This window comes from Candoia aspera, chromosome 2, assembly GCF_035149785.1.
Source record: "Candoia aspera isolate rCanAsp1 chromosome 2, rCanAsp1.hap2, whole genome shotgun sequence".
NCBI lineage: Eukaryota > Metazoa > Chordata > Lepidosauria > Squamata > Boidae > Candoia > Candoia aspera.
In genome coordinates this window covers 30,732,972-30,805,060 of record NC_086154.1, presented here as the reverse complement: position 1 = coordinate 30,805,060, position 72,089 = coordinate 30,732,972, and the positions used below count along the sequence as shown (strand labels likewise).

Sequence of the window (72,089 nt, the reverse complement as noted above, 5' to 3'; positions counted from 1 at the left end):
TCACTGGAACTGTTCAGCTGCTTTCTTTTCATCATTGTTCTAGAAGCCGGGTGACAGATGAATAGACTGAGGATTTTGAGAGAGTGAACTAGCATGCTATTAAATCATTCCACTTTCTCCAGCTGTCACAAAGTGCCATGAATTTCAGTATGAAAACTTTATTTTTCAGCAGAGTAAGGTAGTGCTTTTTTTCCTACAAAAATGGCAGTGTGTTAAAATGCTATTTTTACTTACTGAAGTGACAGCGGGATGCAAGGGTTAATATCTCTAGATGATCTGTGATTCATTCTGTTTTCATAAAAAGAACAAGCACATAGACACACTCATACTGCTTTCAAAGAAAAGTGCATGATTCATAAATAGGCAGGAGGTTTTGCAATCTAGAAGTGTGCAAAGAAAAGGCACGTTTTTATGAACAAGGTGTACTGGGCTAAGGTAAGTAAATTGTGAATAAAAGAATTGTGCAAGTAATCGAGGATGAAAATCAGAATAATTTTCTACTGCTTCAGAAGAGATATTAGAGTTATGGTTTTTAATTGTAAAGCCTCAAAATGTTGCACCACTAGAAAATTTCAAAATAAATATTTAAAAATTGAAGCAAACACTTATCTGTAAATAAAAGCATGTATCCACTTGCTTTAAACTCTGGGCTACCTCTTCCTTTACTCCCTAAACCTCTTCTTGTCTGGCAGATTCCCCTATCCTCTTCAAGTTCATCTCATGATCTGCTGTCTCATCCCATACAAGATATTCTTTCTGCAATTTGTGAACTTAAAAAAAACCCATAGTTATTAAGGTGAGTCAGTTTTTTCATGTTTAGGGTGACACAGCAGGTCTCATCTTTCAGGTTTGGTTTGGTTTGGTTTGGTTTTATCGTATGGCATAGCAGTTCAGTGTTCATGCTGCTTTTCTTGCTGGGAAATCCTTGTGAGGTCCAGCAGCCAGATGTGCAGACTATTTAGCCGTGACAAATCATGTTACCTGGGGTGCACCATGAGGAGGCTAGTCTACATTGCACTGAGTTGGGCTGAGAGAAAGTTACTGGCCCAAGGTCACCCAGCTGGCTTTCATGCCTGAGGTGGGACTAGAACTCACGATCTCCTGGTTTCTAGCCCAGAACCTTAACCACTAGACCAAACTGGCTCTCTTTCAGGTGTCAACTGGTCAAACTATTTTCCATCTTTCCAAATTTTGTCAACTGACAGGAAAAAGTCCTTCATATCACCTCCTCCCTGGCCCTCTTTATTTAATTTACTAGACAACCCATAACCCATTGGGTCATCATTTCAGAAATATTTCCTTACCTAAACAGAGAAACAGTATGACCATGGATGGATTGCTATTGGTTTGGTTTGAAAATTAAGAAGAAAGCATCAGTTTATTAAAGAAGAAAGATGCGTACCAAGAGAAATATAGATGATTTTTGTTTAACAAAGGACATTGTTGATGACAACATTTCTGTTTGATCTGCCATTCTTTAAGAATACTGTAATATTTCCACTACTTTTTCCCCACCTTAAAGTGACATACCATGCTGGAATACCAGTTTCTCCAGATAAATCAGCATGTTCTCCATGGTTTGTCCTTGTGCTTTATGTATTTCTCATGGTTCATTATTCGGTACATATAGTAATGCATTGCCATTAGTATCTTGTTGTTCATTTGGAGCTGATGATGCCAGCCATTGTCTCCAAATGGAAAGAAAAGTGTGTATTGAAAGCTATCATAGGAGCAATGGGACTCTGAAATTATTTGCAAACCACCTCCTCATCCCTTCAACATAATGTGCCATGATCTTGCTTCAGATTCTGTGTTGTTTGGTATAATGACAGCAACTTTGTTGGCAATTTGTGCATTAAATTTCTCTCATGTTCAAATGCTGGTCTCTGGTCAGGACAGTGGACACTTCTGGCATGTCTCCAATTTGTTCTTGTGCAAGTCAAAGGGACTCAATGTATGGGTTTCATTGTTGTACTAGGTTCTCCAATAATTCATGAATCTCACATTGAATTCCATCTTTGTGGAGTATGCCCATTCTCAATTCTACACTGTCTTGAGGATCCCTGAATTAAATTTGAAGAAATTTGGCTTGCTGGGGTTGGGTCTGGCGTTAAATGCCTGATGTATTGATGGATTTGCCCTTGAATAATCACAGAAAGATTCCATCCATTCCTTGTTGGAAGGACTTCTTTGGCCCCAAAGGATGTCATTTGGAAGAGGCAGTTGTACTGTCTGATGTTGGTCCTGAACTTGTTTGCAATAGTTTCATCACTGCTGTATAAATTGAGGAGGTTGCAAATTGCCTATCCTGACCTTTCCCTTCATACATCAGAAATTGGCAGGGAATAGGAAGGCATGACAGTGAAGGCAGACTTTGGCCACTGCACCAACATCAGCAGAAATATGCCATGAGAGTCATGCACTTTCCCTTGCTCTTTCTCTGTTGACATCTGGTTGCTGAAGGCAGGTATTGTTGTGTTGAGGACCTCTCGCAGTAATTACTGTTTGCTACATATTCTCGAGTTGATCCTCCTTTCCTCCTCCATCTCTTCTTGTGTCCTCATTCTATGGCTTTTGTTGTCATTCTGCAGACATGCATGCCTCTCCTCCTCTGCCTCTCCTTCTCTCATGTTATTTGTCCTAAATATTTGATCCTGGAGTGGTGTCCCCCTGGCCTCATCTGATTCTTGTTCTCTCCTCCTTCTTGCCACTTCCCAACATTTGGTGTCATCTGTTGACCATGATGTCCCCCCTCTCTTTCCACATAGCATAATTAGGCTGAATGGATATGGATATGGATATGGATAAAATTTTACGTTTATTTCATTTTATTGTTTTACCACAATGCTGTATGATGCCATCACCACCTCAGAAGAGTTCACATTTCCTGCCAGCTTCCCCACTGACTTGTGGGAAGCTGGCATGAAGCATTGGAAATGACAATCACATGACTGCAGCTGACTGTGGCAGTGTGGCAGTGCAGCAGCGCTGAAGTGGCCACAACTTTTCCAAATTTCAATCCCATGGGAGTAAGGGGTCCTGGATTTTTTTGATTCAAAAATTGTTGCCCTGTGATGCACCATTTTGTCCAGATGAAGGTTACAGACAAACAGGAGAGTTTTAGAAGCATACAGATTTAACTGGAGATGTCAAGGATTGAACCTAGAATGTTTTGGGCAACCTTGAGCTCCTCTGCTATGTTATGAGAATGGCCACAAACCAAATAAAGTAATGTAGGCTCTGTTCCATTGAACAATACTTACTGTTGTGGAGTTTGAGATTCCCCATACCCCAAGGCACAATGCTGCACTATGACCTTTTTTTGATCCAGATCATATAGCATGTTAAAATATGATTAAAGCCTTTTTCCATAACACTAGGTTTAACATACATTCTCAATTTTATAATGGATATCACATCACTAGAATTAGTTTATATGGTGTATTTACAGTTTTTTCTCTGGCAAATATGCTCACTCACACGAGTGTAAGGAGATCTCCCCTGTGTACAAAATATCGTGTGATTTACATTCAACAAGCAGTATTCATAATTCCTGAATTTGAATGCATTATATCATGGATTAACAGCTTTGTATCTTTCCATAGTTACACACCAAACAGAAGTTATGAAAAGCAGATTTTTCACACACATGCTCCCTCACACATTAACTTAGTACAGAGAAGTAGAGATAGCTGTCTGTGTTCTGATTTATTTGCTAATGTTGAACGATCAGCATTTGGATCAATACTAATGAAGTATGATGGATGGAACCTCTTGTTGGATGCAATTTGTCTGTTTTGAATAGGGCGACCAGATTCCATCTTGCTTTGTTTTGTATTGCATTTTTATTGTTATTATTTTGTGAGCTGCCCAGAATCAGTTTGGAGTCAGGTGAGGCCTACATTGAATTGAATTGAATTAAATAAATAAATAAATAAATATTAATTCATCCAGGTTTTATCATCAGGAAATGGGTTGTACAGGATTGTTGTTGCTGTAGTTGTTTTGTAATTTCAAAAATGTGAAATTGAGAGTAGAGAAATGGAATATAAAAACCTATTAAATATATTTGGAAGTGATGCCTCTCTTAAGGCTCTTTCCTCTCTTTTTTACAAATATTGCTTGTATTTGCACAATGCATTAACATTATTAGTTAAACAATGGTCTCCTGAATTAAGCCAAGTGTCAGGGTTTGCACAGCACTAGATAAAATATAAGCTAGATCTACATTGTAGCAGAAACTAGCCAACCACATTTTAGTCTAGCATGCTATGTGTCACCTGCTTTAGTCTCCTGCTTAAACCTTATTTTATGAATTTAATATAGCTTTTGTCCCTTTTTTTGTAAAATATGTTTTTTAATTACATTTAACTATCAGAAGTTTGGAAACCATTCATAACCTAACCTAGTGAGTTTTAACTAGTTTAGTTTTCCAGTTTACAATAAATGCCCCTAAAATGGTTTATGTAATCTGTGGTTTATGCTAGCCATATCAATATCCTGATGTCTAGGTTGCCTCCCAATAGTGTAGAAATTTTTTAGAAAATAACTCATCATGTTTATTTGAATTTCTGGCCTGCTTTCTATTTTTGGTTGATTACAAATTGCAAAAATCAAGATCAGAAGATATGAAAATACTTAATGTAATAAACACCGACATTTTATGGCTTTGTGCCATGTGTGAATCTGAAGTTACATCATCTCAAAAAAATTTTTTAGCTTAGTGATGAGAGTTATTTGAGGGACTGCATCTCCCCAATTACATCTATCCGTCCCATCAGGTCTGGCAGAAGGGGCATGTTGCAGGTTCCATCCGTTAGAGAGTGTCATCTGGCAGGGCCCAGGAGGAGGGCCTTTTCAGCTGCTGCACACGGCATATGGAATATCATTCCCCCTGAGGTCAGGCTGGCCCTGACCTTGATGGCCTTCCAGAAGGACCTGAAGATTTGGCTTTGACATCTGGCCTGGGGATCAGGTAGCGGTAGTGGGGAGCCTATAAAATGGTTGTACTGTTCCTGAATTGACCGTGCTCTCCCATTGATTGTATTGTATGTGTCCTGATTACCAGGAAACACACTGAGGCGAGGACTTGGTCTCTAATATTTATTAGTAGTACTTAACAAGAATCCTAACAAACTGAGAAAGCGTGGGAAAACCCAGCCATATAAGCCCCAAAGGTTAAGGCGGTCCCGATCTGTGTCTCTTTGAATGGCTGAACAGTTCCTCAGTGCTACGCATGCGCTTGACAGTCTGGGTGAGAGCCCCCTGCTCGCCATCCTTACTCATGACAGTATGGTTTTTAAACTGTTTTAATGTTTTTAAGCTTGTATGGTTATTTTTACCTTTTGGTTTTTTGGTATTGCTTGTGTTTTAATTTTGTAAGCCGCCCAGAGTCATATATGTGAAATGGACGGCTATCTAAATTCAATGAATGAATAATGAATGAATGAGTGAGTGAGTGAGTGAGTGAGTGAGTGAGTGAACTCAGCCATTTTGATATTTTAAACCAGTTTATAGTTTAGCATTCTCTATAAACCAGCTCATTCTGGTTCATTCAAACATGATTAAGATAAACTGGATTAGTGTAATGTGTGAATTTAGACTTAATTTATGATGTAAATTTACATTACCCAAATTATACAGGACCTGCTTTTCCACAAGCCTTTCTCATGCAATTGGAAGAGTTACATACAGTAACTCAATAACAGATGAAAGCATAGGTATTTTCTCTGAAAATAGCATCCCCCGCTCCTTCCAGTAACTATAGATTATTGGGCATCCTTTCCATACAGTATAAATTGTGTCATCAATTGTGCGATTTATCAGCTCTCACATACTGTATATGGCTAGGACATTTAAATGTTACTTCAGGAGCTGTTTGCTGTGATGTATCAGGGATAAAGGATTAAGAACTTCCATGTTTCCATTATTCTTCAACTTGTAAATCTCTAGAGCAAGGAAAGACCAGATAGTCCTTCTAAATCCAGATTATAAAACCGTATATTTTATTTATTATGCCATTAAGGCTACCATATCTGAACTACAAAAATCTGAACAACCGTTAGATGGCAGCAAAATGATCCAGATAACCCTCTTTGTTGCCATCTAGTGGTCAACTGCATCTTTCCAGCCTTATCAATATGGATAGTTGCTATTTTCAAGGTTTATTTTTCCCAATTAGCACAATTGTAACAGTATACTCTAATAATCAGCCTAAATTCCTGTAAATATGCAAAGGATTGGAACGCACAGTAGCTTACATCAATCAAACACTAGATATATTTAAATTCATTGTCACAAAGCAAAAGCTTTTGCGCTTCTCCAAACATACTAAACGATGCAATTTCATTTGTTAATAGACAATGCCTTAGATTCTGATCTCTAAGTGTGCTCTGTAGGGAGGAGGCAACTGACACCAAATTTCTTTTCCTGCTGAAAATCTATCCCAAAAGACTGGGTCCTTTAAGGAGCAGCACAAGAAAGAAAGCTGGGATGAGGTAGGAGTAGTCTGACATTGACACAAATCCCCTCCCCAATTTCAGTAGGCTCAAATTATCCTACTTTGGACACATTATGCAAAGACCCAGCTGTCTGGTAAAGGCTCTAATGCTGGGAAAAGTGGAAGGAAAGAGAAGAAGAGGACGACCAGCAGCAAGGTGGATGGACTCAGTTACAGCGGTGATGGGGGCACCTTTGGGAAGACTTGAGGAATCAGGTTAGGGACGGATCCCCCTGGAGAAAATCTATCTGTCTGATTGCTAAGAGTTGAAAAAAACTGATGGTTCATCATCATCATCATCATCAATTTCAGTAGAAAATTCATTTGAATCGAAGGGATGAAGCTTTCTTTAAACAGGAAGACAACTCAGGAATTAAGAGAAGTAAGATCTCACTTTAATTTTAAATACCATAAACCAGTGCTTCCCAAACCTGGGTACATTACCCAAAACTGGGTAAAAGTGGTTTTATTGGGGGTAACAACACATGAACCCATTAAATTGACTCAAAGTGTTTTACCTACATTGGGTAAAAAGGACTTTCTGATAAGCAGTTTTCGGTAATGAAGGAAAAAGTTTGGGAAGCACTGCCGTAAACAGTTTGTATATTTCCTTATTTCTTAAAAAGCCCCATTACTTTTTACTACGACTTCGATGTTATCAAACATTGTAACATTTCAATTTTTGAAAGATCTGGAAGAGGAGTGCTTTACTTCGATCATTCAGTTTTGAACTATATACCTTTGGCCTCTTTGCTGTTAAAAACAGACTGGAGAAAAGGCAGTCCTTAGGTATTTTCTGAAAGTAAAACCAGGGCAGTAAATAAAGCTTAGTTTTAGAAACTATGTGCTCCATAATCTGCATCTTTAAAAATCCTAGGACATTGGTAATTTAAAAATCATCTGTAACAGTGGAAAACACATAAGCCGGTAAGCAATTATGTGCAGGGACTGCTTTGTCTACTAAAATCTGGAATCCACAATTGTCTAGATACTCTTCTGACACTAGCAGATGAACAGCTATTTTCAGACAGAAATTAGATTGGGCAGATATGTATGTCAGGAAGTCATTTTACTTACGCCCCTAAAATGCCATCATCCTCAGAATGTTCTTTTTATAATATTTGTTTATTAGTTCAGTCATTTCTGACTCTTGGTGACTTCATGGACCAGCCCACGCCAGAGCTTCCTGTCGGTCGTCAACACCCCCAGCTCCCCCAGGGACGAGTCCGTCACCTCTAGAATATCATCCATCCATCTTGCCCTTGGTCGGCCCCTCTTCCTTTTGCCTTCCACTCTCCCTAGCATCAGCATCTTCTCCAGGCTGTCCTGTCTTCTCATGATGTGGCCAAAGTATTTCAGTTTTGCCTTTCATATGATTCCCTCAAGTGAGCAGTCTGGCTTTATTTCCTGGAGGATGGACTGGTTGGATCTTCTTGCAGTTCAAGGCACTCTCAGAATCTTCCTCCAACACCATTTTATAATATATAAAAACATAATTCTATTTATATGTATTCAGAAATAAGCACTTATTAGGTCACCTTGTCACCAATTAGACTACTGCAATGTGCTCTACATGGGGCTGCCTTTAGAGGTCACTGCAATTGGTCCAAAATGCAGCGGCCAATTATCAGGCATTCACCAGTCACAACATATTGGATGTGTGCTATAGAACCTGTGTTAGCTTCCAGGTGCAACTTAAAGTGGTGGTGTTAACCTATAAAGTCCTTTATGGTTTGGCCCCAAGTACCTTCAGGGCTACATTCACCCACTAGAATCAGTTCAACTGACTCAATCTTGCCAGGAAAAGCAGTGTGTGGTTCTCCACTTTGGGGAGGTGTGGGCAACTGAGGCGTGAAAAGAATGCTTTTCCAAAAGCATTTAAGATTAACTCCTCTTGATGCCCATCTTCTGTTTTTCTTGGACTGGATTTTCTGGTTTGTGCACCTTGTTTTGAGATGTTACTGAATTCTGGTCACATATGTGAGATGGGTGGCTATATAAATTGAATAAATAAAGGTTTTAAGGTTTGTATTTTTGTGAAACCACTGACAGTCCTATGGGAGCACACTGGGATAGATAGAAGTAAAAATTAAAGTCTCCTCTGAGTCAAGCTCAATTCCTAGTTCACTAGCTTCCTGGCCAACTATATGGAAGTTTACCATTGCCTTCTTCCTCGATCTTTGACTTCAGATTGTAGTCCACACCCTGAGATTTCCTAGAGGTCTCCCATCCAAGTCCCAACCAGGTAGAATCCTGCCTAACTTTCCAAATCAAGTGACCATCCTATGGGTTCAGACCATAACCTAAAGTTAAGTGGTTGTTTTTTAAAAGAAAAAAAAAACCCTGTTGTTTGAATGGTCTATAGGCAAATCATGCTTATATAAAGACAAGAGAAGGCAGCAAAGCATAACCCAAGCATTTAAAAGTCATGCATGTACAAAAACTGGAGTGTTTTATTAAAACAGTTCAAATATACAAGTGTTACTCAGTTTGTAGATAAGATCTTATAAAGCCAGTAAAGTATGAAAGTCAGTGTAATTTTAAAACCTGAAATACTGACAGTTTTAAAAGTTGGTCATTCTTTCTTTTAAAATTACCATTTTTCGTAAGTTTCTGAAATACTATCAAAGAAACAGTACAAGAAAGGTTAAATTAGTTCTACATCAGAGTAAGTGAACACAATGCTCATTAGGTTAGCAGGAAATGACCTAATTATTCTAGTATAATTAGGATAAGACTATCCATATTTTCAGACAAAGCTAGAAAGTTATCTTTAAGTACCGAAACAAAATTAGCCCCAACACTCCCTACAAAGATGTGACTTCCAGACACAGTTCATTTTCTTCATCTCCATTGCACTTGAAAGACAAATACTCTAATATAATATTCTGAGGTCATCAAAAATAACTCTAGTACAAAATGTTGTCTTGCCTTTTATCAAATCTTACATAAGGAATAAAATTGCTAAACCTTTATCAAAACTGGCAAGATTGGGAAGAAAAATTAACAAAAATTATGGCCTTTAATCCATGTCAGAATAATCTATAGAAATGCAGAGCAGAGAAAAAAAAATGGAACCTGTCTTGTTCTCTGCTTTCCCACCCTCCAGAGACACATAGAAGACCCCCCAACACACACACACACACACACACACACACACACAAAACCTGGATATAAATACCCTATTTTAACCTACTGGTTTGATGAGGTCAAGGGGTTTGCTTAGATAATCATTATGCAAGTGCACATGCCAAAAAAAGCACAGACATTTCAAACTTTTTTTTTTCTTTTTTAAGGAAAAATGAGTTATATCCCCAAATTCTTCAGATCACAGAGAATTGTGCCTTGAGTATTCTTTATGCTTTGGCAGCAAAAGAAGTGAGATCTGAAACAGACTCTAAGCTCTTTGTTGAAAATGAAACAAAGGATGGGGTTGACTCCTGCCTGGGCAAAGGTCATCCAGACAGAGGTGGTCAAGTAGATCTGGGGGACTGTGCTGGCCTTAATGAAGACACGCAAATAACAGGTCACAATGTAGGGAGACCAGAGCAGCAGGAACAGGAGGGTGATCATGTAGAACATCTTGCAAATCCTCTTCTCCATTTTGAACTCCTCTAAGACCAGCATTCTCTTGATCTGGCTATGAGTGGCATTTTGTCGGATGCCCACCAAGGTAGGAGGGGTAGGACCCCGGCCAAAGCCGGCCATCCAGTTAGCAGCTGCCTGGCCGGTAGCCCCAGGCCCATGGAAAGTCCAGTTCTGGCTAATGGCTGGCACCAACTGGGCCGGCTTCATTTTGCGGTGACTGTGAATGAAGAAGAGGAGCTTGACGTAAACCAGGTGGGTAGCTGCCATGACCGTGGCAAGCATGAGCATGAAACCCAAGGTATCATTGGCCTTGACATAACGGTGTTCAAAGATGCACTGCTCTTCCTCACGGATGAACTTGTAAGTGCCAACGTCAAAGACAGGGGGGAAGGCCATGGCCATGGAGAGTGTCCACACCATGAACACCACTGCCAAGCAAGTCCAGCCAGTCATGCGCTTGGCATAGAAGCGGTGATGGGCAATGGCCATATAGCGTGTCACTCCCACACAGAAGAGCAGAAAGGCGGCGTGAAAGCAGAACAGCACAGACAGGAAAGCCAGCACTTTGCAGCTGAGGAGCCCATGGGGCCAGGAGCCTGCCCCACTGTGCACTGTGAGCATGACAAAGGGGAAGCAGGCCAGGGAGCGCAGGCCATCTGCCAGGCACAGGTCCAGGAGCAAGTAGTAAGGGGCCCGGTGCAGGTGGCGGTCCTTGAAGATGAGCCAAGCAAAGAGCAGGTTGCCAGCCAGGCTGAGGCAGAGGATCAGGCCCAGGGTGGCCAGCTTCAGGCCAGAGGTGCCCAGGAGGCTGCCAGGGCTGGGCAGGTGGGGGCTGCTGCTGCTTCCCAGCTCGCTGGAGTTCGCCATCTAGCAGGCCCGGCGACAGTCCCCTTCCCTCCCAACGCTCAAGCACAGATACCGCCGGGGCAGGGGCCGAGAGGAGGCTGCTTCTTCAACGGCCGCCGCCGCCACCTCGCCCTGCCGGGCTCCTCCACAGGGTTCTCGCGCCCAGAAGACAGGCTGGCGTAGCCTTCACTCTGGAGCTCCCTTTGCGGGCACCCATGTCCCCCAGCAGAACTCCCCGCGCTGGGGAGCAAGAGGCCCCCGGCTCCCTCCCCGTCTCTCTTTCCCCTCCTCGGCCTCGCTCCCGAACTGCAGCGCCGTCCTCCTGCACAGCAGCGGCGAGCTCAGGCTGTGCGCAAACCAGGCGCCCCCATTCCGGCATGGTAGGTTCAGTTCAGCGGAGCCGCCTCCGCCGGCACGCTCCGCGCCGCGGGCTTTCCCTTCCCCTCGGCAGACGCGCTTGATCGCGGGCCTTCTGCTTCACCCGGGGTGCGGCCATCCTGAAACTTTAAAACGCCCTCCGGGGAGCCCGGAACGGGCCCGGAAGGCTGCAGGAAGAGGAGCGGCTCCCGCGCATCTCCCTTCCCCGGACAGGGGCGCGCGGTTGCTGCTGCCGCCGCTCCTCCAGCATTGCGCCTTCCTTTTGTCAGTATCTCTGCTCGCTCTTTGCCGTCACTCACATTTCGCAGAAACGCTGGGCTCCCCCACGCCGCCGCCGCCGCCTCGCCGCGGTCTCTTCCCAAATGGCACCCAGGGAAACACGAGCACGCCCCGACAGCTCGCGCACGGGGAGCCACAGTCCAGCCTTGAGCGCAGCCACCTTGTGTTCTTGGCTACAGCTGCACTTCCGGTGGGGATGCTTCTCCGGGGATGAAGGAGGGAGCGACACGCTGGGCCTGCGCAAAAGGGGACCAGGTTCGGGCAGCGGCAAGCGTCGCTTCTTTCACTGCGGATTTCGGTGGGAGAATGCATTACCCCGTTGATGCCCACGGGAGGCTGAGTCCTGGGCATCCGAACCTGCCTGCCTGCCAAAATCCACCTACCCAGCCATCAGCATCCCCACAGATGAAGGCAGTGCAGCAGAAGGCAAGACGCAGCTGCTCTTCAAAAACAAACCAGGGTTCCTAACCACAAGCACACAACAATGCCAAAATGATGTCATTGGGATCATGATTTCATTGCACAAGCGATACAATAGTGTCATGATGCGAGGCAAGTCACACCATTTGCATCAGAATGTCATAGCATGGGTCATTTCCTCCCGCCCTCTTGCAAAGCCATTCATGGTCCTGAGCCAGTTACTCCCGATGACCCTTAGTTTCTGGGCAACTTGCCCTCTAAAGTGATATTCGCTCATCCTTGAGTCCGCATAAAACAATGCCAGCATAAAATCATTGCTAGTCCTGCTCCTCCCATGTCACTGCTGAATGAGATTGTCTTAACTGGGAAATGTGCTACACAGTACTGCCTAGATAACTGCTCGTCTTTTCTCCTCTGGCTTTGCTACATCCCCCTTTCCCTCAATCATCAACCAGACTGAAGAATAACTGCCAATCAGTGGGAAGGGGGTGGGCCCAACTGATTTCTTTAAGGTCCTCCTCTCACACTGCACTTTGCCCAGACCCCAGTTCCCACTCTTCCAGCTGTCTTGAGCTGCCAGAGAAAAGATGGGCTATAAATGCAATAAACAAACAAATAAGTAAATGCTGGGTTCACAGTTCAGCCATGGTTGGATGGCCACAGATCCCTCACTCCTGGTTAATATTCTGTTCAAGAGGAGTGGTGTCGTCTAAAGATTGAGGCACTGGACTTGGACCAAGGAAACCAAGTGGACCAAAGAGATTCTCCCACTTAACTGGAGAATGCACTGGGTGACTCTGAGCTGGTTCCTTGCAGGTCAACTTACTTCTTGTGACACAGATAATATGAGAGTCTTCCCAAAATACAGTGGTGGGAAAAAGTAAGTACACCCTCTCTGAATTTTATGGTTTTACGTATCAGGACATAATAAAAATCATCTGGTCCGTGGCAGGTCTTAAAATTAGGTAAAGACAACCTGTCATGATCACCGTTGCGATGCTTGTGACATCGCAATGGCTCGCATGACAATGCAGGGAAATGGGTACCGGGCGGATTAAGGGAAAAGGCAACTAGCTAACAAAAGAGAGCAACAAAGTATCAACTCTAGCAGAGGCAGGGAAGAGAAAGATACAATGTTACAAAGAAGGTAATTGACAAGACCAGATCACGAGGCCTGCCCGAGCTGTCAAAGAGATTACGAACCTGATCGCCCGGCAATGAACCATCACCGGCCAGGGAAGCAATCAAGGAAACGCCCGGAGCACAGGAGGGGCTCCACGACCCCTCACCTACCGGCAACGGAACCGACGGGGCTCGGGGCGCACCCGAAGTAAGAAGGGGTGTAGCGCTGACCAGCGCGGGCTATTTAAATCCCGTTCCAGCGCGCTCCACTCACTCTCAGCTTTTCTAAGGGCATGCATTCTATTCCCAAATAAAACCAGAACCTAAAGTCTACTCTAGCGTCTGTGTTTTTATTGGGTCTCAGGCAGAGCCTGACACAACCTCAGATGAACAATGCATGACATATTACACTGTGTCATTATTTATTTTACAAAAATAAAGCCAAAATGGAGAAGCCATGTGTGAAAAAGTAAGTACGCCCTTACTACTTCCATAGGTATTAAGAGGCTAAGTAGCAGCCAGATGCTGCTAATCTAATGCCCTTGATTAATTGATCATCAGCAAGTGTGACCTCTATAAAAGCCGAAGTTTTATGGGTGTGCTGGTGTCGAGCATTCAGGTATTAACACGTTGCCAAAGAGTAAAGACATCAGCAATGATCTTAGAGAAGCCATTGTTGCTGCCCATCAATCTGGGAAGGGTTATAAGGCCATTTCCAAACAATTCAAAGTCCATCATTCTACAGTGAGGACACTTATTCACAAGTGAAAAACATTCAAGACAGTTGCCAGTCTTCCCAGGAGTGGACGTCCCAGCAAATTCACCCCAAGGTCAGACTGTGCAATGCTCAGAGAAATTGCAAAAAATCCAGGGGTTACATCTCAGACTCTGCAGGCCTCAGTTAGCATGTTAAATGTTCATGACAGTACAATTAGAAAAAGACTGAACAAGTATGGTTTGTTTGGAAGGGTTGCCAGGAGAAAGCCTCTTCTCTCTAAAAAGAACGTGGCAGCACGGCTTAGGATTGCAAAGTGGCATCCGAACACATCACAAGGCTTCTGGAACAATGTCCTTTGGACAGATGAGACCAAAGTGGGGATGTTTGGCCATAATGCACAGCACCACGTTTGGCAAATACAGCATATCAGCACAAACATCCCATACCAACTGTCAAGTAGGGTGGTGGAGGGTGATGATTTGGGCTTGCTGTGCAGCCACAGGACCTGGGCACCTTGCACTCATTGAGTCGACCATGAACTCCTCTGTATACCAAAGTATTCTAGAGTCAAATGTGAAGCCACCTGTCTGACAGCTAAAGCTTGGCCGAAATTGGGTCATGCAACAGGACAATGATCCCAAGCACACCAGCAAATCTACAGCGGAATGGCTGAAAAAGAAAAGAATCAAGGTGTTGCAATGGCCCAGTCAAAGTCCAGACCTCAACACAATTGAAATTCTGTGGCGGGACCCTAAGAGAGCTGTGCATAAACAAATGCCCGCAAACCTCAATGAACTGAAGCAATGTTGTAAAGAAAAGTGGGCCAAAATTCCTCCACAGTTACGTGAGAGACTGATAAAGTCATACAGAAAACAATTACTTCAAGTTATTGCTGCTAAAGGTGGTTCTACAAGCTATTGAATCATAGGGTGCACTTACTTTTTCACACATGGCTTCTCCATTTTGGCTTTATTTTTGTAAAATAAATAATGACACAGTGTAATATGTCATGTGTTGTTGTTCATCTGAGGTTGTCTTTACCTAATTTTAAGACCTGCTAAGGACCAGATGATTTTTATTATGTCCTGATACGTAAAACCATAGAACTCAAAGAGGGTGTATTTACTTTTTCCCACGACTGTATGCTCAAGAGGAAAGGAGGAATTACTGTATATATAACTGACTTTCTGGTGCCCTCCAAATGTAGTGGACCACAATGCTCTCATCAACTTGGAGCTTGAGCTATTTCTGTTCCCTTGTAATATGTTCCAGAAAAGTAGCCATCCTGAATGTTGCTGTTTTGCAGCCCAAACCAACAAATAATCACATGGCATCTTAAAGACTAACAAGTTTATTACTGTATTAAATTTGTGTGGAGTGTCATTCACAGGAAAGAAGCTTGTGCAATAATAAGTCTGTTAGCCTTTAAGGAGCCACAGCACATTGGCTCATTGTTCCTACATCCTTTGTTTTGTTTGCTGAAAGGTAGGACTTCAGTTTTGGCTTTTTATCAAATTTTATACTGTGTAATGAATAAAATTGCTTAAACTTTATCCAAATGGGCAAGATTAACACAAAATTATGGTCTTTTAACCTGTGACAGAATAAGCTGTAGAAAATTTATTTCTGTAGCTACTGCCAAGATTGTACTGCTTCAGAGCTATCAGAGGGGTATATCAATATTTCTATTTTAAAACAGAGGCAGAATTTCAGCAATGAATCCTTTTGTAATATGGCTGAAGAATCACTGCCTATGGTTTATCTTAGAAACCTAAGCAGGGTGAGACCTGGTTAGTACTTGGTAGGGAGATCACCAAGGAATACCAGGACTGTAATCTAGACTTGGGGATGGGTGGGCAGATGGATGATAGATTGATATGGAATGTGACAAAGGCAAAACACTCCCACACAGTTGTCAAGATACCTACATGGTCTTCTCCATGAAGTCTCCAACAGTTGAGCTTGACTTGAAGCAGATTTTACCATGGCTCTTTATATTGTAGTCAGTATCAATGCAAAAGAAAGGCCATAGTTCAGTGATAACACACATGCTTGTATTACAAAGAACTAAGTGAGTCCCTCATGCTTGTAAGTACGGCTGAAATATTCCTTACCTGAAATCTTGGAGAACTATTCCCATTTCCCAAGAATAAATACTGAACGAGATAGACCAATGATGTATAAAGGGAGGTCTCTTAATATACTGTATCTTTTAATCTTCAAGACAGAACACAACGCCTTACAAGTGCTTTCTAGTACTGACGTTGGCCAAGAAGAATGCAATCTCTGCTTAATAGAGCAGTCCCACAGAACATTATTCTAACTTCTGAAAAAGCCAAGTAAGAGAAGGTACTCAAAATTCTAATCGTTTTTCAAAGTGCAGTGGGGTACACGTTTGCACACCCACAAACTTTTCGTGACTTGGGTGTTCTTAGAGTGCCAGCTCATGTTGAAGAGACAGGATTCATTCATTATATTTTGGGGGCAGAGGTAGAAACGGGTCCTTAATACAAAACATCTCATCAACTTTAGCACTACCACCACTTCATGATCACAAGTACTCACATAAATACCTTGACATTTTGAGCAGTTTCTAAACACCACCATAAAAAATGACACATAGTTGATAACGTACTTATTATTTTTGTGGCATGTATTATAGATGGATGTTATGTAATAGACTAACTTCAACACTTGTTGTAAAAAGTTTTTTAAAAAATGATTAATTCAAATTCTTTTTAAAAAAAACCCTGGTGCAAGTCAATGTAGACCTGGGCTGGCAACCTAACATCCTAATTTATCTAGCTCACCACCTCCTCCCCACTTCTATTTCTAAGAATGATTATGAGGCCTATGTGTGAACCAGCAACATTCTTTTAAATAAAAATTTTGTTACAAGCTAGTAATTTCTTTGTGGTTTCCCATGTATTTATTCTTAATTAAAATGTTATTTAAAAATATTAAGTCAGGCAGGGCAGGGAAATAAGTGATTGCTTTCTTCTGAATCAGGATATCTAACATGTCATTTGGTATGGCAATGTTGTTTAGTGCTGCAGCCTCCTCTAATGACAATCTCAGCTGCATGATAGAAGGTCCTCTAGTACAAATCAAATCAAATCCTTATTTTGGTCATAGACCAGCATAGTTCTGTAGTACAGCCACTGACTTTTTACGAAGTTAAGGAAAGGTCTGAAATAAGAATGTATAATCCTTTTAAAACAAATGCATATATTTAAGGACTGTTCTCAGAATCTTAATAACTCATTTTTCTAAAGGAACTCTTGAAAATGGAGCCTTCAAATATGAATTAAATATTAAGCAGTTTATTTTTACTCAACTAAAATGATAAACCAAATTATGCAAATCATCACTTCCATTTGATTGGTTACATTATAATTACAGTTAATTTCCAACAGTATTAGAAGTCATAACAGTCGATGTATTGATATGATTATCCTTGCTGGTTTGGTTTATTTTATGCATATTAAAAAATTAAGTGATAGATGGATGAAATGAGATCACACTTTTGAAAACAAAGTCTGTACTTAAACAAAAGATCTGCCCTGAAATTGTTATTCTTACCTGTTACCAGAAAAGCCTTGGTTCCCAGTGGCTAATTCTAACAATTCCCCACTGTTTGATACGCACCTTGTGGCAAGCTTGCATTCTTGTGATTAACGCTTTCACTTACATATTAGTGCCTTGTTACTTCAGGCTTGGCTGTGGATTCTAGGTTCCTGATTGCTTTTGCTGAATTTATAGTGCGGTCTGCTAAATAATTTTGCTAGATTTGCAAGACCTGCTTTTTTTTTTTTATCCGTTCAATCATCCAATTTTTGGAGACTGCCTGGACAAGTCCCTGCAACGTTCTTTACAAGGTTTTCGGAAGTGGTTTGCCATTGCCTGCTTCCTAGGGCTGAGAGAGAGGGATTGGCCAAGGTCTCCCAGCTGGCTTCGTGCCTAAGACGGGACTAGACCTCCTGGTCTCCCAGGTTCTAGCCTGGGGCCTTAACCACTACCCAGACTGGCTCTCGCTTATTAATACATACAGTATAATATTGGGGTTATTGGAGAAAATTTCCTGGCTAAGCCCCCAGCAGCCTTCTCCCTTCTCAGCCACTGTTCCCAGTCAGGACACAGTTTGAAAGTCTCCAAATTGCCTTTCTTAAGAATCTGCAGAGTGTGGTCAAGCACATGGGAATACGTCATATAACGTTTCTCTGAGGCAAGATCCCAGTCACGTGTACAACCAAGGTTTTATAGTCACTTTCACACACAGAGTGACAGGTGGTACTATCGCATTGGCTAAGTTATTCCATAGTTGATCATCTTCTAACTAATCCAGAAGTCTCCTGCTTATAGTTTATCTTGTACATGCATAACAAAATATCTGTAATGACAGGGCAGCATACAGTGGATAACAATGGAAATTTCTAGGTATCTACAGCTTTTGAAGTGGTAAAACTAGTGGTTTTTCTAAGACTGAGACATGTTCCTGGAAGAGGGTACTTGTGTTAACGAGCCCCTTCTGCTACTATATATGACATTTAAGCTCCTCTGCTCCTTTATGGTTGCCACAAATTAAAATAAATAAATAAATTTATTATCAATCTCAGTCTAGGTACCTTTGTTTCTTGCTTGTTGGACGAACTAGCTCCAGTGTGCCCCTATTTATACTGAACTCCTTGCTGGAATTCAACTGTGTAGCTAGCTGTAGTCTTGGCTATTACTGATTTTAGTTTTTGTTCTTCCTAACACTTCCTGCTCTGATTGTCTTACTTTGTTTCTGATTCTGCTGAGATTCTGTTGAGAGTCAGAGGGTCAGAATCAGATTCTGCTGATTCTGTTGAGACTTGGGTGGCATAAAAATTTATATTATTATTATTATTATTATTATTATTATTATATTATTATTATTATTATTATTTTGATTCCTATCCTACCATAATACATGCTTCTGCTATTTATATGGCATGGAACTGGTATTAACTAAGAACTACTCCTGCTGAAGGTCTATATTATGTTTTGGAAGAATATTCTTCTAATGGTTGAATTTGTTTACAACTTTCATCTTAGCACAGTTACTGAGGAAATGTTCAGTATTCTACTCTGCCTTCTTTATGGCAAGAACATTTCTCATTTGCTCCATCTGACTGTGGATCAGACTTGGCATTGGCTTCATAATTGAGTGGGAGATTATTTTGACTGGAAAGAACTAGACATTTCATGATCACAATTACCTCCAAGTGTTGCACTTGTAAAAGCTGTGATACTCCTCTATAAAACAATGATGAATTCTAAAAAAGGCATGTTCAGTAAAATGACGATAGAAAGGGAAAGTAGGCATGAGCTGGCATTCATTTTCATCGCTGCCTATTTCCCACTAGATGCTTTTGCATCACAGGCAACATGCCGCCCTTCGGGATTCATCTTTTATGAAACAATTCCCTGTGACAACAGGGCACAGCAGCAGTTGGAGTAAGACAGGACGTGTCATCCGACAAGCGTTGTTCAGTGTGATTCTTTGATGGTTACTGCTTCTGCTTTCTAGACATTCAAGACTGTGTTTAGTCTTCAGTACATTTAGCAATTAATGGTATTTGTTAACCTGTTAAACACATATATCACTCCTTTCCTTATATGTTTCCTTGTATATAAAGATAGGAGTTTTTTCCAGTGGGCGTGGCTGTAACTTCACTTTCAGTTTTCGTATCTTAGAAAGCTTGTGATCATCCACAGACTTGGTCAGCTCACTGCTTACTTATAAGTCAAGATCATTTATGAAGTACTTAAAAAGCACTGGTCCCAACACAGTTCCTTGATTCAAGTTTCTTATTTTGCTCCATTAAGAAGTTACTTCTTACTTACTTCCATTTCCGAAGAGGTAGAAAAGGCTTCAGGTGTTCACCCAGGATTGTGTGGGGAAGAGCTAAATGTGTGTGCAGGGATGACAGGGATGACAAGCCAAGCGCGTCCCTCAACAATGGCCTGCACTAAGGAGCAGGCAGGACACTTACTGCATCACCATTTCTTCAATCCTCTTGCAGTCTTGACTGTTACAACTAATAGAAGCACATCAGGACACTGCAAATAAAATATTGGAGGTTCATTAAAGTACATACTGTCTTTTATGTAAAAAGGTGACAAGGCTTTTCAAGAAAGCAATGATTTGCAGACTTGTTTTCAGACTGAACCATTATACTAATAGAAATATGAGAAGTCTAAGTACAGTATATGCAAAACCATTTAAGACTTATCTCCCCTCTTTCTAGTATAATGATGATGATGAAATAATAATAATAATAATAATAATAATATAGGAGTGAATGAGCTCCCCTAATCTGCATCAGATTACTACAGAAATGTCCACATATTTTCTGTGGTCTGAAAATTGTCTTGATAATTTCTAAATCAACTTGAATTCACTAAATTCCCTGGCTGTAGCTATTCATAACAAAGAGCTGAAGACAATTATCTCTAACAACAAGCACTGAAATTGCTTACAGCAGGTGTGTCCATCCCGTGGCTCACAGGCCACATGCAGCCCTGAACAGATAGTAATGTGACCCCCCAAAATCATAAACTTTTAACATTATTTTGCATTTTTTTCATGACTCGATCGTGTGGTGCGTAGGTAGAAACAAAGGAACACTGAGTAGGGGAGGGGGCAGTGCAGTGCTAACGCCGCCGCCCACTATGCACCTCAGCTTGTGGCAACTTGGCATTATATATAACATTTCAACCTACCTACACATGTTCTGTGACAAGAAGTGTTTATTGTTATTATTATTAAGTAGACATGTAACTTTTCTTATTTGATTATTAAACTTTGCTTTGCTTATTTGCCTACCTAACAATTTACAATGGGTTTGTTGTGTTATTTCTTAAAAAATATATTTATTTCTAAATACATGTATTCCAGCATGGCTTCAACATAGTTTCAGCAGAAAACAGAAGCTAAAAAAGAAAAGAAAAAAGGAAAAATCATGGATGAAGGAAGAGTATTCAACGAAAAATGGACAGATGAGTACTTTTTTGTCAAGAAAAATACTAAGGCACTATGCTTAATTTGTAGGGGAAATGTGTCAGTTTTCAAAGACTACTATTTGAAAAGGCATTATACAGAAAAACGTGCTGCCAGATTTGAAGGTATCAAGGAATTTGTCATAAAGACAAATTAGCGGAACTGAAAAAAAATCTGTTGTCTCAAAAAAATTTTTTTTTAAAGTCACAACTCAAAAGGACTCTATAAAAGCTAGTTATTTGGTAGCAAATCTGATCGCAAAAAAATCAAAACCATTTACCAATCGTGAGTTTATTAAGCAATGTATGGAAAGTGTGGCAGATATAATTTGTCCTGATAAAAAAAGCAATTTTTCTAAAATCAATTTGTCTCACCAGACTATAGCCAGGTGAATTGAAGAAACAGGAAAATCTATCAAAAGAGGTTTGAAGAGTAAAGCTTTCAAATTTCAATTTCAAATTTTATGCTTTGGCGATGGATGAAAATACTAATGCTATAGATATGGCTCAGCTTGCCATTTTTATTAGAGATATTGATAACGAATATAATGTCACTAAAGAAATGGCTTCTTTGGTGCCATTAAAAGACATAACTAAATCTCTTGATTTATACAAAGCAGTAATGACAACCATTGTCAACATATCTGGTATATCTATTGATGGCGCCCTGACGATGGTTGGTAAAAGTGAGGGACTTACCAAATTGATAGAAGATGATGCAAGTGCTGCCAGCAACTCACATTTGATGAAGTATCACTGCATTCTACATCAAGAAAATTTATGCGTGAAAGCTTGAAAAATGGATGTCATGCAAATTGTCGTCAAAGCAGTGAATTTTATAAGGGCCAAGGGATTGAATCATCACCAATTCCAGGAGTTCCTTAAAAGTATGGATGCTGATTATGGGGACAACATTTACTTTTCTGAAGTACAGTGGCTAAGTCAGGGTAAAATGCTGAAAAGATTTTATGATTTGCAAAATGAAATCAAGTCATTTATGGAATCAAAAAGAAAATTTGTGCCAGAACTTGAAGATGAAAAATGGCTCACAGATTTAGTATTTTTGGTGGATTTGACCACTCATTTAAATGAGTTGAACATGCATCGTCAAGGTGAAAACCAACTTATCACTGCAATGTTTCAAACCATAACAGTGTCTGAAATGAAAAAGTACAGCAAGCTCAAGTTATGGAAAATAATTTTATACAGTTTAATACATTAGCTAAACACAGTCCTCTGAACAGTGAGAAATATGCAGCCTTGCTTTTCAGTTTGATACAAGAATTTGAGAACAGGTTTCAAGATTTCTGAAAAAATCATCAATATTTTGGTATATTTTTGACTACATTTTCAGTCGACATAACTACATTACCTCTGAATTTTCAAATAGAATGCATAGAGTTACAATCAGACATTTAACTCAAAGAAAAATTTGATCACGTCTCTCTACTGGACTTTTATAAGACCTATCTTCCCAGAGAAAAATATCCCTTGCTTCACAATCACATCTTATTCATGACATCGCTTTTGGGCAGCACATACATTTGTGAACAACTATTTTCAAGGATGAAGCACACAAAGAGTAAAATTAGAATTAAAATTTCTGATGAGCACCTTGAGAACTCACTGAGAATTGCAACCACTTTCACTGAACCAGACATTGATGCATTAGTTTCACAAAAACAAGGTGAAATATCCCACTAGTTTTATGTTGCCCTCTTTTTAAAAAATGTATAATAAAAATATAAAAAAATAAATGAAGTTTTATTACTTACAGTATATGCATTAACTATATTATATATTTTATGTGTGGGCCAAGGCAATTCCTCTTCACTCAATGTGGCCCAGGGAAGACAAAAGGTTGGACACCACGGTTTAGAGGAACTACACCTGGGAAAATTGCTATTATAGGTAAGAGGAGATGAGCATTTAAAAAAACATTTTATCCTTTGTTTCAACAGTGTTTATGTTTTTCTTTATTTTATGTTTATCACTACCAAGAAGTATGTTCACAACACAGCAAATATAAAGTAGGATCAATTTTCTACTACTGGAATAAATGCATAGTAATTAGGCAGCTTTAAAACAGAATATGAGAGGAATATTCTTCCAGTTTCAAAGTACTAATTCTATTACAATTGCTCTATTAAATAACAAATTTTCAGTATCTTAATCACACAATTAATATTTAGCTGGTAATTATATTTGTTTAATGTTAATGAAGTCATTTTCCAAAACCAGGATAAATTCTAGATTTGTTCAGTTCAAAATTAGTTCATCTTGGAACATCATTAATTAAAATTAAACAAAATTAACTCACAAATTTTGGCATCATGTTTGTGACTCATACGTTAATTGGATGCCATGGTTGCTAGTAAGAATTCAGCCTGTGTCACTTCCAATCCATATGCCAAACCATTTGAAGGTAATTTGAGTAATGCTGAATTGTGCTGGTAAACTTTTTCATTTCCAAAACAATTCCCCTATTATAGTTTAAAACAGACATTATTTCAATAAATGGCTTTTATGGATGGATCACTTAAATGGATCACTTTTCAGCAGCAATATAGGAGCTGCATATTAATTGACCATACAGTCAGTTTTGCCTTTGAATGAATTCTGATAACTGTTCATGTTTTTTCTGGTTATTGCATCTTGGTTTGGGTATCTTAAAAACTGGTCATTTAACAACATGCTCTAGAATCCTATTCTTTTCGTGCGGCTCTCCTTCAACAGTTTTCTTAAATCTTGAGTAGCCCACAGGCACTTTCTACATGCTTATTTTAACAGCTTTAAAAATCACTGGCCTGTGTTCCTAAAAGCAACACAGTGCAGCTAATGAGCTTGGGGAGATACTAAAACACAGTAAGCTTCTCAATCCAATTGTAATTAGCTCTCAGCATTCAAAAGATCACCATTTCTTTGCTCTAAAGCTATTATTTGACTCAAGTTTTTTTTAAAACTCCTTCAGAGATGAACATTTTATATCTTGTAATTAATTAGGTGTATCATTACTTATACATACGTAGAACACCAGACTGGAAACATCTTAGAGCTGTACCTAAGTATAGATCATAGGGAAGTGGAATTTTCGGTCTTTTTCCCTATGTCTGATACAGTAATAAGGTATGGGCAATCTGCATATAAGGAAAGGAAGGATGGCCAACACTCTAAAACAGTGTTTCTCAACCTTGGCAACTTTAAGATGCGTGGACTTCAACTCCCAGAATTTCCCAGCCAGCATGGGGAATTCTGGGAGTTGAAGTCCACACATCTTAAAGTTGCCAAGGTTGAGCAACACTGCTCTAAAATGTAGATCTGTTTATCATGCTGTGAAAAAAATATTTGCCCTCTTTCAGAGCTTCTGAATTTCTGCAACTTTAAGGGAATATAAGTCAACAACAACAACAAAAACCATCAGTTAGGTGCTTGTTTCTTTTATTTCATAAACAGAGTGATCCAACATGCAATATGCCACTGTGAAAAAATAACTGACCTCCTAGATTCTGTAACTGTCTGCACCATCTTTAGCTGCAATAACCACAACCAAATGCCTCCCATGATGAGTTACCTGTTTCTCACATTGCTGTAAAGGAATTTTGGCCCATTCCTTCATGGCTAACTGCTTCAGCTCAGCAACATGTCAGGGTTTTCTAGCATGAACGACTTGCTTCAGATCCTGCCACAATATTTCAATGGGATTTAGGTCTGGATTTCAACTCGATTGTTCCAAAACTTTGAATCTGTTGCTCTTCGTTCTCTTGTATGTTTGGAATCTCTGTCCTGCTGTCTGAGTCACTTGGGCTTCAGCTTCAGTCGATCTACAAGTGGGCTGATACTTTCCTGTGAAATTCTCTGATCCAAGGCAGAATTTATGGTTCTTTCAATGATGGCAAGTTATACAGGTCCTGAAGCAGCGAAATATCCCCAAACCATGACACTATCACCTTCATGCTTGACAACTGCTATGAGGTTCTTATTGCAAATGTAAAGTTTAGTTTCTGCCAAACATAATGATAACCATGTCACTTGAAATACCCTACTTTCGATTCATCTGCCCATATAACATTCTTCCACCAGTCTGGATGTTTATCTATGTGCTTTTTGGAAAACAACACAAACATCAGCGTTCCTGCTTCTTCTTGCTATTCTCCCATGAATCCCAATTTTATCTAGTCAGTGCTTTTCTGGTGGCAGTCATGAATACTGTAGGGAGTAGCCTCCAGATTTCTGGATGTTGTACTTGTTGGAAGTTTTGGCAAATCCAGCATGCCTCATTAACATGTAAATTAAGTTGCCCCACAATGCAATTCTGAGGGGGCTGTTTGTTGCCACTCCTACTTCCTCTTTCTCTTTTCCCCCCTTTCTCCACCCAGGGAGAGGCAGTGTGCATGCTGCTCTCTTCATCAGGGCCATGTGCTTGGTCCTCAATGAAGGATTCTGCCCCTTTCTTTCACACACCTCTTGGCAGCTGTAGGGTTGAGAGTTTAGGGCAAAACTAAGTAATTAGAAAGAAAAGAAGAACAAAAGAACTTCATCTTTTTCCACCAAGATGGATGTAGCAGAAGTAAGCTTCTTTTTACTTCTTAAGCTAATCTGTCTAAGCGTGTGATTCTTTATGCTTGGGAGGGCTGAGTGTGTAAGATCAATAACCTGTGTTTCTCTGGCATGCTCACTGAAGCTGTCTAAGATAATTTTCTTTTTCTGTCCCAGCTTCTAAGCTGTGTTAAGCTCTGCTTCATTTCAGTGGTTCTAGCAGGCCACTGAATTGGCTTCAGTATTCGGATTCTTTGTGACATCCTGGACAACTTTATGCTGCATTTGTGGGACAGTTTTGACAAGAAAGCCACTCTTGGGAAGATGCATTGTTATTCCAAAATTTCTGCATTTCAAGTTTATGAGTCTGACTATGGATTGACAGACCTGAAAACTTTAGGAATGGTGCTGTAATCTTTTCCAGATTGATAGGCACCAAGGACTTTTTGATAGAATTCTTCAGAAAATTATTTTTAGCAGGCATGATCTGCCTGTAAAATCTGCATGGTGAGAACTTTACTGAGATGAGGAAGCCAAAGTTCATGAGACTTATATAAATAAGGCACAGTTGCCCCTAGTTATCCCTTAAAGTGAAGGGGAAGGGGGTTATTTTTCACACTGGAACACATATATGATTACTGTTTATGAAATAAATTAAAACCTCCAAAATTTAGTGTTATCTGTTCATTCACTGACTTATGTATCAGTAGAGCCGAAATGACTCTGATAACATTCAGTGACTGATAGGGATGAATTCAGAAAATCAGATAAGAAGTACTTTTTTCACAGAAGTGTAAATCTTATTTTCCTTTTGCATAGTTTTTTTTTTAAAAAAAGACATTGTAATTTGATGGAGAAGTAACTGTAGTTTGGAGGCAAGGTGAAGGACATACTTTGCATGTGGTTAAAAGGGATATGTAGTAGATGAAGTGTTCCTAGACCCATGAAACAGGATCTATGTGTATCAGAAGCATAAAGCTCACAGTTCCTTCAGTGCAATACAGATTACTATGAAGTTCAAGGACTGAGTGGATTCATAAGCTCTGTGACAACACTTAACTGCTAGGCAACTACTTATCAATATGAAATGTGAAGCAGAATGGAACTGGTCAGCCTTTTCACCATGCAAGGAAGAAAAAGAGGCATAGGTATGGAGGCAGGGGGGTGGGAAATGGGGAAACACATAAAAGATGCAAGAATCTGGCCAAGTTTTGGCTAGCTTCCTTTTTTTTGGCCAGTCCAACCTGGGCAGTAAAGTGATTAAGGAGGAAAAGATGGTCAAAAAGACTATTTCACAAATATATGACACATATATTATTTTCTTGGACATTTTGCAAAATTCAGTGTTAACATCTGTAAAATGTATTGGGGTAAAATGAGCATGATACACATACTTGATATAAGCTTATATAATAACAGCTGGTTCTTTTTATGCTATTAATCTATCTCTCTGTCAAAACAGATGGCAATGTTAGGGTTTGTGGTCTACTATTCTGAAATCTGATTTACAATTGTTTCAATTAATGTATACTTTTGATGGAAGCCATGGCAGGCAAAAATGTTCACATTCATAAAATATTAAAGCTCCCTCTAATGGTCAGTTGATGTTCTACTTCATATAAACTGTTCTAAAATTTCTAAAATTTCCTTTCCTTAGCGGATCTTTGCAGATTGATATGTTCCAAGATTGAACATTGGGGTAGGCAAAAATGCCGTAGGAAGACAGTTCTATTTGGAATGGATCTAAAAAAAAACATTGGCACAGAACAATTCAAATATTACTTTCTTATTCTGGTGGCATCTATATCTCGGAGAGAGGTAGGCATTTGGTGCTAAGCAATAGTCTGCATTCTTTCAGGAGAAACAAAACCATGTTCAGTCAGGTTTACTTCCTATTGCAGAATGATGTTGAGGATGTTGACGAGTGCAGCCTAATTATTCCACCTGTTTCAGTGATTTTTAATATTCTTACATCTTCAGAAGGGACGCGGTGGCGCTGCGGGTTAAACCGCTGAGCTGTCGATCGGAAGGTCGGCGGTTCGAAACCGCGCGGCGGGGTGAGCTCCCATTGTTAATCCCAGCTCCTGCACACCAAGCAGTTCGAAAACATGCAAATGTGAGTAGATCAATAGGTACTGCTTCGGCGGGAAGGTAACGGCGTTCCATGAGTCATGCTGGCCACATGACCCGGAAGTGTCCTATGGACAATGCCGGCTCCAAGGCTTAGAAACGGAGATGAGCACCGCCCCCTAGAGTCGGACTCGACTGGACTTTACGTCAAGGGAAACCTTTACCTTTACCTACATCTTCAGAGGATTGTAATGCTTAAGCTTCTCTTCTACACAACAGATCTCATGTTCTCAAAAGAAGATGATAGAGCAGGGAGCCAATGTGGGCACCAACCTCATGGCTTTGATAGATCCACTGCTTCTATTGCAAGGCTGTCAGTAAATGTCTTGATAATTCAACAGTGGCGATTTTCCTGGCTGCTTCTTGCCCCTGACTAATAATTGAACAGCACTAGGTCATCTACAGCATATTCAGACTAAGTGCAGTACACTCACAAAACTAACAGGCAGTAAGACAGAAGAAATGAAAAATCCTCCCTGGTAGAAAAGGTCCTGTAAATGTGTGTGGAAGCATTCAGCAGAAAACTCCTGTTTCTAACATCTTAAGATGTTCTTAAGTTTAAATGAATAGAAAAGGGATCCAAATGTTTGGATTTTCAAACATTGGCAATCTTTGACATGGGAATGGAGAGGCAGTATATTACTAGATAAGAAACCAGGAGAACCAGAAATAAATCAAGAAATAAGAAATTGAAAGTTATATTAAATAAGAATGAGAATCTGCTGTCTTACATTTGGAGCTAAAGCAGACAGAAATTGTTCTAATTAGCATGAGCTGCGCTGAAAAAGATCCTATTTTTTTATAAATGCAGACACTCCTAAATTTATTTTAGCAGAAAGTAAGCTCGTTATTTTGTTACCAGAAAACTCAGTTCCCTATAAGCTCATATCACTCTTCAGTCAGGACTTTTATTGTCAGAAGCACAGCACACCCTATCTAAATAATTGAAGGATACTTTAAAAAAAAAATCTGTTCAATCGTGTCCGATTCTCAGAGACTGCCTGGACATGTCCCTGCAGTTTTCTTGCCGAGGTTTTTCAGAAGTGGTTTGCCATTGCCTCCTTCCTAGGGCTGAGAGAAAGAGAATGGCCCAAAGTCATCCAGCTGGCTTTGTGCCTAAGGCGGGACTAGAACTCATGGTCTCCCAGTTTTTAACCTGATACTGTAACCACTACACCAAACTGGCTCTAAGAAGGATGCATATAGTTGTGTTAAGAAAAAACATAAATAGAACACAGGCAAACTCTCTAAAAGGTGAAGACTACTGATTTGGACATAGAGTTAGCAGCAACACAGTTTATGTGAGTTCCTAAGTTTTTAAATATCATATCTTACTTCTCTTTTTGGACTATACCTTTTAATGCTAATTATCTACAAAATTCTTATCTACAAAGAAAGAGCAGAAATAAACAGAAGATCCCTGTAAATAAATATAGTACAAAATATAGGATCAAAATAGTTGAAAGTCACACCTGCCTTTATACATATCGGCTTTAATACTCCCTTTGGAAATTACAGCGGACTACTGGTACAGATAGAAGGTCTGTGACTTTGCCAAGTAAATTGAGTTGCTTTATTAGCCAGAAATAATATCAAAAAAGAAAAGAAAATTCAACCCTAGCCGAAGCCTATAATGTAATAGGTATATCTGTACGTAGACAATTTGAAAGATTTACTGAACTGTGCCTGTCAGCTGAGGACTCTGAAAGAAGTTTTAGGAGGCATGAAGCATCGAAACAATAGTTCTTTGATAGATATCACTGATATTATAATAAGAGAACCCCCAATATTGCAGCTGAAATATCTATTGTTATGAGACAGCTAAATCCTAGGAACATGGAAAATCTTAAATCCCCAAATAATCATGCACCAACAGTACTGTCAGTGGGCTTCTGTGTAACAGAAAAGGAACTTGTAACAAAAAAGCCTTATGCTAAGGTTACCTCACCCTACTTTGGGATGCATTATTAGCGTATGATCTAAGGGATTCACAGGATTCCTGTCTGCCTGAGATAATAGAAATTTGGGGAGAAGAACACAAGGCTTTCAATTATTTTGCTAGGAAGTAGTCACCTGGCTTATTACAAATGGAAGTATTTCTATATAAGAACAGAGCTCCATGTTGCTTTTTAAGCTGTCGGTGCATCAAACCCAAGAGCAACAGCTCCAGTTTCAATTGTAACTCCCCTTTAAGAATCTCTTGAGTAGTACTACATATTTGGTTCCTGGATTTCTTAGTTTTTCCACAAGTCCACCATAAAGGATAGAAAGTTCCTTCCCCCTGTGAGCATTTCCAACAAACATCCCGTTTTAGCTTTTCCTGTTCCTTTTTTAGACTTGTAGTCTATCAGTCTTATATTTTGCATTATGTGCCTTAATTATATCTTGAACAATTAATTAAAAAATGGAAAAAGAAAAAAAAATGAAAGTATTTCTATCTGCTTCAAATGACCGATTGACCATTCTTACCAAATTGGCCTCAAAAAAGATCAGACTACAAAAAAACAAAATACATGGTGATAATGAATTACTTATATCCATTCACAGATTGAGACTCTGCCTAGTACTAAGAAGAGACAAAGAAAGTAAATTCTCCCATCTATTTTAAGAAAGGAAAAAGGTGAAAGTAGAAAACTGAATAAGGAAAAGCAAGAAAAGGAAGAGCACATCTATTCCTAATGAATTATAACAATCTTTTAAAACTTTTGGAAACAAACGACAAAAGAGTATATGGGACAAAAAGATATTAAGGACGAAGATGGGCAAAGTGAATAAAATACTTAATAAAGAAAGTGAGGTTTGTAACAATGCTGGGCGAATACCGGTCAACTAAATCAGCACTGTGCAATTGCTATAGGGGACTTTATAACCAATCAAAATCATTTAGCAAACAGCTTCACAAATGTTGCCTTTTTGAGGAGCAACAGAGATGAAGTTCCTTGCAGAAGATGGCATTTACAACTCATGAAAGCTAAACTTACATTTATGAACTTTCCAAAATCCAGAGGCTTCCTTTCACAGATGGAAAATTACATTTTGTGCAGCTCTTCTAAACTTTTACACCATTCAGCTGCATAATAGATGACATTTTGAAGGTGGGATGTTTGTATTATAATGATACAACAGCAATAGCTGTAGCTCCCTCCCTTTGGAGCATCATCCCCCCAGATATAAGATTGGCCCCCTCCTTGCTCCTGGTCCAGAAGGCCCTGAAGACGTGGTTCTGTCAATGGCCCTGGGGAGCCCAGGCTGCTTCAGAGCCAATCAAGTGGCTGGTATGAATGTGTTTGCTGCCGCTGGGGGGGGGGGTCTCTATTGTGTTTTTATGGTTTTTAATTCTGTAAGCCGCCTGGAGTCACTGTGTGTGAGTTGGGCAGCCTTATAAATCTGTTCAATAAATAAATAAAATAAAATAAATACCATTGATAACTTTTGACTCTAGCGATAAGAAGCAAAGAAGGAGCAAAGCTGAATCCTAGCTAAATTGCTTTGTTTAAGAGAAGAGCTGTTAACTGAAAGCACAGTTACGAACTCTGTTCCAACTGCTTCTAATCTTAAAGGGTTTGAAGAGGAAAGGAGAATCCAAGAACTGGGGTCTGACAAAGACAAGCTTAGCAGTACTGAGCAAAGCAGCCAAATATCATCCCTCAAGTAAAAAGTGTAAATCCTATAATCCTGGTAGGAAACAGTGTCAGGTAGTAGCAGAGATTAACCCCCTGTATGAAAATAATTCATACGTCCCCAGTCTGAAAGGGGTGTCAAACCATTCAGCCTCTTGTCTTCTAAATATACAGTCCCCCAACCATCTGAATTAAAGTCCTCAAGATCTAACCACAACACAATTCAGTTGGTAGGAGACCTAAAGTCACCTCCTGGTTTTAGCAAATGAGCAAACAAGCCAACATTGTCAGATTAAGCATTTAAAATGAAATTACTTTAAGCCCTTGCCCAATGGTCAATTCCAGTCCAAGACATGAAATTATTAGCTCTAAAATAACAAGTAAGAACAAACCTTCCCATGTATCAAAGCAAGCTTTACTAATGATGCTCAGTTCATAAATACCATGCAACTCTCTGGTTCTACAATTAACAGGAAGACCTCATATGCCAAATGACAGTTAAGCAGTACAGCTTCAGGCAGCGTATCCATCCTAGTGTAGAACATAGCAGGGTGAATGCTCAAACTGCTAATATGGATTGCTTAAATTGATTAAAATCACATGGTACTGTATTATGTTTTTGTAAGAAACATGGTTCCCAGAAAGCCAGAGTGACATCTGTTTATCAGGATTTTTATCACAGGTTATTGCAGCAGGGAAGTTACATTTTATATGCCACCCCTTTAGGGGTTTGAGTATTTTGTTAAATAGGAAGTAGAATCTGGAGGTAATTCAGATAAAACTGGAGTGTGATCCATCCCTGCTGATAATGAAATTCATAATAATGAATAAATCTGCCCTAATTATATAAATGTTTACATGCCTCCTAGATGTGCCAAAATTCAAAATCATGGCCAGTGAGCTACACTGCAATAGATATATTGGTTTTTGGCAGATACAGTTATATTATGGTATTTTAATGCAAGAATAGGTGGTTATAAGTACAAAATAGCAAAATGTTTGAAACCTGATCCTGATGAACTCTGTTACCTTCCCTTAGAATCTGAAGGATTATATAATAAATCCAGCAGGATATAAATTCTTAGATTTACTTTATAAATGAAAATATCAAATCTAGAATGGCTTTCATCCCAGGGTTTCACCCAGCAATTACACATATATATCAACAAATGGGATGAGTATAACTGATTGTGTATGTATCCTCTCTGCCAAGACAGGAGAAATTCAAATGTTGAGATCATTTCAAGACACTGTAATAATAATCAACATATCTCCTTCCAATATATTGGGCTCAAAGCCAGTGGGAAGTTGAAAGTTTATAATGAACATTTACTTGAAGTAGATATTTTGAATTAAAAAAAAAGAATTAAAGGGTCCATAAGTTTAGCAGAGAAAATCACTGCCATTTTACATTCAAATCATCTGGCAGATATTCACCACAAATTGATTAATGCTGACTCAGGTTCTCCAGATGTTTTGAGTTACTATCAACATATAGTGGAACAGTTAAACTAGCTGTTCCACAGCATAGTCACTATTTTGATGTAGAATGCAGAATAGCATGTTGTATGGTTAGGAGTGTAGCAAGAAGAAAGAATTTGGGGCCTATTTTCCAGTAAAACTCATGAAAAAGATTATAGCCCAGGAAATTTACTAGAAGTTAACACCGTTTGACATAGGATATGTGCTAGCACTACTCTTATTCAGCTTATCAATGATATTGTCTCAGCTCCACGTGGGTAATTTTCCCCCCAGTTTGTTATGACTTGCAATTAAAACAATAAACTGATTGATTGATCAAAAGCTGAAAACATATTCTAGATAAAGAGGCTAAGTATGGCAATGAGACGAGATGAAATGTAGTGAAATGTGATGAGACTACTAATCTGATTGTACAGGAATGTATCCAAAGATGTAAATCTTAATACAGCTCTATGCAGCTGCAGTCTGGTGACATGGGAAAACCATACCTTGTGAAAATTGCCTGCAGTTTCTTGAAACATCCCTTTATATGCAGTGAAGAAGCACAGAACTTTATGGCCCTACTTATTTCTTCTCACTTAACTCTTAATCACTGAACCTATACTATTTATGTTTTTATTCCTATGTGCATTATGTATCTAAATCCTAAAGGGTCCTATATATAGTTACCTTCTCTTTCATCTTCCAACTATGCTTGCCTGAGCTATAGCTAAGTTTATAGCCATCCTTTAGCCTCCTTGGAGTTAGCTGGCTTCTGTTGCTGGACGTCATGAGTACTGATGGCGAGCAGGAGGGGGCCTCTATCCAGGGGGGAAAACACATGCGTAGTACTGAGGAGTTAAGCAGCCATTCAAAGAGACACAGATCAGACCCGCCTTGACTTTCAGGGTTTATCTGTCTGGGTTTTTCCCACGCTTCTTCAGTTTGTTAGGATTCTGTTTTATGCAGCAATAATAAACACTAGAGACCTACTCCTCATCTCAGCGTGATTTCTGACTGTTAGGACACTGGCTGGCCTTCTGCTATCATCAGCTCAGTGCTACCCTTCTCAACTGCTCCCGAGGCATTGGCTTTGCAGTCTTTCATCTGCACTGGAGGATGGGGAGATGGGGAAGGAAGGGGCTGCTTGGCGGTTGTGAGCTGCCAGGGTCTTTAGTGGAAGAGGAGGTGGAGTGTCTGCCAAGCTCCATCTCTCCTCTCAGCTCTTTGCTCTTTGGCATTCCTGCCCACTGGGAATTCTGGGAGTTGAAGTCCACAGATCTTAAAGTTGCCAAGGTTGAGAAACACTGCTGTAGGGGATGGGGAACAACAGTCTTTGGCTCAACCCCAGCAAGACTGAGTGGCTTTGGGTTTGGGGGCCACCTGGATCTGGGAATTTACCATCTTTGGTTCTGGATGGGGTACACTTCACCAGAAAGACCTGGTGCACAATCTGGGGGTCCTTATGGATTCAAGACTCCTGCTTGAAGAATAGGTGGCAGTCATGCTAGCAGGGCCTTTACACAGCTTTGAGTTGTGCACCAGTTGCACCCATTCCTGGATCAGGAGGCTCTACACTCAGTCACTCATGCCCTGGTCACCTCCCATATGGATTACTGTAATGTGCTATACATGGGGCTGTCCTTGAAGAGTATTCAGAAGCTTCAGTTGGTGCAAAATGCAGCAGTGTGGGCAGTTATGTGTATACCTAGATCTGCACATGTGTGAGGTTTCAGCCTGCTTCTGACTCTGAAAATGAAACTAATCCAGAGTCAGAAGGGGAAAACGAAACTCATCAGGAGAGAGTTGAAGAAGCTGAACCAGGAAGTGACTCAGCAGAGTGGGAGAATTTGCAAATGCAGATTGGACAAACTCTGGAGGGGGACTGAACTCTCCAATCAGCGCCCAAGACAGGAGAGCTGAGAAGCGCATGAATCAGAAAGCAGCTCGATTGGCTGCTGGAGATCCTTTGAGCTCACAGCCATTGTGGAAGAGTCCTTACCTGCATCAGAAGCCTTGCCTGTAGCTAGAATGGAATCAGCGCCAGCATCTTCTACCTCTGCGGATTCGCCTTCTGCACAAGCTGCTCCGGTCGAGCCTCTCCTTGTTGTCCCTGCCGAGCACAGCCTCGTGTCTAGCTTCGGACATCATCGCCATGTTCCAAGGCATTCCAGGTGTGCATCCAGCCTTGCCTTTAGCTCTCAGCGTTGCCTAAGATCTCCAGCCCAGTCTAGCCTTGATTCCAGCTCACAGCCTTGCCTAGAATCTCCAGTCCAGTCCAGTCCAGCCTTGCTTCCAGCTTGCAGCCTTGCCCAGGATCTCCAGTCCAGTCCAGCCTTGCTTCCAGCTCTCAGCCTTGCCTAGAACCTCCAGTCCAGCCCAGTCTTGTTTCCAGAGATCAGTGTTGCCTTGACTCTCCAGCTCGGTCCAGCCTAGCCTCCAGAGCCAAGCCTTGTCTACAGGTTCCAGCCCAGTCTTGCCTAGCCTCCACATTCCAGTCTGATCTTTCCTGCGTGCCAGTCCACGAAACCTTGCTTTCCATTTCCTCCTTGCCTTGCACTCTAGCATCACCAAGTCTGATAGCTTCAATCAGAGAGTTAGCTGAATTCTGCCTTGCGGTTCTGCCTCAGTCTGACACCACAGTCTTGCCTGTTCATCCGCCATTGCCTGGGTGGTCTTGATTGAAATTGCTTGCTTTAATTACTCACAGACTTTATTGTTGTAAATAGTTGTTTTCAGTAAAGAGTTTGATAAAACTGCTGTCTGGCTGCCTCATAGTCTGAACAGGACAGCATGTTACACCTCTGCTCCATGAGCTGCATTGGTTACTCCATGAGCTGCATTGGTTACCAATTTGCTTCCAGGTCCAATTCAAGGTGCTGGTAATAACCTATAAAGCCCTACATGGCATGAGGCCAGGTTATTTGAGGGACCACCTCTCCCCAGTAACATCTACCCATCCCATCAGATCCAGCAGAATTGGCTTGTTGCGGGTTCTATCCACCAGAGAATGTCATCTGGCAGGATGCAGGAGGAGGGTCTTTTCTGCTGTTGCACCTGCCCTATGGAACATTATTCCCCCCTGAGGTCAGGCTGGCCCTGACCTTGATGGCCCTCCGGAAGGATCTGAAGACCTGACTTTGCCATCTGGCCTGGGGATCAGAGAGTAGTGTGGAGCCCATAAAACGTCTGAACTGTTCTTGACTGGCTGTGCTCTCCCTGTGATTGTACTGTATGGCTTTTAATTGTTTAATTGTTTTTAATGTTTGTACTGTTTGTATGGCTGTTTTATTTTCAGATTTTTTTGGTACTATTTATGTTTTAATTGTAAGCTGCCCAGAGTCACGAATGTGAGATGGGTGGGTATATAAATTGAATAAATAAATAGGTCAAATTTAACAGACATGTGCTTTGCAACTTACATCATAGACAGAGTCCACTTATCTATGCCTGTTGTCCTAAGAATTCTTAATATCGAAGTCCAGGGGAAAGAATACAAGTCCTACTTACTGTGAAGTCTGCCCTTAGCCATGGAAATTCACGTAGTGACTTAGGCTCCATCATTCTCAGTCTAATTCAGCTCATTGGTTTGTTCAGAATGCTTGTTGAGTATGCACACCTCCTTTTGCTCTTGGAGAAAAGGTATAATTATTATTATAGTTAATAATAATATAAATAGGCAATTGGCTACAATATATCTTTAGACCACAGTCTCTGAGACACTACAGTGCTGATAGGTAACTAGTTCCATATAACATAGGGGTAAAGGTTTCCCTTGACGTAAAGTCCAGTCGTGTCCGACTCTAGGGGGCGGTGCTCATCTCCGTTTCTAAGCCTTTAGAGCCGGCGTTGTCCATAGGACACTTCCGGGTCATGTGGCCAGCATGACTCATGGAACGCCATTACCTTCCCGCCGAAGCGGCACCTATTGATCTACTCACATTTGCATGTTTTCGAACTGCTAGGTGAGCAGGAGCTGGGACGAGCAACGGGAGCTCACCCCGTCGCGCGGTTTCGAACCGCTGACCTTCCGATCGACAGCTCAGCGGTTTAACCCGCAGCGCCACCGCGTCCCTTATTCCATATAACATACTCAGCTACAAATCTGAAATACTTCATCAAGGCAGATAGAAATCATTTCACTCAGCTGTTGTCATCCCTGGTTTCTCTGGGAAAGCTGCTATATTATAAAGGAAGCTTCAGAAAAGAGTACAACTAAACAGTGGTTTTACAGTACACAGTTCCACCTTCCTGTGTTGGAAGGTGCATTTGGCTAGATCATACTTGAGCATGATAAGCAACAAAGATCATGCAACCCCATGATCCCTTCCTTGCGACTCCTAGAACTTTATCCAGCCACAATTGCTACAAATTAACAGAATGTTTTCCCCATCATTTTGAAGCAGGAAATACACAGCATTGTAATGTACACTATGCTTTTTTAAAAAAGCAAAAACAAACTCCACCAAAACCTAAGGAAAAATACCAGAAAGTTATATGGCTCCACCCACATGTTCCACTCACATCAGCCCTCATTTCCTGCCTCACAAGAGATGTTGAAGGCAGACCTCAATCTATTCCCTCCCATTCTTGAGAACTGATGCAACACGCAGCACTGGGCAGAACTGGCTTCACCTTTTGCAATAATACAGTATATGGGGAATCATGCTGAAGGTATGTAAACTCTGTTATCATGAACAACTGGTGCACTAGAACTCAGAAAGAAACTATCACACGGTGGCATACTGCACCCCATCTATGTATATTATCAGTAAAACTCATTCAGTTTCCATAGCAACAAGTATTAGCTGATCTTTCCTGAATGGGAAGCCTAAAACATGCTCTTGTAGAATGCATGTGCGTGTGCATGCATTCACACACACTATACATACTTCTACATGTAGAGGAGTGATTCTTAAGCCTATGAATCTTGACTGCATTCATAATCATGGTTAAGTAAGATGAATTCTCTTACGCTTAATTTTCATTCTTTTTTTTTTTTGCTCTTGACCTCCAACATCCACAAATTGGTATCTTCTAGGCGTAATGCTTATGAACACTGTCTAAGGAAATGCCATGCATTTTCTGTGTTCCCAACTCATTCTTTAAGACTGAAAATTGTGTACATATTAGTTTGATCAAGTCAATGATTCTCCCTGCCTTGAGGGTTAGTATTTCCCCCCTAGGTGAGTTGACACAAAGTAAGTCTGCAGGGTGCAGAAACAATGCATTTGCCTGACCATGATTCTCACATGCAAAACCTTCCTTTTCAAGCAGTTCAGTTCAATAGTAGCTACTATTGGCCAAATATCCTAGTGAGCTATGTCTGAGGCTCTTACCTGAACATTACTGCCTTTTAGATTGCACTCTCTTGCTGATGGTGTTTTATATACTAAAGTGAAACAGAAATAATAAATAACACAGCCATTAGTTAGCCTCCACATATGTCTGGCTACGAATAAGGAAGTTGAGGTTCAATATATCTAGAGGGCAGTTAACAAGATAGGGAAGAATGTAAGCAGTTACTGGAACTAGAAAAGAAAATGCTACAGTAACTAGGACAATTCTCCCCCACACCTTATCTCGGTTCCCTTTTTATTAACCTCCTGTATGATCCAAACCACAGTGTGCTACAAAGGGAGCTAATATTGTATTACAGAAGGGAACAGCTTCCAGGGGTACATACTTGAAAGCCAGATTAAAAACAAAATGCTTTTGGAGTGTGGTTTTTCCATTTTTCTTTTGCCAACCACATTGTTATTCATCACTTTTAGCCTTTTAGGGAATATAACATCAAGAAAAGAATTCTGACAGAACACAATTTAAAAGCTACATCTTCCCCAGACAACTAACATTACCAAAAGAAGAGTCTCAGAGGCAGCAGTTACAGCTGGATGCGGAAACCAAGGCCCTTCCCCCTTGTTTCCCACAATAAAACAAATGTGAAGAAGAAAAGATGGGGATGAAGGCCAAGGCGCTAACTGGAACCTGACTTCGGTGATTAGCTCATCCAGAGTTCTCAGTGGCAATGGTGAGAATAGTCACAGGCTATTGTGTAAATGGTTCTGAGGTTTAAGGAGTGATGACTATGACTATGTGGAAGTGCTGTATTTTACAGTGAAGTTCTCTGCCAAGCATGATCAAAGAAACAAGATTCACAAACTTTCTTTAATGAGTTTCAATGCCAAGAATTAGGGGCTAGAGATTCAGAATCTTGAAAACTGAGACAGGAAAACTGAGAAAACTGAGACCAGCCCTCCGTTACTAGATGGTTCATTGTCTCTGAAGCTTTTAAATCTTTTTCCCTAAATATTTCCATGAAGGAAGAAGACTCCATTTATTAGATAGGCCTGTAATGGGATCCTTCCATCATCTGATTGTTTTAGAGACTCCCCTCTTTCTTTTTCAGCTTCAGCACAATCTCTTACATACTTTCAGAACTGAAGCTGTGAAGGTGATGATTCAATCAGAAATAGTAAAACTGAATTCACAGAAATGGGCAAAAGTATTGATTGCCTCCTTCCTATGTCTCAAAGTATTGATCTGTGGTGCAATCTATTCAGAAATGCATCCCGTTGAACTGAGAAGGCTTATTCCAATATGTGACATTTGCTGGCCCAGCAGCACCTGTGGCTCTGCGTTAAGTCAGTGGTCCACAGTTGAGTCACTTCAGATGGCAAATAAATCCTTATGAATACACACAGAAACCAGCATGCATAAAACAACAATAAGCCTCCACAGGAAGGGATAGTGTCAATATATAAAACATAAATTTGACTTATTAACAGACATCTGTTGTCTCTCCTTAAAGGCATAATACCCGTACGTCACAAGGCACGCATGCTTAGACTAAGCCTTTCTCATTCCATGTTTGGTGGGAGGGCCAAAGCCACAGAGTGAAACAGTGGGGGTCTCAAACCCCCAGTCCCAGAATCCCCTGGATTAATACACTCTTGCTGTAGTTGCTTAGTAATTACCATGATGATTGCTTATTTTCCAGAAATAAACATCCTCCTGGAAAACAAGCAATCACAGTGGTGCCTTTACTTGGCATCTTCCTGCTTAACCCTGGCAGGTGAGATAGACAAGGATCCCATAGCCTGTGCCTCACAGCAAGAAACAGAAAAATGAAATGGATCAAAATGAAGTAAGTTCTCTATTGTCACTTCCTGGATATATAGCATGAGGCGTATGTCTAGGAAATTTAGCCCCCTCTCCTTTGGAGACAGAACCATCTCAGAGCAGTAAATAAAATTATTCTAAAAAAAGAAAAGAAAAAAGAGAAAGTAAACATTCTTGTGTTGCTTTAAGTAGTCACATGTAAAAACAAGATCTTGACTAGAGCACAGAAAATAAAGAATAACTTTGGTTCATTGGACATTAACCTACGTCTACCCAAATAACAGTTTCTTTCAATCAAAAATTCCTTTCTTAGTGTTCTGGAAATCCTCAACTTAAATAAGAGGGTGAAAGAGGATGGTCTCAACTTTCCACATCTCCCCACCCAGGCAATTCTCCTTTATTTCCCTTCCCCTCAGGCTTTTCAACTGCACAAGAAGGGGGTTGGGGAGGAGCACTTGGGAACATCCTGCTTTGGGCCTAGGCAGTGTGCACTGGTCATCTGGAAGAGACAGTGAGGGGAAGGAGAGTGTTCTCACACCAACATCCTTCTAGTCAGCCAGCAGTACTTCCATTGCAATAGGAATGGCTGAAAAAAGGAAAGTGGGAGGGGCTGAAAAAAGGAAAGTGGGAGGGACAAATGCATAATCTCTTGACCCTGGATAATCCCCAACCCTTTTGTAGTTCTCACATTCCCCCAAGGTCAGGTTGATGACAGTGCAGTTTCTCATTCAAAATAAATAAATAAATAAACAAAGCAGGTTGGTTAAAACTTTGAATAGTTTCACGCATCTATTCTTTTTTCAATCCCAAAATCCAAAAGCTGAAAAAAAGAGCTGAATGTTCTTTTCCAGCCACACCCTCTCTGCCCCTCACCCCGCCAAATGCAATCCCAGGCCATAAAACAGAAAGAGATGAATCCATCCTTGCCTTAACAAACTGAGCTGAATTGCCCATCTCATCCTCCAATCTATACTGTATTTTTCTTTATATACAGATTCCCCTGTGACTGATTCTAAAGTCTTCGTAAAGATAGTAGAACACCAGAAATGCATCTTGCAAAACAGCAGTCACTTAAACAAAGAAACACAAAAAAGAAGACAGGCTGAAGATTGGGTGAAGAAAAGATCACAAAGAATTTGTCAAGCGTTCCTTGTAGCAGAATTTTTATTATCAGAATGCATTCTGCTTTGAAAAGCACTTTAAGTGAGGAAAAATCTTACTCAAAATACTTGCTAAATATAAATAGTGCTTATTTGCATATTAAATTTATAGTACAGATTGCTAACATCATATCTTAGAATCCTTAAGGAACATTCTTCAATCTAATTACTACAAAATCTGAAAAATACATGCATAAACTGTGAGCAGGCTCATATAAGTCCTGCTAAATTTACTTACTTATTTGTTAGTTTACTGGATTTATAAAGCAACCCAACTTGAACAATGTGACTCTGGGCAGCAAAAGTTAGAAATATACGATTATTAAATTGTATTAAAATTGTTTTAAATTTAATTAATTATCAAATTGTATCTTACTTTTTCCCTAGTGGTATATTGTAAATTATAAAAACTCACAGTTGAATTTGATTCCTGATGACTCCATTGACATGTTTATGTAGTTAGTTTTTCAAAATCAGCCAGATTTAGCTGGGAAAAGATAAGGTCTCCTTCCAGTCAAAACCAAGTTCTGACGACTTCAAGGACATGCTCAAGTACTTTTCTTAGCAGCAGGTGGTTTAGTTTAGTTTAGTTTAGTTAAATGTATTATCTTATGCCTAGTATTTCCATGCTGCCTCTCATCTAAGTACAACCAAGCCTCAACCCTCTTAGTTTTTTGAGTTCGACTGAGGTTGGCTAAATGCTGCCACTTACCAAATACTATATTAAGAAATCCTCAGAGAAATGTCAAATTGACAAGTAGTAATTCAGGATTTAGCAAATGTTTGTCCCCTCCCACTATTACTCAATTATGTAATTGTTTCCCCCTAAATGGCAAAGATATTTTTCAGCACAATTTCTCATACGTCCAGTGTGAACACAAACTGTCTGGCAAATCAAGGATTTTAGACCCACCATTAGTTCTTGTTGGTTACATCTGCAGGACATACTTACTATAGTTTATGGAATTAGTCCAGTTTTCTGCATTTACATGAGACATGGATGATAAATTAGACCAGGCTAAAGCATGAATGAGTAGTGCTTTGCTGCATCATATGAACATAACTAGTGAATGCAGAGAGACTGAATGTGAACCCTCTCCACTAGGATCAGATAGAACTAAGTGACAAAGTGAAAAGAACTTAATTCAAAGCCAGAAGACAGGCCAGTGAGTTATAGCTGTGCCTTAAAACTCCTCCTTAGCTGATCTCAACAATCAAATCACATGAAATGTTTTTCTGTTTTTGTGTAAGGGGCAGATGCAGAATGCAAGGGCAAAACAATACAGACAGAATGGCCTTCACCCCATTCTGAAATCAATTATAAAATCCAAAGCAGTTGCCTAAGAGTAAACCTGCTTCTAATATGCTATTAATATTCATATGCTATGTGCACAGTTAATTATGATAATTTCACAGCCATCTGAATGACAATATCATAATGTACTCCCAAAATAGATAGTGACATTGCAGATCCTCAGCCAATGTGGAAACACATCTGGAAGGTCCCAGCTGCTTTAATCCATTCCACCAGCTGATTCCCCTTTTTGGGTGTTTCAGAGTACTTTCAAAGCATCATGATTCAAAGCATCAGCATTATTGCTCATTGTTCTTCTTCTCATCCTTTCCTAACCTTTGAATTGCCCCCAATTTATTGTAAACATAAGCACTGTGTATGCATGTATGTGTATATTCCTTTTATTTTGTTTTGTTTTAAATCCAACTTCCAGGTATAGCTCCATATCTCATTTGCAACTGTCTCTTAATCTTTTCTATTTCAAACAGGATGCTTTCATATATATATATATATATATGAATGAAAAGGGACGTGGTGGCTCTGCGGGTTAAACCGCTGAGCTGCTGAGCTTGCCGATTGGAAGGTTGGTGGTTCGAATCCGCATGACGGGGTGAGCTCCCGTTGCTAGTCCCAGCTCCTGCCAACCTAGCAGTTAGAAAACATGCAAATGTGAGTAGATTAATAGGTACCGCTTCGGCGGGAAGGTAACGGCATTCCGTGTAGTCATGCCGGCCACATGACCACGGAACTGTCTACGGACAAACGCCGGCTCTTCGGCTTTGAAACAGAGATGAGCACTGCCCCCTAGAGTCGGACACGACTGGACTTAATGTCAAGGGAAACCTTTACCTTTACCTATATATATGGAAGTTTTAAAAACAACAATAAAATCTAATACAAACTAATATAGAGTAAGGAAGAAAGAAGAAAAAGAAATCAGAGAGAGATCCAAGAGTGCAAGAAAGAAAAAAAAAGCAAGTAAAAGAAATATAGAAAAGAAAGAAGAGATACAAAGAAGTGGCTTCCTATTTTCTTTATAGCAGTTTTGTTTTTAATCATATGGCATAGCAGTTTGGTGTTCATGCTGCTTTTTCTTGCTGGGAAATCCTTGTGAGGTCCAGCAGCCAGATGTGTAGACTATTTAGCCATGACAAGTCACATTGCCCGGAGCGCACCACGAGGCAGCTAGTCTACATCGCACCGAGTTGGGCTGAGAGAGAGGGACTGGCCCAAGTTCACGCAGCCAGCTTTCATGCCTAAGGTGGGACTAGAACTCACAGACTCCTGGCTTCTAGCCCAGAACGTTAACTACTAGACCAAATTTATGGCAGTTATAAGTACAAAAGTTGCATCATGACTCTCTATAATCTGTCCTAATTGATAAAACCATAAATCGTAAGTTCATTTTTTTCTGTTTTACGCAAAAAGTCCATAAGCGGTTTCCAGTCAGCAGTAAATGGAGATACTGTCTTTTCTCTAATCAAACAGGTCAATCTGGCCATCTCAGCAAGTTCCATTTTCTTCACCAACCATTCCTCCATTGAAGGTATTGCCAAATCTTTCCATCTTTGTGAATACAATAATCTCACTGTATATATACAAAAACAAAGTTGCATGACTTTTTTCCAACTGTTTGTACATCAGTCCCAAGAGGAAGGATTCTGGTCTCAATTGTATATTAATATTTAAAATCCTCTGAATCAGTGTATGTATTTGAATCCGTTTTCTAGCTTTTTGCACATACACCAAGCATGATAAAATAACCCTTCTTGTTGTTCACATTTCCAACATAAATTTGAAGTGCCTTTACACATTCTAAACAAATTCTCTGGTTTCATATACCAACGATGATGCTCCTTTTCCTATACATGTACAGAGGTGGATTCTATCTGCAAACAACCATTCCTTACCACAGCCCTACTATGCAAGTGAGAAAAGAACTGCACAAAACGATCACCAACCTTCCAGCAGATTATGCTCAAATCATAGTATTTATAAGGTCATTAAATTTTAAATTTTGTTTTATTGTAAGCCGCCCAGAGTCCCTCCTTTGCGGGGGAGATGGGCGGGGGTAAAATTTGGTAAAACAGTAAAAAAATAAATAGCTCTCTAGGGACAATTCCTAAACATTAAACTGCTTTAGCTTTATCTGACCTCATAAATTTTGCTGCTAAAGCTTTGTTGCAGATAACAGCATCTTTCATACAGTATAATGATAGGTGAACTCGGCAAGATGCGCTGAATACTTGGGAGTATTACAACAATAAGCTTTTGGGCTGAATGGCTGTGGTCTATTTTTCTGGTGTCCGAATGTTTTGCTGGTAGTTGTGGCTGGTGTCTTCAGAGGCAGAGTGAGCTGGTTTGTAGTGTACTTCTTGGCAGCCCACAGGCAACTTAACCGGGACTGTTAAGTCCTGTACAGTCCCAATCACTTGTCAATGTCAATCAAGCAGTTATTTCTGCCATAATACTGCCTACACCAGGATATTTGGCAGTATCTTAACATTTGCAGATTCCAGTTAAATTTGTGAAGGCATTATGTGCAAGTGTGTTGAACACTTGTATCATACTGACAATTACTGGTTCAGAGGAGTAAAAACTGAAGGTGGGATGAAGAGAGGCTGAACCAAGAGGGTAAGTATGCATTAAGTCTGAATTTATTCCTCTATTATTCATCTAGTATTCTGGTTTCTTTAAATGCAATAAAACATGTAACAGAAAACCACTACATAAGTACAGTAACTGCAGGTTTTGACATTCTCACTGAATTCAAACAGAAATACTAAGCTACATTCCTTTACTTAAGGGTAATCCTCATTTTTTCTCCCCTGATCTAGTAACCTTCAGATGTATTCCAATTGCAACTCCAAAAATTCCCCAGGGGCATTGGCATCAATTTGGGGAATTGCCACCCCCACACATTTGGAGGTCATCACCTTGAAGACGGGCCTTAGTCTAATTTACTAGGGCCACCCGATATAGAAAACGGGTGAAAATCTGCTGCCATCTAGTGATCATTCAGATTTATGCTCCCTTGACAGCTCTACATTCACGGGAATAAACATGCACAGAACTGCACCGTTAGCAAAGACACCTTCAACCCTTACGTACCACACCGTCACCCACCCCCTTCCGCCCTCTTTTTGCTTGGATTGCATTTCAGAGCGCACGCGCTGCAAGGCGCGACCTGCCCTGCTGCTGCGCCAAGCGCCCTGCGTAGCGCCCGCGCTGTGTAGAAGGCGGCGGAGAGCCTTACGCATGTGCGCAGGATTGGTAGGGGGCTGCTCCACGCTCTGGCTTTGGGTGAGCCAGACAGGGCCCCCTGCTGCCCGCCGGCCGGCGATGCAGCAAGGCGGGCTTTAACCGAGCGAGGCGGCGCTGACTCAGCCAGGGCCGAAGGAAGCGCAGGGCAATGGCGCTCAGCCCCCCCGAGCGGCAGCCGGGCCCGCCTGAGCCCCCGCGCCCGGCGCCCCAGCAGCAGGAAGACGAGGCGGACGCCGAGGCCGCCCTCGACCCTGAGCAGCTGCACGGCTTGGAGTCCGAGGCCGGCGGGATCCCGCTCCACTCGCCCTGGACCTTCTGGCTCGACAAGTGAGTGCGGGCGGGGACACCGGATGGGGAAGAAGACGAGAAAGAGGGAGAACGCGCCCGGCTCGGCTCGGCGGTGGGGCGCGGGCTGGGCTCTCGGGCGTCGTCCCCGGGCTCCCCACGCCGCTGCCACCCCCGGCCCGCCGCAGACGCCAAGCGGGCGGGGGGAGAGTTGGCCTTTGTTGACTGTCTCCTCGGCCCTTCCCCCACGCGCCGGCAGCTCCCCGCTTTTCAAGGGCGAGGAGCACGAATTAGCCAAGCCCGCTACGGCAGTCGCTTTCTCGCCTTCGCTGAGCATCTCGGCCGCCCACGCACGACTCCATCTCTGGACCTCAGCCGAGTTCGCCTGGGTGCCGTGTCTGCCTACCTGGAAATGCCCCCTGTCTATAGTATTTACTCCTTGCTATTTCTAGCAACGCCGAAGCCGCTGCCGTGATGCAGGGAATAAGCAAGGAGCGTGACTCTAATCGTTAGCAGAACGCAGGGGGACTCTGCGGCGGCCACCCTTCTCCCCTCCCCCACCCACTTTAAAGTGGGCAGAAATTCAACAAGTGCACCTCCCTCGGATGCCCACAAGAGTTTTGGAAGCACATAAAAATGGCAACAAGGCTGGCTGCGTTATGCCTCACACTAAAACACTGTGTGATTTGTTTGTGTTCAGTTTAGAGAAGGTATGAAGCCAGCCACTGTGCCATCTAATTCATATTTTATGGCTTAGCCTTAGATATGAACCGTATTACCTTTTTTTCCCAAGAAACTAGAATTCTAACAAGCCCTGGCTAAGAGTGAGGCTTGTTTCTAGTTAATATATACAGAGAAAAGGGTTCATTTCGCTGTTGACACTATTCTGAATTCCACTATTATGCATTGGCACTAATACTATTTTACAGATTTAATTAATCTTTCCTAGAGGTTTTTTTAAAATTAGCTGTACTTGTCAGAAATATCTATGACCTACCAGCCTTCGCCAAACTAACTGGTATTTTGGACTGCAAATTCCATCATCCCTAGCAGGATACCTATGCTGATGAAAGATTTTAGTATTTTTTATTGTATATAGATGTTTTATTTTTTGGTTGTGAGCCACCCAAGGTTTGGTACAAGATGGGTGGCTATATACATGTTTTAAATAAATAAATAAATAAAACAAAAGTTGTACTGATTGCAGTTGTAGCCCAGTGTATTTGGACTGTGTCATAGTGGAGAAGAGTGCCTTAAGATAGTGATTCCCTGGCCAGAAAAAAGTGTGTTTTATAGATGCTGTTAAAATGCTTTGATGTGAAAGTGTCCATAGCTCACTTCCTCAAGTAATGAAGAGAATTTAAGGGGAGTATTAACTGGTTTGATTTGGTTTAGTTGACAACACATTGGAGACCTCGAGGACATTTGTAATAGTTGCTTTTTCTACAGATATAAAAGTTGAATCATAATTATCTTCAGGAAGAAGCCTGCACCCAAAGGAGCCTTATGCCATTCAGCCTCTGTTACTCCTGATTCATTGGAGTATTATCTTTTTTTTAAAGGCTATGATAGGCAAGGCTTCCAGATCAAAGCTGTTACTTGTACAGGCCTGAGCCTTTTTGAATGAATTTAAATACTGAATCTTACTCCTCCCTGTTTAAGCATTATATTGCTATTTTTATCCTATAAACCTGATCGCCTTTGTTCAAGCTTAACTTTTGATAAATTCTTAACTGCCCCTACTTTGTGACTTGATCTCTTTCTACATTTTTTTCTCATTCAACATTTTAAAATTGGGCTGCCTGAGAATCTATACTCCCTATATCCATTTCATTAAACAAAAAGACACACACCCCTTGTGTCCCCTCTCCATTTTCCTGCAAAATGTAATCATTTCTAAAAATATCTATAGGTATTTTTGTGGCACATTTTTAAGCCATGTTGACCTTTTCCCAGATCAAAAAGCACTCCAGATCTACTTTTTCAGTTATTCCAAAATCAGACATATGCTTGCTTATACTGAATCAAATTATGATCGGTGGTTTCTTTCCTTTGTAACTCCTTGATATCCCAACACTGGTTTTACTCCCTGTCCAGCCAGATAATGTAGTAAGTGGTTGAGTTTCTTTACAGAACTGGAGTTGTAACTTAAGGAAGGAGTCCTTAAGGAATAAACAACTTCCTCTGAGACAAGGCACTGTGGTCTGAAATGGCCTTACGACCAAATTGTATTTTATTAGCACTAGTTTAAGTGATGAACAGCTTGTTAAAAGAAAAACACTAAGAACAAAACCAGATTTGTTTCCCAGTTGAAATTTAAAACGGAGTTCAATCTGACTTCAGCAACAGGATCACATAGGTCACAAGTGCTGATTCCTGACACTTATTTTCCCATAGATTCTGATTTGTTGCTCAGCGAAAGTTTCTTTGGGTATATTGAAGTATCATAAGCAGCTGAAGGTACTTGGAATGTAAGTGTACAGGGAAGTGTGATATGTGGGGATAGCATTCTGTATTCCTAGTTGCCCCTCCTTTTTTAGCCAGATTCCTGCTTCTTCATTATGCAGTTAAACAAACTATCATAATCTCATCCTGGAGAAGGTATCTTTATGTGGTCACTAAGAGTCAACACTAATTTGATGACACATAATCAAAATAGACATCAGTTTCCAAAGTTAAGGTCCAAATCCCATTTTGAACTATAATTCTGTAATAGATAAATAGTTGATTTAATAGTTTCTAAATATAAAATTGGGGCAGGATATACATTTCCTGAGAATGGCACATATTGGGTAGAAAGACTGTATTAACAATACAGCCTGTAGTAAATAACTCCTTATGTGTTGTTTTATCTGAATTAAGTCTTAGATTCTGAGCAACTTCTTCAAAGTTATATTTTGGTGAATGTAATTTTCAAATAATATTTATCTGTGAAGTCAGTCATGGTAACATTGAAATTAAGAACAGGAGTATTCTAAGATGATTGCCATATGCAGGCAGTCCTTGGCTTACAATGCCAATTGGGACTGGAATTTCCATCACTAAGTGATGTCATAAAGTGCGACATCACATGACCGCATTGCTTAGTGACAGCAATCCAGCATTGTGGGTTACCGTCATAACCCCAGGACTGTGCAGGTCATTAAGCGGAGGCCATGTATGAGTATGCAGGTGCTATGGGGGATGCTGCAGGGGGGGGTGCTGTGGGCAAGGGACTGTGGGCAGGTGGGGAGTGCTGTGGGCGGGTGTACGCTACAGAGTGCAGGCAGGCAGGGTGTTGCGGGTGGGTAGATGCTACAGAGCGCAGGCAGGTGGGGGGTGCTACAGAGTACAAGATCCCTGGGGCCCCTCGGGAGAAAAAGCAGTGGGAACGACCTTTCCTGCTGGCTTCCCGATTGATTTTGCTTATGAGAAGCTGGCAGGGAACGTTGCAAGTGGTGATCATGTGACTGCTGCTCACTGCGACATCATAATTGCGACTGGGCTTCTGAGTTCCTGGATTGTGATTGTGTGACTACGGGGAAGTTGCAACAGCCACAACTTTGCAGTCCTTCTTGTTCAGCACCATTGTAATTTTGAATGGTCACTGAATGAGTAGTCATAACTCAAGGACTACCTGTATATAATTGCTGTCCTACAATCTTAAAAGCTACAAGCAGTAGATTAAAATGTTGTGATGATTACTTTGGGCTCATTACTAATTAACACTTTCTACCTAAGCTGGTGCATTCAGTGTGTGCCAAGCAGATGTTAGGAATATTGCAGTATTTTCCCTGACCCATTTCCTGAACCAGACAGCTATTGGGCTTGTTCCAAATCTACTTGCTGGACAGATCAGCATTCTTGCCTCTCCTAGCCATAACACCAGCCTGAAGGTCTACAAATCAGACCATGAGCATATGCGGTTCTGCTGCTATGTATGTTTACTTTCTCTTGTGCTTTTCCCATAGCTGTGGCTTGCTCAGAAGTATTAACAGCAATTAGTAGACTACCCAGATGTTACCCTTGCCAAGTTTCATAGTTAGTGTATCCTCCTGAGCATCCCAAAACTCAGATCTCTTGGAGCCTGAATATTGGACTAGATAATTCATTGGTGTTACAAGGTTATTCTTCCATTCTTGCATGTACTATAAGTTTCTATTCATATGTTGCAGTATATTGTTCTCATAAAATGCCTATTTAAACAGGGAGTGGAAAACACAGTCCATAGTTGGGAGCACTTTTACTAGGACCAAAAAAAATGGCACTTGAATGTGCAAACTTTTGAGTTTCCTAGCACTATTGTTGAGCTAAGTGGTACAGAAAGCAGGAGATGGAAAGGAGAAGAAAGGTTCAAGTGCTCTGGAATTTTCCTTGGTTATAATCAAGGACAAACTATAAATTTTGGACTGTTTTAATAATACACATTGTGTTCTTTTCCTGTGGATTAGAATGATGTGGGAAGATGCTGTTAGTAGCGTTCATAATATTCCTGTATTTTCTAGAGCTATAACATAAGCACCAGCTATTTATATGCTTAACTACTCTTAAAATGTCAAGCATCTTGATTTCCTGGCTTTGAAACTTCCTGATGAGAATTTTTAAATGTAATCTAATGTTGGTTTTCTAAGAAATAGCAAATTTTCTGAAACAATCTTTGACTATGTTAATATTTTCATGATCAGAATACTTTAATGATTCCTTAATAAAATTAGAAATGTTTCTTTAAAATAAGTTCTAAAATCAACTTGCAAGTAATAGATATTTAAAATGTTTTTAAAATTATAAATAAAATTACTAATATTTTACTAATACATAATTGTCTCTGTTCTCTACTTGTGATATTCAGTGATTCTCTCTTCAGATTATTAAGAGAATTATATTTCTGAAGCTGCTATTAAAGGACAGTCCTCTACAAGGAAAAGTACTGAAAAATAAGTGTTCAACCCGTGCTTTAAAAATGACTTGCTATTGAATGTGGCTTAATGCAAATTATCATCTGGGTCTACACAATCACATTTAATTACAAATGAGGAAACTTCTCCAACATCAGAGGACTAATGAAAGAGACTAAAAGGGAAAATCAAATGAACCAAAAATATTCACAATGCTTGGAGGTTATCTAAAACCACAATAAACTTGGAATGTATTCCACAACATCAGAAAGCATCAACCAAGTGCAGGACATGGTCATCATGGCTTTCTAGCAGTGTCCAAGAAGCTGTAAAAAATACAAAACATTCATTCGGGAAATAGAATGAAAGAGGATAATCTCCTCCTAAATCAGAATAAAGAGGAGCACATACTTTGACAAAAAAAGTATAAAATGATAATAAGGAATGCAGATAAATAAATTTATTGAGGAACAGAAAACATAAAGGAAAAAAAACATAAAAAATAAGAATTTATTTAAGTAAATTCAAAGTAGAAAACTGACAAGGGAAGCAGTTGGGCTGTTAGACAATAAAGGAATGAAAAGGATGTTCAAGGAGGATATGGAGTTTGCAGAGAGAAGTGCATTGTGTCTTCTTTACTTCAGAAAATATAGGACAGATACCCAGCAGTTACTGTATTGACTTTGTCTTTTTTTTAATAGTAAATTTTATTAAGTGTCAAAGAAAGGATAAAAACTACAATAAAAACAAAAAACTACAAAAAAAACTAAAGTGCAGAAACACAAGAGAAGAAAAAAATTTTAAATTTACAGGAAGATGTGGCTTCTGACTTTTAACAGCAAGGATATACAAAATTTCCATAATCTCTTACTCTATATTAAACCAAAACACCACATTATTTCTATAAATCATTCCCCTTTAACACATAATAAAAATCACTTAAGTACAGTTACTCCTTCCCCTTATATTAAAATAAAGGAAAAAAAATTCATATAAACCTCCTAAACATCTTTCTCCCCTCCAAAAAATGAAACATTCCCTTCCTACTGCTGTTCTATACATTTCTGTCCACTGTAATAAAAATCAAATTGAAAAGCATATAAGTTGTCAGCTATTATACTTAATGGTATAACAATTTTAATCCCAATCTTAATAAACCCAAAATCTTAAACACAGAAAGCAAAGCCAATTCAAAACAGTAAATCCAAATTTTAAAGACAAATAACATCAGTCAAATCCTTAAAGCAAACCAAATAAACTTTCTTCAACCCTTCAAAATAAACCAGAGCAGTTATATATTCCAAAGATATGCACAGAGCTTTCTTCTTAAGAAAATCAAACAGCCCAGCTGGCGCCCTCCAAAATTCCAGATTCTTTTCATGGCATTCCACCAGGAGATCAATCCTACTTACGGCTTGCAGATCACTCTCTCCCCTAGATTTCTCCAACTCCGTTATCCAATCTTCACCCAGCATCTTGACAAAAATCCCAATCTCAGTCTTAAAAGAAACTTTTCTATCTCTCTTAGATTCCTCAATTTCATCCACCACGTACTCAACATGATGGCACATTTTAGCTCTCATATTTTCCACAATGTCCTGGATATCTTGCATAAAGGTTTGATAAAAGTCAGAAGATATTTGTTTGAAGTCCTGGTGAAGGTCAGAAAGAGTCTGTTTGAAATCTTCCATGTCTCACGCAGTAGATTATGGCGCCCCCTAGGAACCTAATCAGCGAAAGTCAAAGATATGGGAAAGTTTGAAAGTTGTTTACACAGAGTGAGAATGAATAGCACATTGTTCTCAAGTGAAAGTGAAGACGGAAAGCTGAAGGTTCAAATCAGCCGATTCAACGTTTAGGAAAATGCTAATATCATCAAATTTAATACAAAAATAATAACAGGAAGACAATTATTCATTCAATCTTTGAAATTTCCTTTGGAAGGAAAATGAAATCCAAAACTTAAAAAAAATGAAAAAAGTAATCCCAAAAATAATGTTAAGCACCAAGAGAACCAGCTTTTCCTCACTGTAGAAAGCCTCTCTTGGGGTACATATACTTAAAAAAAACAACAAATTGGTGATTTAGAAATGAGGGGGCCAGTCTTAGTGTCCCTTTAAGGCTACAGCATGGCTTAGAAATGGTGGCGTCCCCACCTCCTGGGTGCTCTTACTGTCGACCGCAAAACGCTGTTTACGATCTCCTGGCTACAAGTCACTGTTCTGGAGGACAAATGGGATAATTCCAAGTATTCTCCTTGATCTGGAGGATGTTTCTAGGCTTCAGGAAAGCCTGCCTGAGCCCGAAAAAAGCCTCTGCGCTGTCCACTCCACCTGCCGAAACAGTGGGCACAACCGTTCAGTCCGCCATTCCCACCAGAAGCCCCACTGTATTGACTTCGTCAAGGAGGTTAAGGTGTAAAATTCTAGGACATCTTGATAACAGGAACAAATCACCAGGCTCTGATGGCACCTCCGAAGAGTTCATTAAAAAAATAAATATGAAAATGCAGATCTCTTAGCAAATACCTGTGATTTGTTTCTCAAATCAACCTCAGGTCCAGAGAACTGAAAGGTGAGCCCAGTTTAAAAAAAATAAAAAAAAAAAGACCTAGGAGAGAACTGGGAAATTTAGGTCAATCAGTTCAACATTGGTTCTGGACAAATTAGTTAAAATAGTAATTTTTTTAAAAAGGCATTCAGATTAATAAACCTTGCTGAAGGAAAATTAGCAAATCTTCTGGAGTTTTTGAAAATGCTAATAGGCACGTGGTAGAAGTAAGCCTGTCCACAGAAAATATTTAATAGTAAAATAATCTATTATATACTGCAGTATATTCTATATAGCATAGACCCTGCTTGCTTTTCATAGAACATTGAAGACCTGACTCTTCCTCTGGGCATTGGATCAGGACGTTGGGTGAGACCATCTTGTGGCTGTCCTGTTGAATTGTTATTACTCAGGCACAGTAAGTTTGGCCTTTTTAAATCTGTTTTGTTTTTATTCTGTTTTGTGTTTTGTGGGCCACCCAGCATTATATATAAGTGGACAGCCATATGAATGAATGAATGTTTTAAAAGCCTTTGGCAAAGTTCTCATCAAAACCTCTGGAGCAAAGTTGGCAGCTATGGAGTAAAAGGCCTGTCCATATATAACTGGTTAAAAAGCATTTGCCTTTTAGGATTGACTATCAACAGTAAGGAAACTAGCAGTCAAGAAATATGCTGCCGACTAGGTGGAGTAGCAATGAAGGCCTTGGAAAAGATACTCAAGTGCTGTGATATATCCATGTCTAGAAAAACCAGAATCACACAGCCATGGTATTTCCTGTGAGAGACTATGGAAGCAGAAGTTGGACTTTGAAGAAACAAACATTATTGACACTGTTGAATTTTGGTGTTGGAAATTCTGAGAATGCCACAAGTAGCCAAGAAAAGAAACAAATGGATGATAGAACAAATCAATCCAGAGTTCTCACTTGAGACAATGACCAGGGTCAAATTATCATGTTTTGGACACACTATACGAATACCAGCTCTCTGGAGAAGACTATAATTATGGGAACGATGGAAGGATAGCAGGAAGAGGACATCCAGTAGCAAGGTAGATAGAGTTAAGTTATAAGCAGCAATGGATACACCATTGGAGGATCTGAAGGAACAGGTTGGGGACAGATTGTCCTGAAGAAAATTTATGTAAGTGGTCACTGGGAGTCCACAATAACTTAATGGCACATAAACTGGTTAAAAACAGAAAGAGAAGGGACAAATGGGCAGTTTAAGGGAAGTAAGAAGTGGGGTCTCTTAGGGATCCTTTTGCAACCAGTATAACTTGTTTATCAATTATCTTGATTGAGAGGTAAGCAGTGAGGTGGCCATGTTTGTGGATAATACAGCACTATTCAGAGTAGTCACAAATCAAATGTGACTGAAAAGTTCTAGAAGAATCTCTTTAAATTGGGAGAATAGCTAGTCCAGTAGCAAAAAGCACAACTGAACAGATTAAAAAAAGTGATAAACTTTGGGGGAAAACAATCCTAACTTCACTAACACAAACATTGATGAATCTGAAATTTGAAAAGCTTTGAAAATAAAAAATACATTTGATGCTATTATTCATACGTATTGTATGTCTACATTAAGACTGTGCACATTTTAAGTATTGGAGATCTTGTGCTAGTGTAGCACTTCTTATTCTATTCATTATGGTAAGCTCTCTCTTTCAGGCTTCTGTGTAAGCTTGGAAAAAAATGTTGCTGCTTTAAGGGATGCAACTATTAAACCAGCCTTTCTCAATCTTTTGACCCTGGAGGAACCCTTGAAATATTTTTCAGGCCTCAGGGAACCCCTGAACATTCAGGCTCAAATACAGGCCACAAATTACGAAACTATTATAATAGTTTCATGTGTAGGCTTGTATATATGCATTAACAGTGTTCTTAAACTAAAAATAATGAAACTTACCTCTTGAATGTGAAATTGCCTGAGTTTGAAATAATTTTTAAAATAAATTGTGATCTCCCAGGGAACCCCTAGTGACCTCTTGCAGAACCCTGGTTGAGAAACCCTGTATTGCACTGATCATCAGCTGGACAGTAGGTTTGATATTGCCTATTCTCTGTTTGGCAAAGTAAACACAAATCTTTCCACAAGCCTTACAGACTAAGGGTTATTTTTTGAAAAAAAAATGGAACTGTAATGATTAAACTTGATAACAGCAAACAATGAAGAAGGGATGCATGGAATCCTTGTACTTGTTCAATATACTTAGCCACTATTGCTTCATCTGTTTTGTAATGTTTATGCAGCTGTTACCAGTTAATAGTCCTAAACATTTATTTAGTTGGCTTTTTTTTTGCTTTAGATTATATCTCTTTTAGTCTAACAAAATGCATACCCTTTCAAAGCACAAGAATGATACACTCTCATCCTTATTAATATAGAACTTTTAGAATACGGTATACGGTAATACTGATCTGTTGATCCTTCCAACAAGGTGCATAAATAAAACAAGATTACTAGTTTTAGAACAGGTAGTCAAGATATGTCAACTGTGGTGGATTTCGGTGCTGCCACTTGCTCTCAGGAAGGAGGAAGCGCATTCCAGGGAGATAAGAGAACTCTCAGTAGTCCAGAGGCTGTTGGTGGGAAAGCAAAGAGACTCAAGGTGGCCCCACCCTAGAGTCTCTCAGGTTATTTGTGTTTGGGTTAGTCAGAGTAGCTTTAGTCTGGCAAGATTCTGTCTATATGCTGAGAACAATAAACTAGAGTTGGAAGACACTGACTCAGCGTGGTTCTTGGCCTGGTTCTGACATCAGCAGATACTCAACTGAAACCCAACATTCTTTCACTTTACTGCCCTGGCTGTTACAGTCTTTATGTCTGGCATGTCTCTCCATCTTACTATAGTACTTGTCAGTTGCATTCTCACCAAAATAAATTACTAGTGCATGTTAGGTACGTACATTGGCGTTAGAATCAATGGCTGCTGGTAGATGAATTGTGGGGAAAAAATCATGATGTGTATTACCTACATTTGTGGTTAAGCATTCATGCTGTGTTGTCCTGTGCCAGTAGAGCAGATATGCTTATATATTTCAGGTTCTGACAGTTTTCAGTATTTGCATGTACTGAAATCGTTCCAGCGAAATTGGGTTCTCATTAAAATAAGATTTAAGTAATCATTATTTAAGTTCAGTCATTAGATTGGCTAGCAGTAAATTCATAGTGCATTGCCATCTAGTGGTAAAGATAGGAAATGAATAAAAGAATTTGTCAAAACATGAGGGTGATAAGCTGAATATCCATTTAATTGCTGTGCAAATGCAGTATATGAAAATACACTGTGTTAAAATAATGGTTGAAACTAAATATCAGAATTATAATTAAAATGAGGGAGTGGCTAAATAACTACTGAAATAATCAAACAATGCTTTCCCAACTTGTCATTATTCAATATCTGAATGGAATTGTATATAGTTATAGTATGGACCTATGCATTTTTACTTGTAAATTCAATTGTGTTATTGGAATTTAGTCCAAGATAAGTGGGTGTACAATTGCAGCCTAAACCACTTAAGTTGCTTTGAATTCTTTGTGATTTAACTAGGTTAACAGAGTGAAAGATTGTGACTGGGCACATTTTTATTACATAAAGTACTTGAATTCCACTGTTCTTTTGCACTGTGTGATTTTCTTCAACACTATAGTTGTATGTATCTGTGTATTTATTTATAGAAGCTATACACTGTTTTTCATTGTGGAAACATGTTTGAAATGATTCTCTTTGAAAAGCTATGACTATCCAATACAATAGTATACGAACATACAAAAATAATAAAGCAGTAATACCACCATTAATAATTAGAGCAGATAGCAAAAATTTAGATAAAATCAAAAAATGCTTGGGTGATTAGTCAAATTTTTAATTTAAGGTAGAAACACTTTACAATAAGGTCCTGTCTAATGTTCATGAGGAGTTTGTTTCATGTGGTGGATTACCAATAAAGAGAATGCTGGTCTCCACATCACAACTAATGAAATATCAGCTATTTGTGGTTTTGCCAGCAAGACATTTCTAGAATGCAAACAGTAGATAAGTGTACTGTATACCGAAGTAGGTAGTCCTCCAATAATCTGGTCTGAAGCCTTGAATCTGGCTTGGTAACTGACTGATGTTCAGTGTGGAATCTTCAACACAGAAAGGCTGTGTGCGATAAAGACTCCTTGAGTAACTTAGCAGTAGCATTTTGCAGTAGTTCCTTAGAGGGAATCCTCATATAAAGTGTGTTAAAATAATTAGTCTTGAAGTTATTAATACATTAATGCAATAACCAGTAATTCATGATTAACCCTATCTAGGAAAGACTGCAGCATCATGCCAACTACAGCTGGTAATAGATGCTTTTAGCCACTGATGATTTTGCAAGTATCACCCAACTACAAACCTTTTTCCTGCAGGACAGTACAATATCCACAATGTCTAAAACTAAACTGGATATGGGAAACAGTCACAGAACTTCAATCTTACTAGGAATTAGCTTTACTTATTTACCTTTATGTGGTCTAATCATTGCATGCAAAAATTGGTCATTAAGGTTCATGATCTGCATGCAGTAGAGAAGCAGAAATGCATGTCATATTGAATGTCACATTAATGCCACCTTACTCCAAATCTCCCAATGGCTGCATATTAAATAGCATTGGGAATTTAAAAAAAGGATTAAATGTTTATAGAATTAGCATTACAGGTAACTTGCTATTATGTATGTAACTTCCATTTTATGTTCATTGTTCTTATTCTCTGATGTGTACTGAGTACATTTTGTTATGTAATGGTTTTCTTTTACTTTTAAGGTCCCTTCCCGGTACCACAGCAGCTGAATGTGCATCAAATTTGAAGAAGATCTACACGGTACAAACTGTACAGGTAAAAACATGTGTTAAGCATGGGAATTATATGATGGAATATAAAATTATGGTGCTTCCAGGTTTTAGGAAGGAAGTTTCTTACACCAAAGGAGGCTGTGATCATTTTGCTTGGTATCAGTGCATTGACTACCAGTGATTGCAGAGAATTTCAGGCAGTGTCTTTTTTTAGCTGGGCCTGGAAATACTAATTACTGCAGCTGAAGTTTTTGTGTGTGTAAAGCATGTGTTTTAGAATTGAGCTATGATCTTTTTCCTAAGCAAAGCAAGGTAATTTCATAATCTTTGCTGGTATGCTTAAATTAATAAAACCATTATTCATCTAGATCTTCTGGAGTGTTTATAATAATATTCCTCCGGTGACAAGCCTGCCACTGAGATGTAGTTATCATTTAATGCGTGGAGAAAGACGACCACTGTGGTATGTATATTCAAATGATTATTGTATTTTGGGAACCTGTTGTATTTCTTAGAAAAAAAGCAGTATATAATAAGACGTTGGGAGGAAAGAATAGAATATTAGAGACTTTTACTACATGCAGTGCGTATGGGATGTTACATTACAATGATTCGTGTTTGTCTTTCAAAGCTTCATAGATTGTGTTTGTTAAAAGTTCATGTTATGCAATATAATGTTTGTCTATTGCATATATTTGAACAACAGCAAGCTTTGCAAAATTTTGATAAAACTTTACTGATGACTGCTTGCAACAGATGCTGCAGAAAAGCAGGAGCTACTGAACTGAAGTACCAGTTTACTTACTCAGAGGGAGACTTGAGCTTGCAGTGACAGACTAGTTGATCCACTTTTTCATGTAATGGTTTACTGCTCTTCCCTGAAGTCCACACTGTATCAGCAGCTTTCACTTACCATTATGGTTATGTCACTGAATCATATCTTAAATCAGAGATGAGCAGCCTGTAGGCCCCATTTGCTTTAGTGGTCCCTCCTCCCAGCCCCACTATCATGCTGTTAAATTTTGACAGCAAACTGACAAGGAATACTAGTGAGATTTAGTGTGTTTTTGGTAAAACAGGTGCATTTCATCCTATTGTAAACTCTTTTACTTTAAAAACAACCAACCTTCCCCATGAAAAAGGGACAAAAATTCCATCATCACTTCTCCAAAAATGTCATCATATAATTCCATTTCCCCCTGTGGTCGTCACTTACTATGTAAAGTGAAGCCTTCATCTGTTAAAAATTGCTCTTACTGTCTAACATGTCTCCCTGTTTGTCAAGACAGAAGTGTTGGTGGTTATTTCAGAATGTTTAGTTAGGGTTTTTTCTACATTGCGTTAACCACCAAGAGCTGTTTGATTGCAGTAGGATATAAATGTAATTAATAAATAAATAATTTCAGGAGAGTTTTTACTTTACTAAATGAACTATAGCAATATATATTTAATATATGTATATATTTGTAAGTATAATTTATAAATTAAATGTTTTGAAGTGGGATTACTTAAATAGTAGTAACATTTTTGTACAAGTTCTTCAATTGGAGAATTTGGCTGACAACACTAAGCTAATTTCTTTGGCTGAGGTCTGGAAACTGGAAAGTTCAGAGAAAGAAAGAGAATCTTCATGATTGAAAAGATAAATTTCCATTCATTATGGATGAAATTAGTGCCAGCTGCAGGTCTTGGTAGACTTAAGCAGGGCATGAGTACCTTATTTATTTGGTTTGTGTGTGTGTGTATGTGTGTATTAATAGAGTCAGCTGCCCCCAACCTGCCAACATCCACATTTGTGTTAGAAATGCCACTGTCATGCTGATTAGGCATTCTGGGGTGTATCTGTTTAACTGACTACCATAGTAAATCACTGGCTACCACAGTCTTTTGATCAGAAACTATTAAAATAGTAAGTTAAACAAGTAAGCAAAGTAAGGAGAATGAGTAATTAAAATTAATAGTTAAAATCCTGGATTAAAAATATTTTAAGAGGCTTTTAAAAAGCTAATAAAGGTGGTGGGTCCCTCAGCTCTGCAGGGAGTACATTCAGCAGTGATGGGGTAGTAACAGTGAAGGCCTGAACTCAGGTCATGTCTAAATGAGCTTATGGCAGTTGTAGGTGAACCTCCTCAGATGATCCCAGTAAGTATTGGAAACTCATATAAAAAGACATCATTTCAAATAGGCTAGATGTAGGCTATCTAAGGCTTTGAAGGTCATGACCAGAATTTCATATTTTACTGGAAGCAAATTGGCAGCCAGTGCAGTGCTTTGGATTTGCAACCTCAGTACATCTGAAATGTCAAACTGGGGAATGTTGGATTCTGATACATACTCAGAGTGCTGGTCATCTATTCAAATCCTCCTGCTGATCAGTCCTGCCATTCTTTCTTCTTTGACAAGAGTCTGGGAAATACTCTTGAATAGTTTATAAATCTCTTAGGCAGAAAACAAAGATTGTAAAAATGGTAAATAAATTAATCAACTGCATATATTGATTTCCAGTGCCAGTGTGTGATAGTGAAAGTCATATAATCATAGAATGTAAGGGTGGAAAGGGATCTTAGCTATCATCTAGTTGAAGTCTGTGTACATCAAATTCCAAACCTTGACATTATGAAGCACAATTTTAGCTTCCTTGGCAGAAATTGTACCAATTGGCAGCCATTGGTTTGCCACCCATGCATCCATCTTTTTTCCTAAGACTGAAGAATACATTTTAATTCTAGAGATGCTGCAGATAAGCTTTCATCTTTTATCATGTTGAGGGTTATTTTATGCAGGTCAATGTCTAATCACCACTGAGAAAATTCTGCATGCAAGTGACTTGGATTCAGCACATTATATAAGCATATGGAGTGGGGATAATTATTTTGCTAATTTAGTTCGTTGGTCTTGGGACAAAATAAGTAACTCAACAGGACACTGAAGCTAAAGCTTGTTGGTCACCATTAATTCTACTTGGTCCCCTTCTGCTTTCTGAGGCTGCTTAATCAGTGCCACATAACTCAGGAGAAGTGGGAAAATGCTTTTTAAAAATGTTGCTCTTTAAGTGAGATGACATTCTAGGCTTCTGACCTCTGTGTGGTACTAAATTCTGTTTCTGCATGATATTTCTATGGAGTAAACTTAAGCCGTGCATTCACAATATTGCTGAACTATGTAGCTGAGTCTTGTGTTTTCTCACAAATCAGGGAAGAGGAAAGCAATGCCAAAGGAGGTGTATGGAAAATGAAGGTCCCCAAAGACAGTACGGTACGTTGTTTTAATATGCATATACTTTTATGGCGAGGTATATTAACGTAGGGAGGCTGATATCACATTTCTAGTTGAAGTTATACAGTATGCAGAAGATTTTGTACGTGAGAGTGAGCGCGCAAAATGATTGTTTTGGTTTGAATGGACAACTTGGGACATTTAGAGTCTTCTCTAGTGTTACATAAGTAGAAACCTATTCCTAAAACAGGAATTCCTTTCCTTTTCTCTCCTTCTGCATATCTTCTCTGTGTTCCCATGCTCTGTTTGGAAGATTTTGTCAGCATTCCAACACTCATTAAGGGAACACTGATTTGCTCCATAGCTTGCCTTGTCTTAAGGGTTGGAGTTACTAACAGCACCTGTTAGTAAGATTGATCTAGTTTTGGCTTAGTACAGTGCATAAACCTGCAAGTATGATTAAATTAAAAGTTCTGCTTATCAGTGATAAATCCCATGCCTTCACTCGGTTTCTTCTTTGTCTCTGGCCATTAATAACCAAGATGTCCAGGTTTAGACTTTGAGCCTCTAGGAAAAGGAATTACAAACCTGGTGGGCAGTCACCAAAACTGTACTATATGTACAGACAGACAGGTGATGTATTAACAGTAAATGTAAGAGTAATCATCCATTGGGATTTATAAGTAGACGAATTAATAGAATTCCATGCAGAGTGAGTAGAAAAACTGGCACAGGAGTGAGAATCTAACCCAATCAATTTCTTGAAGAAAGAGTCCCCCTTTTCTGTGCCCTCAATTAGTTATGAAAGAAATGTGCAGTGTATTTATAAAACTGATTAAAAGGACATTTGTATATTACCTGTTCAATTTAGCTATTTGCACTCCATAAATATTCTTCCTGCAAACAATTATGAATGTAAAGTTATAATATGCATAGCTAAAATAGCATGGCTGTTATTGCGAAAAGTATCTTGCAGGTCAAACTGGAGATGTAATTGTTATTGTGGCAGAATCAGCATCTTAATTTTCCTTTTTTTGCTAGTCTGCAGTTTGGAAAGAGTTACTGTTAGCTACTATTGGAGAACAGTTTACAGACCACTGTGCTGCAGGTAAGAACGTGTTTTTATTATTTAATGTTTGCTTTAACTTGTGAGCATCTCATGCTTAAGCTTGCTGACCATTTTAATTCAGCTGGTCAACGTTGGCTAGGACCCTCAGCCTTTTTGCCTGAGTCAGCTGATTGTAAAAGGTACTGATTTTCCCAAACTTTATCTAAAGGTGAAGGCAAGAGAAGCAGTAGTTTCAGTCTAACAAGAAAAAGTTCAATTATATGTATATGTTTTATGTGCCTGTTAGTGGTTCTCACTTTGTCTGGATTTTGTGGCTGCAAAATGGAAACGAGACAATCACCACACCTACACAATAGGTTCAGAGGAAGAGAAAAAAAATAAGATTTTAGGAAAGACCATGTTACAATTTATCGGCTAGTGCTAGCACTGTTGGCAAACAGAGTGGAAAGCTTGTCTTTCATCCTGGTGTGTAGCTTAACTGACTAGAAAGAGAGCATTTCCTCTTGATGAGGTCAAGGCAAAGAAAGAGAAATTTAGGTCATAGAGTCAAATACATACTCAGTGAAGGAATCTAAATCAAAGTATCCCCAACAGATGGGGCTGTCTAGTCTCTGCTGGAACACATGCAGTGAATGGAACCCACGTTCTGGATGGGTCATTGATTCCATTGTCAAACGTCTCTTACTGTTGGGAAGCCCCCCCCCCCCATTCAGTTGGATCCTGCCTTTCTATAATTTAAATCTATTATTCCATGTCTTGCACACTGGAACAATGGATAACCTTCAATTATGTGACATCCTTTCAAGTATTTATTTTTTCCTTTACTCTATTTTTATATCATCATATATTCCTCCCTTAGTGTTCTCTTCTCAACTAAACATACCATGTTCTTTCAGTTTAAATGTATGGATCTTTGTTGTACCCACAATCATCCTCATTGTTCTTCTCTGAAGCTGTTCCAATTTCTCTGAATTGTTCTTAAAGTGCAATGCCCAAAGTGGACACAGTGTTTGAGGCGGGGCTTCACCAACACAAAATAACACAGAACAATTACTTCGTATGATTTGGAAATGATACAATATAAAATTACATCTACCTTTTGCAGCCACAGCACCCCACTGATTCATAATTCTGTTTGCAGTCAGCTCAGATTTAGAACCCTTGTCACAAAATATCACCAAGCACGTATCTTACTAATCTTGTTCATGGCATTTGATTTTTGTTTCCTAAAGAGAAAACTTTGCATTTATCCTCATTAAAATCCATTCTGTTATTTTCATTTTCAGCCCAACTCTCTAAGCTATCAAGATCATTTTTGAATTAATTTTTCTTCTTGTATATTCACTATACCACCCAAATGTCATCCACATTCTTGATAAACATTCTCTCTACATCTTCATCAAAGTCATTAATAAAAATATAGAGTACAGGGCCCATACCTCAAGCTTATGACACCCACTCAGTTAGCACCCTCCATTGTAATAAGGAGCTGCTGTTTAGCACTGTGTGTACATTTTTGAGACAGTTACATATCCATTAATTGTCATGCCATCCCTCCCATACTTAACTAATTTAAAAGGTAAATCAGGGAAAACCTCATCAGATGCTTTACTAAAATCAATATATGTCACATCTATATCATCCCATATTCTTTTCTTTTTTCTTTTTATTCTGTGAAATAAGGTCAAGACCTATTCTTGACAAATCTCTACTGACTTCTTGTAATTGTCATAATTTTTTGCAAGATGCTTACAGATTGATGTCTTTATGATCTGCTGTAGAATCTTCCCTGGTACTGATGTTTGATGTTAGACTGATTGGTCTGTAGTTCACTAGATCTTCTCCCTCCCTCCCCCCCCCCCATTTTGAAGATGGAGACAAGATCCTTTGTCACTTGGCACTATATTAGTCCACCATGATTTCTTCAAGAAGGTTTGGCCAGACAGTTTGTTCCTTCAGTACTAAAGGATGCAATTCATTCTGATTTTTAGCTTTGCTGATACTATCGCTACACTTTCAGGCTATATGTTTGTAGTCTTCCTTCATGACCTGCCTCTCTTTCCACGTTGTATATGTAACTTCTCTTCTCAGATTTCTGTGCAGCCACATTAGCTTCTGCTGCCATACATTTTCTTCCTGTCATTAGGATCTTGCTTTTAGTATCTTCTCTTTTAGGAACTCTCACCTGTCTTCAGCTCCTTTTCCTATTAACTTTGCCATGGATTCTTACTTATCCTTGCTTGGAATCCAAGATACATGGCTGACTGTACTGAGCTTTACTTTTCCTTAAAATCGAGAACTCCAGTGCTACAGTCACTTTCCTCCTAATGTTCATGATGCTCTCTCTTCTTTGACTAAGACTTCTCTGTTGGTTAGTATGACTTCAGGTATAACTGATTCTCTTATATAATATGTCACCCTCTGAAGCTCAGTATAGAAATATTGAGGTAGAATTTTTAGCAGTTGCATGTAAAAGAACATAAACACGTTTTTTCATTGTGATTGTTACACCTTATTTACTGTGCTCATTTGGTGTGTCTGTGCTTATGTCTGTAGGGTAAGAGCTCTGTAGTAAGTTGAAAATATCTGTCTGTCTGTCTGTAACCTGACTCCCAATGACTGTGGGCAGTTCACACGTAAAAAGCATTTAAAACAGTACCATAATAAATGTAAATAAAGGAGTAAACGATGGCAAAGATGACAAAACCAGATAGGAACGAAAAAGAACAGATCCGTACAACCCAAAGGAGGGTTAAATCATCCTTCCCAAAGGCCTGGGCCAAGGTCTTTAAAAACAAAATAATATTGTTTCTTCCAACAGATGATGAAGTAATTGGTGTTAGCGTCAGTGTTCGTGACCGGGAAGATGTTGTTCAAGTCTGGAATGTAAATGCATCATTAGCAAATGAAGCTTCAGTTTTAGAAAAGATCCATGAACTTCTGCCCCAGACATCTTTTAAAGCAGTTTTTTATAAACGTAAGTGGTCCCTGCACACAATGTAAGTAGAGCACAATGTTTATAAAACTGTATCAACAAAATCTGTTTAAGACTCATGAGGTATCTTGTCTTTCAGCCCATAAAGAACATCATGCTTTTGAAGGTAGACGTGGGAGACATTAACAGGACAGAACTGAGAAGAGTTTTTGTAAGATCATCACAACAGAAAGATGGACAAAACATTTACAAAAGCACCACAATCCTTAGTGTATTTTTTAGATCTTTGTATTCCTCTTGAGCCGCTGGTACTGAAAAGCAAGAACTGCTGCCTCAGTAGCTGATATTATTTTGACTTCTCAACTCAAAAAGTCAGTTTCTTTTAATATTCCTTTCTTTTTAAGGTAGAAGACTTCAGTTAAGCAATTTTCTGTATCTGCTTGAACTGCAAATGTGCACAAGCATGATATGCTGCTTTTTTTTTTCTAGATTTGTTGTACCTAGATAAATAATAGCTTAGGGAACCATGTTTTCTGAATTTGTTTTTAGACATTCCTATCATGTTCACATCATAGATTTCTCCCAAAAGAGGCTGAAATGTGCACTGTTCTAATCTACAATGACAAATTCAATCATGCAAATTCTGCCCAAGCTCCATGAAATGAATGGAGCTTTCACTGCACCTCTGCTATCTGGCTTGCTTCCAGCATCCTCAGCTTTTGCACTAATAATGCCCATGCTGTAAATATGTTTTAGTAATCACTGAACAGAGCCTATAAACTGAGAATACAGTTCTATTTTGACAAAGTCTGGAGATACAAGCCCTTAACAAACATTGATCTGGTTCACACCTGTCAGTCACCCACATTCTTGAAATTCTAAGCTGGGCAATAGAAGCACTGTTTGTGATTATGTATCTACTGTAATTTCTATGATAGTAGCAGCAGTTGAATTGCTACAGTTGTGCTGTTAGTGCAGAGACTACAGTCAAGTGTGAGGCAGTCAATTGTTAGTTGATGTCTGTCTGTTTTACGGCTATTTCAAAGATCTAGAATAATGAACAGTTTTTCAGTGGAGAAACCCTACAACTGTTATGTTTGTTTATGTTGTTTGATTTTTTCTTAGCTTACTATATTTTACGATCTCTTAAAAACAGATAATTTTCTCTACTATGTTCTCACTTAAATAGGAAACTTCACATGTCCACTCTACCCCACTTATAACAATATACCTCTTTTCCCCATCATTCTCATTATCATAATAACAGATATGTTTTTATCCTTTAAGGTCAATATCAAATGAATAGTACCTTTATGGTAAACATAATCAGTACAATTTTCTGTAATTGCAAGTTATAACACCTTAAGTACACTTTTCAGTGTAGAGAGAAGTCAGTTATATTTTAAAGCATGAATGTGAAGTTTTCAGACTAGTTTTGTGTGATTTCCTCCCCATACTAATTTATTGGAGGTTGCAATACATTTTTTTTATTACAAAACCAAAGATTTATTTAGTTCCTCAGCAGAGGATGCTGATGTGCTAGAGGGAATGTTCATTCTCATCTAAGCAGAATTACTGGATTAGTATTAGTATTTTGAAAATTGTTCTGACTGCACTGATATCAACTCACATTTAATCATATAAGAGGTGGCTGTTGGAATTCAGTACATTTATGAATCAAGTTTCTCTTTTTAATTTTGTACTAGTTATTCTGTATTTATGAATTAAACTTGTGCATTTAACAAACCTTATTAAAAGTTTTATAAATTCACTAGACAACCTATGACCCATTGGGTCATCCTTTCAGAGATATTTCCTTACCTAAACAGAGAAACAGAATGACCATGGGTGGGCAAAAAAGCAGTGGGAACAGAAGTGACTTTTGATCTCCTGCCAGCTTCCCCAGTGAGTTTGCTTGTGGGAAGCATCAGGGAGCATCAGAAATCACTTCTCCACCTTCTTGGCTGACCCGTGAAACTGCCTACCACTTTGCTGGGTGGAGGGGAACAAAGGGAGCTGTGGACAAGGAAAACTGCACCCCCTCTCCCCCATCCTGGTGTGCCCCCAAGGGCCCCAGGGAGGAAGACAGCTTACCTATTGACTGCTGGCACCCCCCAGCCAGCCCTACCTCACCAGCAGGCATCCAAGTCGCTCCCTCATCCTTCTCTTGCCACCCCACCACCATTAAGAGATTTCAGATTTTGGCCTTGGTTCCAAAGCAGCCAATCACCACTCACCCTTCAGGCCTTGCTGCCAGCTGCTTGGGCACAGGGGCCAGAGGGAAGTGAGAAAGAGGGCAGAGACACATCCCTCCCATCTTCCCTTGCACCACCCAGCCTACAAGTTTATGGGAAGTGTAATCAGAAGGCATGGTGGTGCAGAAGCGGCACAACTTTGCCAAATTTCAATCCCACAGGAGTAATGGGTCCTGGATTTTGGATACATTCTTTAAGTTAGCCCATTTGAGGTACATTGATTCAAAAATTGTTGCCCTATGATGCACCATTTCACCCAGTTGAAGGTTACAAACTGCCAGAATTCAGTATGATGTGGAATCGGAGTCAGGGGAGCTCAGCGCTGAAGGCGGGAAATTTGAGCTGATTGGTGATAGGCACAGGGAAGACTCACCTCTGCCTATCAGTGCCAGAGAAAGAAGGGTGGAAAAGCACACTCACCAAAAAGCGGCCCGATTGGATCCCGCCAGAAAACGGCGGAAGGAGAGGAGTATAAAAGAAAGAACGGGTTGCCGGAGACAACCGTTTGTGGGAATCACCTTCGCAGCCTGGCCTGTCATTGGAGCTGCTGCCCTTGCTTGAACCTGATCCTGTTGCTGCCCTTCCGCTGACAGACAATCCTTGCCTTGTCGATGCTTCTTCGTCGTCAGGGTCCTGCCTCACCGAATCTCCTTCACTGTTGCCTGAATCCTGTCTCTCCGAATCTTCTCCGCTGCCACTTGCATCTTGCCCTGTCATTTCTCCTCAGTCGTTGCCTGAATCCTGCTCTGTTGAACCTCCTCCACAGCTGCTCACATTTTGCCTTGCTGCCTTATCTTCGCCGCCACCACTTGAAGTTCACCTCACCATTCCTTCTGCATCACCGCTTGTATCCTGCCTCACCACTCCTTCGCAGACATCTCCTGAGGTTCTGTCTGGTCACCTCTCAACCCCAGCCATGAGTCCTGTCAGGTCACTTCTCCCTCACAACCAACCAAGTCATCTTTCCATCTCTTCTTTCTATCATCATCTACAGAGGTCTGTACTGTTGCACATTTCCAAGTCACCACCAAGTCCTTGCCTTGACATGATCTACCTTCAACCGTGAAGTCCTGTTCACCTTGCCTTGCCTTGCCTTGTTTTACTTCATCTTGTCTTGATTTGTCTTGCCTCACATTGTCTTGACTTTCCTTGCCGTCTTGCTTCGCCTTGTCTTGCTTGCCTTGCCTTGCTTTCCTTTGACTTGCCTTGCATTGTCTTGTTTGACTTGCCTTGTCTTGCTAAATCGGCTTGTCTGAGAATCTACTAATTGCTGTCAGCCAGTAACCACTAGTTCTAGTGGCCTTCAGGAATTGTAAGACCTGAGTCATTGAATTCAGAATCCAAGATCCTTGGTGATTGCAGTCTATATTGTGTAAATGTCTGTAAATATTGTAATAAAGAATATAAAACCACCTCTTCGTGTGTCAAGCATTAATGAACCAGAACACAGACAAACACTGAGAGTTTTACTAGTATATCAATGTATGTAGTCAACAATTACATTTTATTATATGTTCACTCTTTAGGAATGTAAGGTTTCTCAGATCTCAACTCCTATATACATGATTCTTTCAAGAACTTAGTAGTGCTGTATGTCTACAACTGTTAACAAAATTTGGAGCTGAAGAGCCATAAATGGCAAAAAACATAAGTAACTTTTGTCCCATTGGGAAAACTATTGATAGGTGGATTGAAATATGATTCATTTAGGACATTCACAAGGTGTTCTTAGGCATACCACTTTCTACTTTCCCATTGTTTTATTTAGTCTGTGCAGTAATCCAGGAAAATATAGAATAGGCATTTCTCCATCATGTAGCCAGAGCTATCCAGGAGAGTTATTTTGCAGCCCATCAAGATGAAGGAACCTTCAGAAACTTGTTGATCACATTCAGAATGCACAGAGTCCCTGGAGCTTCCCGCGTATATGATTTTGCCTGTCTTGCTTATTATATTTTTCTTGTCAAATGACCCACTGAGTCATGGAATTGTAGGGAAGGGTGATTCAAGCATGTGTTCAAAGGCATTGTTGAAGATCATTCCAAATTTTGGCTACTTCCAAACTTTCTTCTGAGTGAAGTGCTTCAGCAGTGGTAGTGCCTTCACACTGGTTGTGTAACAATTTTTATGCATACTAGCCCATCTTCTTGACTGAAACTATCATGGTTCCCTAATAGTGGTGATCTATTGTACTGTGTAGTCTTGCAGGTGGCTCTTTTAGTGGCTTCCAATACCATCAGACAAAGCATCTTCCTGGGGTACCTAACTGATAAGTGGAATTCTTCCAAGAGAATGGTATCTGCAGTAGCTTAAACCACTGGGCTATTTTGCCCTTTGGCATCACATAGACTTGGCCCCAATATATTTTCTATATAGGAAGCACATTCTGTGCCTTAGACAGGTATACCTGTTGTCATTCCTCCTAGCCTGAGCCCGGCAACATCCTCACTAGACACATCTGAGCTGCTCTTAAATTGTGTGAGTATCAGTACACAGTCCAAAAGCCTGTCTAGTCCAATGCTCCTTCATGGTTTCAAGCTTTATGGGGAACTCTAGAAGCAGAACATGGTAGCTTCTTCCCATTTGGGTTCCCTAGCAACTAACATTTTGAAGCATATTGTTGTTGATTCAGAATATGAACTAGAATGAGCTATTGGGAATATATCCTGCCAACTTTCACCTCTAAACAAATATGCTTAGGATTCTTTTTCTTTTGTTAATAATTCCACAGTACTTGAGTTCTCATAAGACAGGTTTCATGCCAGCAGCTGCTCTTGCCCCAGTTATCATGCAAGCTTTCCTCCTGTTTGTGTTTCTCAATGAGATGGGATTTTTCAGTTATACAAAGGGTTGTATAGATCCCCAGAGTACAGTGTTATATTTAACACAATGCCTTTTTAATGTAAATTCCTCTTTAACAAGGAGGGCTGTCCCTGAGGCATCCTGATTAAAAGGGCTGCTATAGCAGTAATTACATAGTTCATCTAAAGAAATAATTTGTAGATGTTATAATTCTGAGATAAAGCCAGATCTTTCCTAATGTTAGGTTCTTTCCCAGTCTTCCCCAACTGCCTGGTTTTCCTACCTTCTCATTTTTTTCATACTTCCACTATTTCTATTTTTCTCTTCTTGAAAATCCTCATGTGAAATAAAGATTTGGTCTCATGCCTGAAATAGAATATTATGCTATATGACTACCTCTCTTTTCCCTGTAAAAGTTCCTGTGTATGGTGGATCTATTATTTTACCTTGGCTGTGAAGTGAACTCCAGTATTTCAATCTTTCAAATCAGCAAAACAAAATGGCCAAATTTCAGGTAGGTAGGTAGGTGATACAAATGTATCTGTGGGCCTTGTTTGCATGAAATGTGCAGCATGTTCATACTGTGTGGTGGTGGTATCAACACTGGATTTAATCCCAAACAAGACCAGTTCTTGCTTGGGGTAAACTAACTCTCCACAATCAACTAATCACACTTCCATGTCATACAAATTACCTACCAGTGAAGTGGATTAACTTCCAAGACTGAGAATTCATCCAGCAGAGGTCCTGAGATGCTCATGTCTAGGTCTCCTTAATAGTTTTCACTTCCTCCTCCTCCCCCCACCCTTTTTTTAATATTGGGAAGTGGAAAGGGGGCAGAAAGTGGTGAGACTGGCAAGCAGTCCCCCAAGTCTCTTCTCTAGGAGAAGAAATAAAAAAGGCAAAAAGGAAGGTAAGCATTGGAGCTGAACCAAGAAAGTTTTGGAACCTCTGCCCTATGAGGAAGTACAAGAACTCACCAAGTCATCTGTCTGAAGGGTGGAACCAAACCACTTTCAGTTTCACTTTTACTTGTTTTGCATTCTGCCAGATGATAGAGGCATTTCAAAGGTTACAGGACTGCCCCTTTCTAGTCAGTCCACAAACTGATTCCTGCACTTTCCCTGCCCCCAAGTCTTCTGTGAACTCAGAACATTCTCACTGGATCTTTTTGTAGACTGCCCTTATTTATTCTTTAAAACCTTTTTGGACTTTGGTAAACATCCAGGTTCTGCCAAACATTCTTATAACAATAAGATATTCTTGTTTAGCAGTTGTGCTTTGCCAAGGAAGATGTGGGCATTTGGGGCTGAGTTTAGCAGGATGATTTGGCCTTTTGATTTTGTATTAAAAATACTATTCACCTTTCCCCTTTGCAATAATCCCAATATTTATGGATTATTTTGTTATTGCTGAGCTCTATATATTAAAAAGCTAGAGGAGGTCCAAGGTGCATCTCCTGTTTTCTACTAACAAAAGAAAGCCCTTAACAAAAGCCCTCAAACAAAGCAAAAATTCCCTCTTGTAGTTTTCAGCTGCTTGTATCCAGAGACTTTGTTCTCTTTGATCCTAAAAGTTGCATATAGTCACCGTGACTGTGTGTGTGCGTGCGCGCACATACCTTTGAGTCAGTGTTGACTCCTGGCAACTCTGGAAATACCAGTAGGCTGGGAGCCTTAAAGATACAAGCACTTGTTTTTCTCTTCTTGAGATCTTCCCATAAAAAAAATTAGGTTATCAGTAATGGTAAAACTAGGCAAGGATGGTCATATTTCTCACTGATCAAAAAGATATGTTTCCAAATGATA

The 72,089-nt window shown here is 39.7% G+C and overlaps 2 protein-coding genes across 2 annotated transcripts; one reads left to right on the top strand and one right to left on the bottom strand.

Annotated features, from left to right (window-relative positions):
- Window positions 1–8,991: 8,991 nt before the first annotated feature.
- GPR27 (G protein-coupled receptor 27) lies at window positions 8,992–10,963 on the bottom strand. The gene has a single exon (XM_063296419.1). It carries the CDS (start codon window positions 10,952–10,954, stop codon window positions 9,806–9,808), a length of 1,149 nt encoding a protein of 382 aa, XP_063152489.1. The 5' UTR covers window positions 10,955–10,963; the 3' UTR covers window positions 8,992–9,805.
- A 34,512-nt stretch (window positions 10,964–45,475) lies between these two features.
- EIF4E3 (eukaryotic translation initiation factor 4E family member 3) lies at window positions 45,476–67,003 on the top strand. The gene is made up of 7 exons (XM_063291580.1): window positions 45,476–45,787; window positions 57,975–58,047; window positions 58,373–58,467; window positions 61,199–61,259; window positions 62,262–62,328; window positions 65,111–65,266; window positions 65,364–67,003. The coding sequence occupies exons 1-7, from the start codon at window positions 45,609–45,611 to the stop codon at window positions 65,408–65,410; spliced, it is 678 nt and encodes a 225-aa protein (XP_063147650.1). The 5' UTR covers window positions 45,476–45,608; the 3' UTR covers window positions 65,411–67,003.
- The last annotated feature ends 5,086 nt before the right edge of the window (window positions 67,004–72,089 follow it).

What these genes read in the sequence shown, in the direction of transcription:
- GPR27 (XM_063296419.1), bottom strand. Translation starts at nt 10,954, where the DNA reads ATGGCGAACTCCAGCGAGCTGGGAAGCAGCAGCAGCCCCCACCTGCCC.
- EIF4E3 (XM_063291580.1), top strand. Translation starts at nt 45,609, where the DNA reads ATGGCGCTCAGCCCCCCCGAGCGGCAGCCGGGCCCGCCTGAGCCCCCG. An exon ending in GGAGAAAGACGACCACTGTG is followed by an intron (nt 58,468 to 61,198) that starts GTATGTATATTC and finishes CTCACAAATCAG; the next exon opens with GGAAGAGGAAAGCAATGCCA. An exon ending in TACAGACCACTGTGCTGCAG is followed by an intron (nt 62,329 to 65,110) that starts GTAAGAACGTGT and finishes TTCTTCCAACAG; the next exon opens with ATGATGAAGTAATTGGTGTT.